Source organism: Macaca nemestrina, chromosome 20 (assembly GCF_043159975.1).
Source record: "Macaca nemestrina isolate mMacNem1 chromosome 20, mMacNem.hap1, whole genome shotgun sequence".
Taxonomy (NCBI): Eukaryota; Metazoa; Chordata; class Mammalia; order Primates; family Cercopithecidae; genus Macaca; species Macaca nemestrina.
This window is the reverse complement of record NC_092144.1, coordinates 54,757,788-54,809,297: the sequence shown is the minus strand read 5'-3', so window position 1 is coordinate 54,809,297 and position 51,510 is coordinate 54,757,788. Positions and strand designations below refer to the sequence as shown.

Below are 51,510 nucleotides of genomic sequence, written 5' to 3'. Positions count from 1 at the left end.
ATTAGCTGGTGTGGAGGCAGTATCTGCTCTACATAGGGTGTGAAAAGCTGGTTGAGACCAGGTATTCCATTTGCATAGGGTGTGAATTTCTGGCAGCCCCCACCCCAGTCTTTTATTATGCAGGTGGGTTTTCAGCCTGAGCTGCACCATGTTGTCCATTTCTTTCTTACTGTGTACTTGCTAACAAAAAAGGAAGATGGAGCTTCCATGGTGGACATGCCTGCCCCCAGGTAGCCCTTTTCTTTCTTTTAAATTTATTTTTATCTTACTTTAAGTTCTGGGATACATGTGCATGTCAGGTCTCTGAGCTCAGGCCCGCATGTATACATCCAGATGGTCTGAGGCAATTGTAGAACAACAAAAGAAGTGAAAATGGCCAGTTTGTGTCTTAACTGATGACATTATCTTGTGACATTCCTTCTCCTGGACAATAATTCTCTGGAGCTCCCCTCCAAGCACCTTGTGACCCCTGCCCCTTCCCGCAAGAGAATAATCCCCTTTAACTGTAATTTTCCACTACGTACCCAAATCCTATAAAACCCCTATCTCCCTTTGCTGACTCCTTTTTCAGACTCAGTCTGCCTGCACCCAGGTGATTAAAAAGCTTTATTGCTCACACAAAACCTGTTTGGTGGTCACTTCACATGGACGTGCATGACTGTGCAGAATATGCAGGTTTGTTACATAGGTATACATGTGCCATGGTGATTTGCTGTACCTATCAACCTGTCATCTAGGTTATAAGCCCCACATACATTAGGTATTTGTCCTAATGTTCTCCCCGTCTTCCCCCCACCTCCTGACAGGTCCCAGTGTGTGGGACCCCCTTTCAGGTAGCCCTTTTTCTATTGGTGCAGCTGCTGGCACTCCCCCATGCAAGCTTCTAGCTTCCTTATGTTTGCAGCCCAATTTTTCAGGCTGCTCTGTTAGGAAAAATGATTTCTTGGGCTCCATTTTGTTAGAAGGGAAGTTCTGCTGAGAACTCTTTTGCCCTGACTATCTACCTAAATAATTTCTATCTCCTGTATTAGTTGCTCTGGTTCAAACACCTCTCGCAATTCTGTGACACAAAGTTGTAACTCTCATCTTTCCAGGAGACTCTCTCCCTTGCCGGCTTTGAGGAAACAAGTGGCCATGTTGGGAGGCTCATGTGCCAAGGGACTGAAGGCAGCCCCCAGGCAAAATCCAGCAAGAAATGGAGGTCCTCAGTCCTACAACAGTTGAATGTTGCCAGTGTAGCAGGACAAGCTGCAGACAAAATGCCTCAGACACCAAGTTAAAGAAGGAAGGCTTTATTCGGCCAGGAGCTTCTGCAAGACTCACATCTCCAAAAACCAAGCTCCCTGAGTGAGCAATTCCTGTCCCTTTTAAGGGCTTACAACTCTAAGAGGGTCTGCATGAGAGGGTCGTGATTGATTAAGCAGTGGGTACATGACTGGGGGCTGCACATACTGGTAATCAGAATGGCACAGATCAGGACAGGGATTTTCACAGTGCTTTTCCATACAATGTCTGGAATCTATGGATAACATAACCAGTTAGGTCAGGGATCGATCTTTAACTACCAGGCCCAAGGTGTGGCACTGGGCTGTCTGCCTGTGGATTTCATTTCTGCCTTTTAGTTTTTACTTCTTCTTTCTTTGGAGGCAGAAATTGGGCATAAGACAATATGAGGGGTGGTCTCCTTACTTACCAACACCTGGGTTTCCAAGTAGATTCTTCTCCAGTTGAGCCTCAAATGAGACAGCAACTCTGGTAGACATTTGGCTGCAGCTGCAAACCAAGAAATAGCTAAGACAGGTCTCAATCAATTTAGAATTTTATTTTGCCACAGTTGAGGATTGTGATCCATGACACAGCCTCAGGAAGTCCTGAGAACATGTGTCCAAGCAGTTGGGTCACCACTTAGTTTTATACATGTTAGGGAGACAGAAATTATAGGCAAAGACATAAATTGATACATGTAAGGTATACATTGGTTTAGCTCAGAAAGGCAGGACATCTTGAAGCTGCAGAGTGGGCTGCCAGGTCATAGGTGGATTTAAAGATTTTCTAATTGGCAATTGGTTGAAAGAGTTAAGTTCTGCCTGGAGAGTTGAAATCAGCTTGAGTTAAGGTAAATGGGGGGCTGGGTTGTAAAGGTCAAGGCTCTTGTCACATAGATGAATCTTCCAGGTAGCAGGCTTCAGAGAGAATAGATGTGAATGTCTCTTATCAAAGGTGTTAAACTCTGGAGGGACCTATTAAAAGATTCTCAGCTGGGTGTGGTGGCTCACGCCTGTAATCCCAGCTCTTTGGGAGGCTGAGGCATGTGGATCATGAGGTCAGGAGATTGAGACCATCCTGGCTAACACGATGAAACCCCGTCTCTACTAAAAATACAAAAAATTAGCTGGGCGTGGCAGCATGCGCCTATAGTCCCAGCTACTACGGAGGCTGAGGCAGGAGAATGGCTTGAACCTGGGAGGCGGAGGTTGCAGTGAGCCTAGATTGTGCCACTACACTCCAGCCTAAAAAGAAGATTCTCTATAGAATGCGAATTTTCCCTAGAAGAGACAGCTTTGCAGGGCCATTTTAAAATATATCAAATAAATATATTTTGGGGTAGAATACTTTGATTTCCTTTTAGGGCCTGTTACCTGTCGTGTGATGCTATACTAGAGTCAGGTTGGAGGTGGTATCTTATTGGTATCAAGGGTCTGTTCTGTCAGTCTCCGGATCTCTATCTTCATGTTAATGCTGGTCACTTGTGCGTGGATTCCAAAGGGAAGAGAGTATAATGGGGCATGCCTAACATCTCCCCGTTCCTGTCACAGTCTGACTAGTTTTTCAGGTTCCAACAGGCTCTTTTGGCTGAGAAGAGAATCTATTCAGTCAGATGGGGAGGTGGCAGGTGGGCTGGGGTGAGGGCGCTGAGTAGTTTATTTTTGGTTTGCACAACCTGGGGAGACCCTGGAACAGAGGCCCCAGTTAAGCCATGCCTCGTCTCCTGATCTATAGAAACTTTGAGATGATATGTCTGTTGTTTTAAGCAGTCAAATTTGTGGTAATACTGTTATGTAGCAATAGACTGTTCCATTTTGTCTTCTGAATATCGATATGAGGTAGGTGTGGTTGTGTCCATTTTACTGATGGGGAAACTGATGCTCAGAGATGTGAGGGGCTTGCTTGAAATGGGCAACTCCCAGATCCCACGCTGGCTGTCTCAGTGGCAGATGGGGACTGTCAGGCCTCTGAGCCCAAGCTAAGCCATCGCATCCCCTGTGACCTGCACGTATCCAGATGGCCTGAAGTAACTGAAGAATCACAAAAGAAGTGAAAATGGCTTGTTCCTGTCTTAACTGATGACATTCCACCACAAAAGAAGTGAAAATGGCCAGTCCTTGCCTTAACTGATGACATTACCTTGTGAAATTCCTTCTCCTGGCTCATCCTGTCTCAAAAAACTCCCCCACTGAGCACCTTGTGACCCCCTCTCCTGCCCGCCAGAGAACAACCCCCCTTTGACTGTAATTTTCCTTTACCTACCCAAATCTTATAAAACGGCCCCACCCCTATCTCCCTTCACTGACTCTCTTTTCGTACTCAGTCTGCCTGCATCCAGGTGAAATAAACAACCTTGTTGCTCACACAAAGCCTGTTTGGTGGTCTCTTCACATGGACGCGAGTGAAATTTTGGTGCCATGACTCGGATCAGGGGACCTCCCCTGGGAGATCAATCTCCTGTCCTCCTGTTCCTTGCTCTGTGAGAAAGATCCACCTATGGCCTCAGGTCCTCAGACCAACCAGCCCAAGGAACATCACATCAATTTTAAATCAGGTAAGTGGCCTCTTTTTACTCTGTTCTCCAACCTCTCTCACTATCCCTTAACCTCTTTCTCCTTTCTATCTTTGTGCCACACTTCAATCTCTCCCTTCTCTTAATTTCAGTTCCTTTCCTTTTCTCGTAGAGACAGGAGACACGTTTTATCCATGGACCCAAAACTCTGGCGCCAGTCACGGACTTGGGAAGACAGTCTTCCCTTGGTGTTTAATCACGCGGGGATGCCTGCATGATTATTCACCCACATTTCAGAGGTGTCTGACTACTCAGGGATGCCTGCCTTGGTCCTTCATCCTTAGCGGCAAGTACCACTGTTCTAGGGGCCAAGAATCCTCCCGACCCCTTCTCTCAGTGTCTCTACTCCTTCTCTGCTTTTCTGGGAAGCAAGAACCCCCCAACCCCTTCTCTCCATGTCTCTACCCCTTCTTCACTTTCCTAGGAGGCATGAACCCCCCCGACCCCTACTTTCCGTGCCTCTACCCCTTCTCCACTTTCCTGGGGGGCAAGAACCCCCTGACCCTTTCTCTCCATGGCTCTACTCTCTCTTTTCTCTGGGCTTGCCTCCTTCACTATGGGCAAGCTTCCTCCCTCCCTTACCCCTTCTTCTCCCTTAGCCTGTGTTCTTAAAAACCTAAAACCTCTTCAACTCACACCTGACCTAAAACCTAAATGCCTTATTTTCTTCTGCAATGCTGCTTGACCCCAATACAAATTTGACAGTGGTTCCAAATAGCCAGAAAATGGCACTTTCAATTTTTCCATCCTACAAGATCTAAATAATGCTTGTCATAAAATGGGCAAACGGTCTGAGATGCCTGATATCCAGGCATTCTTTTACACATCAGTCCCTCCTTAGTCTCCGTTCCCAATGCAACTTGTCCCAAATCCTACTTCTTTCCCTCCCACCTGTCCTCTCAGTCCCAACCCCAAGCGTCACTGAGTCTTTCTAATCTTCCTTTTCTACAGACCCATCTGACCTCTCCCCTCCTAGCCAGGCTGAGCTAGTTCCCAATTCTTCCTCAGCCTCTGCTCCTCCACCCTATAATCCTTTTATCACCTCCCCTCCTCACACCCAGTCTGGCTTATAATTTCGTTTCGCCACCTGCCCAGCAATTTCCTCTTAAAAAGGTGGCTGGAGCTAAAGGCAGAGTCAAGGTTAATGCTCCTTTTTCTTTATCCGACCTCTCCCAAATCAGTTAGTGTCTAGGTTCTTTTTCATCAAATATGGAAAAGCCAGCCCAGTTCATGGCCTGTTTAGCAGGAACCCTGAGACACTTTACAGCCCTAGACCCTGAAAGGTCAAAAGGCTGTCTTATTCTCAATATACATTTCATTTTATTACCTAGACTGCTCCCAACATTAAATAAAGCTCCAAAAATTAAATTCCGGCCCTCAAACCCCACAACAGGACTTAATTAACTTCCCTTTCAAGGTGTACAATAATAGAGTAGAGGCAGCCAAGTAGCAACATCTTTCTTTTTTTTTTTTTTTTTGTTTTTTTTGTTTTTTTTTTTGAGACGGAGTCTCACGCTGTTGCCCAGGCTGGAGTGCAGTGGCGCGATCTCGGCTCACTGCAAGCTCCGCCTCCTGGGTTCACGCCATTCTCCTGCCTCAGCCTCCTGAGTAGCTAGGACTACAGGTGCCCGCCACCGCGCCCGGCTAATTTTTTGTATTTTTAGTAGAGACGGGGTTTCACTGTGGTCTCGATCTCCTGACCTTGTGATCCGCCCGCCTCGGCCTCCCAAAGTGCAGGGATTACAGGCTTGAGCCACCGCGCCCGGCCGTAGCAACATATTTCTGAGTTGCAAATCCTTGCCTCCACTGTGAGAGAAACCCCAGCTGCATCTCCAGCACACAAGAACTTCCAAACACCGAAATCGCAGTGGCCAGGTGTTCCTCCAGGCCCACCTCCCCCAGGAACTTGCTACAGCCCAACTTGAACTGCACCCCAAAAACTTGGATAGAGTCTGAAAACTCACCAACCAAACAAGTAATTATGCTGAACCGCCTTGGGCACTCTCTAATTGGATGTCCTGGGTCCTCCCAATTCTTAGTCCTTTAATACCTGTTTTTCTCCTTCTCTTATTCCGTTTAGTTTTTCAGTTCATACAAAACCGTATCCAGGCCATCACCATAATTCTATATGACAAATGTTTCTTCTAACAACCCCACAATGTCACCCCTAACTACAAAATCTTCCTTCAACTTCGTACAAAACCATATCCAGGCCATCACCAATAATTCTATATGACAAATGTTTCTTCTAACAACCCCACAATATCACCCCTTACCACAAAATCTTCCTTCAACTTAATCTCTCCCACTCTAGGTTCCCACGCTGCCCCAATCCCGCTCAAAGCAGCTCTGAGAAACATCGCCTATTATCTTTCCATGCCACCCCCCAAAAAAATTTTTTTGCTGCCCCAACACTTCAATACTGTTTTATGTTAGGGACACTCAGAGCAGTCTCAACTCCAAAGAAGAGTTGGACGGTTCCTGTCCTCCTGCAGTGTAACTGCATTCCTTCTTGTTCCAGGAGGTGGCGACTTTTCCTATCTTGGGAACTGAAACTGCCTTTGCAAAAGATATATCAGTGAGAAAATTATAACACTAATCCAACCCCCATCTTGCCCTTCCCTTAATTATTCCTGGGCTATTGGGCCAAGTTAGCTTTGGAAGACATTTAGGCTACAGTTTAAATAGTAGGTCTTGCCCAAAAGCTAATAGGAGTGTCAGAGGTGTCTGAACCACAGCGACTCCATTTTGAATAAGGGCTAGGAAAATGAGGCTGGGACTTGCTGGGGTTCATTCTCAGAAAGTGAGGCATTCCTAGCCTCTAGATGTTTATGGTTAAGGGAATAAAACAGACCTAGACTTGAGAGTGTCCCGATATGTCAATATCTGGAGAACAAAGGCATCCCTAATTTAATTTTACTTTAAAGATAATAGTATCTTGCAAAATACAGTAATTAAGAAAATTAATCCTTTATCACAAACCCTTGTAGCAGAGCACATCTCCCTGTTTCTAGAGTACAAGCTATATCTTTGCTTGATAGCAGCATCATACCTAGGGTAGATGCATTCCTCCTCTTACTTTCAGGAACGCCCTACTCTTGCCTATGCAGTAACTGTCCTTTCACCATTGTACTTCCTTAATAAACTCGCTTTTGCTTTGCACCACGGACTTGCCCTGAATTCCTTCTTGTGTGAGATCCAAGAACCCTCTCTTGGGGTCTTGCTGGATGGGGACTCTTTTCCTGTAACAGGAGGCCATCCAGCTGAGGGGGAGAGAAGGCTGAGTCCTGTTAAGGTGCAGACATTATTTCAGAGGCTATAAGATATGCAACTTCCCCAGTTACTCCTGAAAACAACAACACTACTGATGACTGGCCTTTTGAGATATCTTTCTAGGAGATGATTTGAGTTCAAACTCCACCTCCCATGTGGTGTGGCCAGCCTCATGTCTACTAAACTGTTTCTTTACTACCATGGTCTTTCTTCATACAGTGGGCAGGAAGAACCCCTCAAGTAGTTACGGAACTGGGAAGCCTGATGCCTAATGAGGATGAGAATTAAGACTAATGAACAATAATGATGATAATGAAGACAATACTTCTAATTTATATAGAAAGTTCTCACACCTGCAGAGGGCATGGATGCTCAATGGAGTAGACTGCACAGTCCATTGGCCTCTTTGCTTCTCATTCAGCCTCTGTTTCACGCCACCCACAACTCCCATTGATCCACTGCCTCCGAGTAAGTTGTACTGTGCTTTTGCCTCGGCTAACAGCAGATTGGCCATTGCATTTATCATTCAGATCTCCAAGAGCCCACCTACCCCAGATACCCACTGGCTAGTCCTGACCACTCCAAGTCAGGTTGAACCCCCATCTCACCAGGAATCCGTGCAGCCTGTAGTTCCAGCCTGAAGAGTTTGAGTCACTGTCCTGGGTAGTGGGGCAGAATCTGGACACCTCATCCTGCTGCTGTTTCCCCACTCTGATCCCCACCTGGTCCTAGCTACCTCCCCGGGAGCTTGACCCTGGAGGAGACAGTGCTTTTGGTATGGACTGGAGGAGACACTGGGCAGACAAAGGCGCACTGTCTGCCGAGCCACTGCAGCAGAGGCAGCCCTGCACACTACCTGGCCGTGCACACTACCTGGCGACCGCGATAGTGTACCTGTGCCTGGAGCTGCAGTGAGTGGTATGGCCGCCAGGTGGCGTTGCTGCCAAAAAGCAAAGCCACGAATTACCTGGTCAGGTGGGCAGTCGGGCAGGGCCTGTGGGTTCTGAAATGGAGGCTTCTTCCTCATTGCATTTTGTTCTCTCCACTATTTGGGTTTAGAAAACAAATCCTCCTGTACCATTATCATTTTGTAAACTGCACATACTCCATTATACAGATCCTGTGTGTGTACCAAATCTTTCATAACAAGACAGGGGAAAATGAAGCCGGTGACATTGGCTGAGTGTCTAGGGAAAGTTCTTCATCCTCGAGTTTTCTCCTCTCTGAATTTTAACTTCTTTTAACCTCTTCTGAGGTTTAAAGAAAATGCTCAGTGTTGTATTCAAGTCAAGTATAGATTAAAGGGCTAGAACTGAAAAAAAGAAAAAAATTCCAAATTCTGGTTACTATTGTGGACTAGCTAATTACCCCCATATTTAACAACATCCCTTCTAGTTCACTCACATTTTGTGGGTGGGGGATTTGGGAAGTGGTCTGCTGGACAGGACTTGCTTGGGGTGTCTATGTAGCTGCGGTCAGATGGTGGCCAGGGCTATACTAGTCACCTGAAGCCTTGGCTGGGATGATGTCCGAAATGGCTCACTCTGTGACTTGCTTCTGATGTTGGTTGCTGCCTGGGAGCTCAGTGGGGGCGTGAGGTGCCTCCATGTGGCCTCTCCAGCATAGCTGTCCCAGGATGAATGCACTTCTTACTTGGCAGCTAAATGAAGTTTAAGTGTGGTAGGCAGAATAATATGCCTTCTCCTCCTGCTCCAAAGACGGTCCTCTCAGAATCCATTGAATCTGAGACTATATTACATTGCATGGCAAAAGGGACTTTACATATGTAGTTAGTTAAGAATCTTGAGATGAGGAGACCATCCTGGATTATCCAGGTTAGACCCAATGTAATCACACGGGTTCTTATAAGCGAGAAGCAGAAGGATCAGAGTCAGAGAAGGTGATGTAGTGAGGGAAGCAGAAGTCGGAGTGATGTGAGGAAGGATCTATGAGCTGAGGGACGCAGGTGGCCTCTAAAAGCTGGAAAAGGCAAAGACATAGATTGTACTCTAGAAACTGCAGAAAAGGCCTGGCACCGCCTGCCATTTTAGCTATTTTTGAGTGTATGATTCAGTGGCATTCATTACATTCATAGTGTTGTGTAAAACTGGATATCCACGTGCAAAAGAATGGAGCTGGACCATTACACTCTAAACACAAATTAGAACGGATCCCTCATGTCTTTTTATAACTTCCAGTTTTGGGAAGTTTCTGTACTATCTAATTTTAAAAAATTAGCTTGGCATGGTGAGGGGCACCTGTGGTCCCAGCTACTTGGGAGGCTGAGGTGGGAGAATTGCTTGATCCTCGGAGTTAAGAGGCTACAATGAGCTATGATCATGCCACTGCACTCCAGCCTGGGTGACAGTAGACACTGTCTCTTAAAAAATTTTTTTGGAGAGAGAAAAAAAAAAAGACAGGCTGTTCCTAAGGTGCCTGAGAACCCCAGCCCTCACAGCCTTCTTCATTTAGCATCTTGCTGCCATGTCTCTGGTTCCATCCCATGTGGTGATGCTACACACGAAACCCATCTCCTCCTTCCTTTCCACAAGAGACCCCATTGCACACAGCCACTGGAGGTAAATAAATAAGCTTTAATGAGATTTTGGGCGCTGGAGAAAGACAAGGAGCTTATGTGCCACCAAAGCAACCAATGTTCCTTTGTCTCCCCAACTCTGTGGGGTCCCACTGGCCTCATCACCCCTTGAACCCTTTGCCCCTGCCATCCTGCTGGTTCGTATCTCTTCCCCACACTTCTCTGTTCCCCTCTCTTCCATCTCTGTCCACAGCAAATCCTCCGTCCCGCTTATTTTCTCTTGCAGAGCAGCTCAGGCTTTGCATTCTCATTCAGCATCTTGGCCCAAGATCTTTTCTCCCTCGAGGTATTTTCCCAAACAGTTTTCTTTATAAGAATAATTCTGGTGTCTGCCCTCAAGATCATAGACCTTTTTAAAGTAAACTTGTCAGTTGCATCTGAGCAGCTCGGCCTCCTGGGTCTTGGGTCGCATCCATCTTGGTCCTACAGGAGCGTGTCCTGAGCAACTGCAGTGCCGCCTCCCCCTGCATCCCCTCCCCCTGGAGCTGGAAATAGCATTTGCTTCTTTTGTGGGTTATTTCCTGCCAGTCCCAGCTTGCTGGCTGCAGATGCTGGCCGAAAGTGGCTGCAGCTGACTACCTTCTTCGAGTTCACGTCCAGTAGTTGTCTCTGCTCCTTGGACATGCCCCAGGCAGCTGCTTGCGGCCTGAGTTGCAGCCTCTGGTGACCAGGGTCAGTGGCTGTTTCTTGTAACCACAGAGATCTGACGGATACAGAGAATTGGAAGGTCAAGGCCAGAGGCCAAATTTTTACCAAAATTGTCTAGTGGTCCACACCCTTCTGTGTGGTCTGCTATGCAGTAGAGGCTTAACCTTGCCCAAACAAAGATGAGGCCCTTTATCCTCAGCTCCTGGGCATTCATCTCCAAGCCCTTGGAATATCCTGCTGGTAGCTGATCTGAGAGTCTTGGGCCACTCTGGGCCACATCATAAATGATGTGATTTATGGTGGGGGTCTTGGGCCACACGATATTGGCTTGATGTATGAGGTTAGTCATGTGGGTGGTGAGCTGCTTAATTCAGCACTTTGGGAGGCCAAGGCAGAAGTATCACTTGAAGCCAAGAGTTCAAGACCAGCCTGGGCAACACAGGGAGACCTCATCTCTACAAAAAATAAAAAGATTAGCCAGACATGGTGGCACATACCTGTAGTCGTAGCTACTCAGGAGGCTGAGGTGGGAGGATGACTTGGAGTTGAGAAGTCAAGGCTGCAATGAGCTGTGATTTCACCAATGCACTCCAGTGGGCCAACAGAGCCAGACCCTGTCTCAAGACAAACAAAAAACTCTGGACATGAAGATCTCGAGTGAGCTGCTCTGGTTGGCAGTACTTGCACGTCATCACGTGTGTTGCTGTGAGAATCAGGTGCTGCCTCTATGGCTCCACTGGGAGAGGGCAGCTGGAAGCCGGCGCCTCATCTCTCCTGGAGTGTGGGCTGTGCACCTCCTCCCTGTGCTGATCTTAATCCCTATCTTTTTACTGTAACAAGCTGTAACTGTGAGCCTAACAGCTTTCCTGAGTCTAGTGAGTCCTTCTAGCAAATGAACGGAGGGTGGTCTTGGAGACCTCTGAACTTGCACCTGCCCCCCTCGTTTTGAGGTCTGGCACAGGGAGGGAGGCTGGTCTCTTTGGAGGGGGTCTTCATCCATTGGGGCGGGGTCCAACTCCGGAGGCCCATGTCCTTGCCAGCTCCAGTCTCTCTCCCTGCTCAGTCCCGACGGTGTCACCTTGCGCCCTCTGTCTGTGGATCCTGGCAAAAGCTGGCCTCTCTGCTCACATCTGAATAGGAGATATACTAGAAGAGGGTTTTCACACTTTAGCCTCAGGGCTCTTTTGAACAAAATCAAATATCTTTCCACGGAAGCCCAATGTGCAAAGAACGGCAGGCCCATCCCCTCCCCTCTCCCTGGAAGCCAGGGCGGTGCTTCTCAAGGTGTGGCCACGGGTGGAATTGAGGCGGGGTCGGGGGACGGTGGATATTAAAATGCAGATTCCCTGGCCCTATCACAGACCAGACTGTCTGGGGCTGCGTCTTAGCAAACTCTACAGCGGATTCTGCTCAGCAGGAAGGGTTGGGAAATGCTGCTTGGGGCACCAGGAGAAAAGACCCAGGCTCTTGCGGGCATCTGGAGACGTCTGGTCTGTAGTTCGTGCAGACCCCACACCCTCCTTAGCTCCAGCACTGCACTTACCCCATTAGCCGAGGCGCTGGCATGCTCCTTACCTGGGGAAATAGGAGGGGAAGTCGTCAGGAAGGCATAATGCTGGGAAGCATGGGAAGAAGACATGCCTGGGTGTCAGGGCCCTGAAAATGTCAAGTTCTGCCTCTGCTATTACATGCGGGCGCCATTTCCCTTAATGGTATACACGTGTGTGAGACAGGGATGGCGGGGGTGCTCTGTAAGGATCTGGTCATCCAGTTATTCACTTGGTTATTAAATATCCATAAATATCGAGCCTGGCTCTAGAACCAGATGGATGGGTTCAAATTCCATTTCTTAGGAGCTGTGTGAACTTGGACAAGTGACTTAACCTCTCTGTGTTTCAGTTTCCTGGACTATTCAACAGGGGTGTATTTAGCAAATAGTAGTTATTATTCAGCAAATGGTAAATGTCTATTTTGTGCCAGGTACAGTTTAGGTGCTGGGGACACAGCTGTGAACAAAAGAGATAAAAATGCCTGTTCTTGGCCAGGCGTGGTGGCTCACGCCTGTAATTCCAGCACTCTGGGAGGCTGAGGTGGGCAGATTGCTGGAGTCTAGGAGTTTGAGACCAGCTTGGGCAACACAGCGAAACTCCATCTCTACTAAAAAAATTTAAAAATTAGCCAGGCGTGGGAGCGCATGCCTATAATCCCAGCTACTCGAGAGGCTGAGGTGGGAGAATCACCTGAGCCTGGGAGGTTGAGGCTGCAGTAAGCCAAGATCACACAACTGCACTACTCCAGTCCGGGCAACAGAGTGAGATCTTGTCTCAGAAAAAAAAAAAAAAAAAAAGCCTGCTCTTGTGCAGTTTATGTTAATAATAACTATAATAGTAATAATAGCAATAACAATCATAGTGAATACATACCCAGCATGTGGCTTACAATGTGGCACCTGCTGTGTTAAGTGTTTTACTGTATTATTAGGTACCATCACCCGATTTTACAGATGAGGAAACTGAGTCATACAGATTAAGCTATTTGCCTGTGGTGACATCACTAATCAAACAGTAGCTCGAGGGACCACAGGCAGTCTGGCTCTGGAGTTGACACATTGAATCACGCAGCAAACACTTCCTCGAGTGCCTCTTTTATGCCCAGCCCAGTGGTAGGTGGTCCTGGGGACATAGTCATGACAGTGACAGCCTCAGGTCTGCTCTCTTGGGGCTCACAGTCCACTGGGGAAGACAAACAAGTCCCCCACAGTGATGACCCAGAATGGGCAAGGCTGGGGTGGGAGAGCCTAGTGGATGCTTGGCCCACGCTTGGGGGTCAGGGAGGGCTTCCTGGAACAGGCAGCATCTGTCCGGGATGTGAGGCAGCAGCTTTGTTTAGTGGTTGAGGGAAAAGCTTGGTAGTCAAAGATCTGGCTTCTTCTCTCCATCAACCACTTTCCAGCTATTTGACCATTAGCAGGTAACTCCATCTGTCAAGCAAATATTTCTTCCTCTGTAAAACGGGGCTCATGGGAGAACCACTTTGCTGGGTGCTTGTGAGCATTCAAGGAGATTGTATAGGCCAGGTGTGGTGGCTCACGCCTGTAATCCCAGCTCTTTGAGAGGCTGAGGCAGGTAGATCACATGAGGCCAGGAGGTCGAGACCAGCCTGGCCAACATGGCAAAACCCCGTCTCTCCTAAAAATACAAAAATTAGCTCTGCACAGTGGTGCAGGCCTGTAATCCCAGCTACTCGGGAGGCTGAGGCACAAGAATCGCTTGCACCTGGGAGGTGGAGGCTTTAGCGAGCCGAGATCGCACCACTGCACTCCAGCCTGGGCGACAGAGTGAGAGCCTGTCTCAAAAATAAAATAAATAATAAAAAAATAAAAAAAGTAGAAATTGAAATCGAGGGGGTTACACACACAAAGTGGCACGTAGACGGTGCTCAGCAAAGTATCGTTCCTTTGATTACAGAATTAGCTGGCGCACTTCTCCAGAAGGAGCCATGGGAGGGTGCTCCAGGCAGGGGAACGGCCTGTGCAAATCTCTTGAGGTGTGACAGCATCAGACCCTTTTAGAGCTGAGGATCAGAGGTGCCAGTTCCTGCCAACTTCTCCTAGGAGTCACTCCTGAACAAGGCAGATGGAGTAAGGCTGAGGGGTTAGGCATTATTTCACCCTCTATCCATCTGGCAGGGACTCCCACATCACCTGAATTAAATTTCAAAGTCCCTACAATGGCCTTAAGGCCCTATATGCTCTTCTCCCACTCTGTAAATAAGATTTGTAAATGTAATCAACGAACCACTGAATGGCTCTGCACCCTCATCGGTCAAATGGGGGAAACCTCATGGCAGTGGGGTGATGATTCAGTGAGAAGCACATGGGAAGGACTCAGCACAGAGCCCAGCACATAGTAGGTGCTCAATTATGGCAGCTCTGGTGATGATCACTCGAGGGAGACAGATGATGATGCCAAAGGAACTCACAGGAATATCTGGACCAATAGAAATAAAGCCCGATGCCCATGAGGGTCAGAAGAATCACGATTCCCAGAATCAGGAAGATGATGATGTTACTGGACATGCCTGAGTGCTCACTGGGAGGTCGCTCTGAAAGAGAAGGAAACAGGCATTTAGGTAAGAAAACTCTTGGGGTTTATCCCTCATTCTTTTTTTTTTTTTTTTTTTTTTTTTTGAGACGGAGTCTGGCTCTGTCCCCCAGGCTGGAGTGCAGTGGCCGGATCTCAGCTCACTGCAAGCCCCGCCTCCCGGGTTCACGCCATTCTCCTGCCTCAGCCTCCCGAGTAGCTGGGACTACAGGCGCCCGCCACCTCGCCCGGCTAATTTTTTTTGTATTTTAGTAGAGACAGGGTTTCACTGTGTTAGCCAGGATGGTCTCGATCTCCTGAACTCGTGATCCGCCCGCCTCGGCCTCCCAAAGTGCTGGGATTACAGGCTTGAGCCACCGCGCCCGGCCTATCCCTCATTCTTGAAATGGCATCTCAAATTTCCTTGGAGAGCCGCCACTCCACCTGCCTCAGTCTATTTAATTCAGGTGGACTGGATCCCAACCTCTGGTTCCTAGAATGGGACTTTGACACAGGCCTGGCCAATCAGAACATTCTATTCTCCCTGGCTGCTATGATTGGTTCATAGGTGGGCTGTGGCCTAAGCTGAGCTAATGAGAGCCAGCCCTGGGACTTTGGCTACAGTTATTGAAAGTGGTGTGTTTTTTCCTCCTGCTGTTGCTATTCTGGTAGGATGTGAGCCTGTTGCTGCTGAGGGCCATCTTGCTTCAAAGGCTGCCTGGGAATAAAGCCAGTATAACAAAAAGCAGAGACAAGGGATGTATAAAATAAAAGTTCCTAGGTTACATGGTTGGAGCCCCTGGGTCTAACCATAAACTGAAGGTGAATTTTCAATAAAGTCCTGTGTTGTTTTTTTGTTTAGACTACTTTGTGTTTCTGTCAATTGCAATTGATAGAGGTCTGCCTAATACATTTGGAAAGGCCTGAGTCCCTGAGAGAGAGGAATTCCACATCTATCCCAACCTGTGTGTGTGGAGGGAGTGTATTCAGGCAGCTGAACAACGGCACCAGTGGTATAGGTATGGAGTTAACAGGGGAGTACAACTGGCCCCACTGGTCCTTTTGTGAGAAGGCTTAGGAGAACGATGGGAGCCAGAGAGCACTGGAGAGGGAACCCTGCCTCGACCTCTTCCTTTGGTCCCTGTTCTCCCGACTCAGGGAGTTCCTCACCTTTGACCTGGACGGTCAGTTCTGCCTGGCGAGCTCCTAGGGCATTGGTGACGTTGCAGATGAAAGTTGTGTTGATTGGTTTGTCCACAGGACGGATCAGGAGCTGGGCGCCCTGGGCCACAGCGAAGGGTGGCAGGGGACCCATGGTCCTGGGAGTGACAGAAAGGTGAGGAGGTGGCCTCTGCTGCAGGTCCGGAGTGACAGTGATTGAGCACTCACTGCGTGCCAGGAACCCTCACACCCTCTATGGCATAAGCGGAGAGCAACTCTGGAGGCCCCCCAACTCTTCCCTTCCTCTCACGCCCACACCCAACCCATTAGCCAATCCTGTTGGCCCCGCCTTAAGATCTACCCAGAATCCCACCGCTCCTCAGGGCTTCCAGGGCCACCTCCCTGCTCTGGCGCGGTGCATCCGGGCCCCCAGCAGCCGCCTCCACACTGGGCTCTGTTTCTGCCCTGGCCCCCTCATCTTTTCCCCACATGGCCACCAGAGGTCGCCTGTGAACCCTAAGTCAGTTCCCATCCCTCAGCTCAGTACCCTCTGGCGGCTTAGCCTGGCTCAGAGTTAAACCGAAGTCTTCTCCTGTCACAGGCCCCACATGATCTGGTCCCTGCTACCTCTGCCCATGTTTTCCATTACTTTCCGCTTTGCTCCCGCCTCTGCATCCACAGTGGCCTCCTTGTTGGTCCTCAAACTCTCCAGTTAGGTGTCCAGTGTGTTTGCTTATGCAGGATGGATAGAAACGGGTTTGCCCATGCCGTTCCCTCTGCCCGAATGCTTTCCCCCCAGGTACCCGCAGAGCTCACCCTCATCTCCTTCAGGCCTCTGCTGGGATGTCACCTTAGTAACACCTCACTTGGCCACCCTATTTCAACTGCGATGATCACCCTTCCCATCCCCTTCTCTCTTTTCTTATTTTCTTTTTTTTTTGAGACAGGGTCTCACTCTGTCACCCAGGTTGGAGTGCAGTGGCGCCATCTTGGCTCACTGCAACCTCCATCTTCTGGGTGCACAGAATCTCCCCACCTCAGCCTCCTGAGTAGCTGGGACTACAGGTGCGTGCCACCACACCCGGCCAATTTTTGTATGTTTTTTGGTAGAGACAGGGTTTTGCCATGTTGGCCAGGCTGGTCTCAAACTCCTAGACTCGAACTCCTAGCCTCAAGTGATCCTCCCATCTCTGCCTCCCAAACTGCTGGGATTACAGGCATGAGCCATGGCACCCAGTCCCATTCCCTTCTCTGCTTTATCTTTTCCACGGTATTTATCACCATTGCATACACACTACACACCTCATGACTTTATCTTGCTTCTTGTTTCTTTCACCATTAGAATGGAAGCTCCATATGGGGAAGAAATTTGGTCTGTTTTATTGACCCGCGTACGTCGGTTAGTTGCACCTGGCTTACTTACTACAGTAAGTAGTCAAGGAACACTGGTTTAATGAACAGAGGTGGAGGAGATGGAAGCATCGGGCTTTGGGCACTCTGCAGAGCTGGGATGCAAACGCAGCCATCCGGCTCAAGAGCCTGAATTGTGGCACTCTGAGGCAGGACAGTAAAGGCACCATCACACCAATCGAAACCTTTGACCAGCAATTCCTTCCACTGACAACTGCTGACAAGTGACCACTGGGGATGGTTACCACCATGGCGTTTGCAGAGTAGAAAATGGAAAATGGGCCGGGCGCGGTGGCTCAAGCCTGTAATCCCAGCACTTTGGGAGGCCGAGACGGGTGGATCACAAGGTCAGGAGATCGAGACCATCCTGGCGAACACGGTGAAACCCCGTCTCTACTAAGAAATACAAAAAAATAGCCGGGCGAGGTGGCGGGCGCCTGTAGTCCCAGCTACTTGGGAGGCTGAGGCCGGAGAATGGCGTGAACCCGGGAGGCGGAGCTTGCAGTGAGCTGAGATCCGGCCACTGCACTCCAGCCTGGGCTACAGTGAGACTCCATCTCAAAAAAAAAAAAAAAAAAAAAAAAAGAAAATGGAAAATGACATCTGTGTCCTCTACTGGGGACTGGTTAAATAACTGATGTCATCCACATATGTTGGAATCCCTTCCCTGCCCTTTGGGAGGCCCAGGCGAGAGGACTGCTTGAGTACAGGAGTTCAAGACCAGCCTGGGCAACATAGTGAGATCCTGTCTCTATTCTTAAAATTGTGTTTTTGTTTTTTTTTTAAAAAAGTGATGGAATCCCAGCAACATTGAAAAAGGGGCCAGGTTAGCCAGGCGTGGTGGTGTGTGCCTGTAGTCCCAGCTATCTGGGAGGCTGAAGCTAGAGGATCACTTGAGCCCAGGAGTTCAAGGCTGCACTGAGCTGTGATTGTGCCACTGCATTCCAGCCTGAGCAACAGAGTGAGGCCCTGTGTCAAAAAAAAAAAAAAAAAAAAAAGCAGGGGAGCTGGGGGTGCTCTGAAGTGCATAATATGATTGATGGATGAATAGAGGGACTGAAGGAATCACAGAAACATGATAAAGCAAGCACAGTAAAATGTTAGTGGGGGAATCCACGTGGTGGAATCTTAGGTGCTCACTGGAAAATTCCTGACTTTTCGGTATGTTTGACAGTCTTCCTAATACAACGCAGGGGAAAATGGAGTGTGGATCTCTGTGCTTTGACATGGAAAGGTATTCACAAGATACAGGAAAAGTTTCAAAATTATATGTATAGCATAATTCCAGTCTTTGTTTAGAAACAGAGAGAAAGAAGACAGAAGGATGTATAATAAGGGGTCACTGGTTATTTCTGGAGGTGGCTGGGTACACTTGACTATAGGTACTTCTTTCTTCTTTTTGCTCATAACTAAATTGTTTGATATTTCTACAGTGGATACAAGTTAGTTTTGTAATAAGGAAAAAGATGTAAGGCTGGGCGAGGTGGCTCACACCTGCAATCCCAGCACTTTGGGAGGCTGAGGTAGGTTGATTGCTTGAGGCCAGGAGTTGGAGACCAGCCTGGGCAATGTGGCGAAACCCTGTCTCTGCAAAAAAATACAACAAAATTAGCTGAGTGTGGTAGTGTGTGCCTGTAGTCCCAGCTACTCAGGAGGCTGAGGCAGGAGGATCATCTGAGCCCAGGGAGGTCCAGGCTGCAGTGAGCTATGATCACACCGCTGCACTCCAGCCTCGGCGACAGAGTCCCTTCTTAAAAAAACAAAAGGTGGTTCAGTAAAATTATGTAAATTATGTAAAATTATGCATTATAAAATTTTGTATTATCCCTTTGCCTTTCTCTTACCCTGCTCTTGACCCCAGCTTCAGTATGAATCTGGGGAAATCTTATTGCTATGAGCCTCAACTTTCTCATCTAGACAATGGGGATAGTACTTGCTCCATCCAGAGATAACCAAGTAGGTTACACAAGGTGACGGTGAGGTGGTTACAGTCTAGCGTGGGGGTGTCCAATCTTTTGGCTTCCCTGGGCCACACTGGAAGAAGAAGAACTCTCTTGGGCCATACATAAAATACACTAACACTAATGATAGCTGATGAGCTAAAAAAAAATTGCAAAAAAAAAATCTCATAATGATTTAAGAAAGTTTACAAATTATGCGGCCTGCAGGTTAGACAAGCTTGGCCAAGAGGCGGAGGACCAGCTTTGGAGCCAGGGCTGATTCAAGGGCCGCTTCTGCCCTCTCGTGGCTGGTCTTTAACCTGGGCATGACAACAGCTGCTGACTCTGCACAGCATGGGGTCACGTGGGATTCGGGGGAAGTACCGGGCACAGAGCAGGCACACCCCAAGAGCAGGTGCATCCACCAGCCAGGATTAAACCACCTGCTAAACGCCTCAACTGCAAAACAGAGATGCCCCCCACTGGGCATCTCTTCCCTCCTCTTTTTTTCTTTTCTGAATCCCCCTGCTCTCTTAGACCAGGATTCCAGGCCCCTAGCCTCTCCTCCCTCAGACCCAGGGGTCCAGGTCCAGCCCCTCCTCCCTCAGTCCCGAGTCCAGGCCCCCAGCGTCTCCTCCCTCAGACCCACAAATCCACACCCCCAGGCCCTCCTCCCTGAGACCCAGGACTCACGTGCTCCAGTTGTAGCCTGTGGGCTCTGGGTTGCTGCGAGCGTCGCAGGTCAGGGTGGCCTCATTCTGGCTGAGGTACCAGTTGTTATCATAGCCAGAGATGGATACCTCTGGGGGGTCTGCAGGAAATGGACACAGAGGTTCAGAGACAGGGAGACTTTGGGGAGCCGAGGGCTACGTGGGATTCACATCACTGCAGGAAAAGGCCTGGGGATATTTGGAAAACAGCGGGAGCTGCAGAGGCCTAGGAGTCGTCTAGGGAGATGGGGTGCCGCAGAGAGCAGAAGCCTGGGAGTCTGTGGTCAGTGGGCACATGGAGAGGGCTTCTGAGGACCTGCTTTTCTCCACTAGCTTTCCTGGGTGGCCCGGACCAGGCATGTCTTGGGTGTCCTGCGGGAAAAGGCCTCCTCCTTTTCTCACTCATAGGCAATGACCACTCATAACACATGGCAGTGTATTCAAGGCTCCGACAAGTCCTGCGGGAAAGAGTCCTGGATAACCCTGCTCTAGGCTGCTGCTCAGCCATCCCCGATGTGATTGACAGTGAGGGCCTTTTGATGTCCTCAGGGGACAGGCCCCAATGGGACAGGGTTTTTTGGGGGGTGAGGGGTAGGAGTCAGTGTAGATCTCCTCCTCGCTCAGACCCAGTGACAGTGTTGAGGGACTCCAGGATAGACAGTACCTGAGGGAATCTGTGTACCACTTGCCTGGCGGGGGAGTAGGCAGTATAGACAATGATGGGAGGAACAGTATGAATGATGCCTAGAAGAGCTTGTGTAGATATTACTGATGGGCTCAGTGTAGACAGGGTGTTGGAATATTACAGTAGATGCTATATTGTCAGGCCAGTGTTGAAATGTTGTGGTGGGGGTGAGATCACCCCCACATATAGAGTGTGCCCCCGGGAGCTGGTGAAATTAAGACAGGCCCTGTGTGTGTGTGTGTAGACAGTATTTGGATGAGCCAGTGTAGACGATGTGGGACCTTAGTCTAGCTGTCCAATGTGGCACTTACTGGCCACATGTGACTACTGAGCACCCGAAATATAGCCAGGCCAAAATACACACCAAATTTCAAAGGCTTTAGTAGGGCAAAACAAATGGGAAAGATCTCAAGAATAATTTAAAAAAATTACAAGTTGAAATAATATTTTGGGTATATTGGGGTACGTAAAGGCAATTATGAAAATTAACTTTGGCCAGGCACAGTGGCTCATGCCTGTAATTCCAGTACCTTGGAGGGTTGAAGCAGGAGGATCACTTGAGCCCAGGAGTTCGAGACCAGCCTGGGCAACATAGGGATATCCTGTCCCTACAAAAAAATTTAAAAAGGCCAGGTGTGGTGGCTCACATCTGTAATCCCAGCACTTTGGGAGGCCAAGGTATGGGGATCATGAGGTCAGGAGTTTGAGACCAGCCTGGCCAACATGGTGAAACCCCGTCTCTACTACAAATACAAAAATTAGCCAGGCACTGTAGCCAGGGCCTGTAATCCCAGGTACTCGGGAGGCTGAGGCAGGAGAATCACTTGAATCTGAGAGGCGGAGGCTGCAGTGAGCTGATATCGCGCCACTGCACTCTAGCCTGGGTGACAGAGCAAGACTCCATCAAACACACACACACACAAAATTAGCTGGGCATGGTGTCACACGCCTGTAGTCCCAGCTACTCAGGAGACTGAGGCTGAAGTGGGAGGATCACTTAAGCCCAGGAGGTTGAGGCTGCAGTGAGCTGTGCCACCGCACTCCAGTCTGGGTGACACAGTAAGACCCCGCCTCAAATAAATAAATAGATAAATAAAGAAACAAATAAATTTCATCTCTTTTTTTTTCTTTGTTTTTGAGATGGAGTCTTGCTCTGTTGCCCAGGCTGGAGTGCAATGGCACGATCTCGCTCACTGCAACCTCTGCCTCCCAGGTTCAAGTGATTCTCCTGCCTCAGCCTGGCCAGTAGCTGGGATCACAGACACCTGTCACCATGCCTGGCTAATTTCTGCATTTTTTAGTAAAGACGGAGTTTTACCACATTGGTCAGGCTGGTCTTGAATGCCTGACCTCAGGTGAGCCACCTGCCTCAGCCTCCCAAAGTGCTGGCGTGAGCCACCGTGCCTGGCCTCTTTCTTTTAATTTTTTTAATGGGGTGGCTGCTGGAGAATTTAAAATCCTATATGCAGCTTGCGTGCTATTTCTGTTAGACAGCACTGGTTAGAGAGTCCCTGGGGCTGTCGGTGGAGATAAATGTGTGGGTGTCAATGTCGATGACGCCGTGAGGGAGCTGCTGGAGGTAACGCTGTGCAGGAGAACCAGGACAGATGCTGTCAGGGGCCGTGCAGACAGAACACAAGGAGGCCAGTGTGGTGATGTGGGGTGAGACTCCATAGCCTGTAAGTGAGCCAGTGTAGACAACACTGGGCAGAGGAGCATGGAGACTACACTGGGGGACTCTGCAGACACTGCTGAGGGGAGCCAGCACAAACAACGTGGGAAGATCAATGCAGCCAGCACCCGGCAGAGATGGTCGATCATGGCTCAGGGGAACTGGTCGATACAATGTGGGAGGTGAATGCAGACAGTTCTCCAGGGAGTCAGTGTAGACAGTGTCGAGGGGCACTTTAGAGAGTGCCTAGGAGAACCAGTGTAGAAAAAGTGGGGTGTTTATATAGACAGTGGTCATAGGAGCCAGTGTAGACACCATGTGAGACAGTGAAAACACCCCACAGCTGATGGCCGAAATAGCTGGTGTAGACAATGGGGATAGTGCTGTCTGCGGCCCAGAAGAGCCAATGTAGACAATGGTAAGGCAGTGTAGAAAATGGACAAGAGGCTAGATGCAGTGGCTCACGCCTGTAATCTCAGCACTTCGGGAGACTGGGGTGGGAGGATCACTTGAGCCTAGGAGTTTGACACCAGCCTGGGCAACATAGCAAAACTCTCTCTACAAAAAATTGTAAAATTAGCTGGGCATGGTGGCTGTACCTGTAGTCCCAGTTACTTGGGAGGCTGAGGGAGGAGGATCGCTTGAGCCTGGAAGGTTGAGGCTATAGGAGCCATGATCATGCCCCTACACTCCAGCCTGGTTGACAGAGCGAGAACCTGTCCAAAGGGAAAAAAAAAAAAAAAAGGCCACGCACGATGGCTCATGCCTATAATTCCAGCACACTTTGGGAGGCCGAGGCAGGCAGATCACCTGAGGTCAGGAGTTTGAGAACAGCCTGGCCAACATGGTGAAACCCTGTCTACTAAAAATACAAAAATTAGCCAGGTGTGGTGGCATGTACCTGTAATCCCAGCTATTTGGGAGGCTGAGGTAGGAGAACCACCTGAACTTGGGAGGCAGAGGTTACAGTGATCCGAGACTGTGCCACTGTACTTCAGCCTGGGTGACAGAGTGAGAACTTATTTCAAAAAAAAAAAAAGAAAGAAAAAAAGAAAGAAATGGACAAGGGAGTGGGTGTAGACAAGAAGGGCGGCAGTGCTGATTGTGGCCAGGAGAACCAGTGTAGCAATGTGGGGAAGGTCATTGTGGATAGTTGCCTGGGGAAGCAGGTGTAGGCAGTTTGGGGGCAGTGTAGACTGTGCTCAAGGGAGTCAACAGAGTGTGGGGTATCCGTGCAGACAGTGGCTAGAGGAGCCAGGGCAGACAATCTGGGTACCAGCATTGACTATGGCCCGAGTAAATTGGTGTAGGCAATAGGGACAGTGTTGTTTACGGCCCAGGGGAGCTGGTGCAGACAATGGGGGTGGGTCGTGTAGACAAGAGTCAGGGGAGCCAGTGCAGATGAAGGAAGCAATGCCTACAGTGCCTTGGGGAGTCAGTGTAGACAGTGGTGGGGGCAGCCTGGCAGTGGATCTTGCCGTCACTGACTCGGGCACACTCACAGTAGACGGTGAGGTTCACAGTTAGCAGCTGAGGCTTCTCAAAGCCCTCGTGCTCCACCTTGCAGGTCACACTCTTGCCGTCCACCTGGCTTGAGGGCACCAAAATCCAGAGGCTGGTGACAGTGACTGTGCCAGACAGGAACCCTGGCGCCTGGCTGGTATTGGGCATCCCGCCCAGGTCTGAGTGCCAGGTGATATGGGCCGGCGGGCGACCCCCTGTGGAGACGCAGCGGGCCACGGGCACTGGCTTTCCAGTGAGCTGGACCTTCTGAACCTCAGCTGTGTTCTGTGGCTTGGCTGGGAAGAGGAACAAAAGCAACAGGTCATTCAATGAACCCCTCTGTGGTAGAAGGAGGCATTCATTAAGGGTACAGGATGGCATGGTGGCTGGGCGGGGTGGCTCATGCCTATAATCCCAGAACTTTGGGAGGCTGAGGTTGGTGGATCACTTGAGGTCAGGAGTTCGAGACCAGCCTGGCCAACACGGGGAAACTGTCTCTACTAAAAATGAGCCAAGGTGTGGTGGCACACACCAGTAATCCCAGTTACTTGGGAGGCTGAGGCCGGAGAATTGCTTGAACTTGAGAGGTGGAGGTTGCAGTGAGCCGAGATTGTGTCACTGCTCTCCAGCCTGGGCAACAGAGTGAGATTCTGTCTCAAAAAAAGAAAAAGAAAAAAAAAAAAGGATGGCATGGTTTAAACCCCTGCTGTGTCCCTGAGCAGCTGGGTGGTCTTGGGCAAGTCTGTGCCTCAGTTTCCTTGTCTGTCGACAGGGGTAATGATGGCACCATAGGCAATAAGAATATGCAGGTGAAGCTGTCAGAATGGCACATAATAAGTGCTCCATAAATACTGTTTGCTGGAAAGTGCTGGGGCCCAGCAGTGACCAAAATAGCCCTGGTTCTGCCCTCATGGGTACAGTCCAAGGGGGCAGACAGACTCTTTCCTAGGCAGTGATGACTCGGAGAGGGCAGGGCTGGGAAGGGGAAACCCAAAGGGGATTATGCTAGTCTGGGGCTCAGTGGAGGAGAGGAAGCCTGAGCCCTGAAGTTGAGAAGGGAAGTGACTTGCCCATGGTGACACAGCTGTAAGCAGCAGAGCTAGGCTTTCACATAAGGTCTGTCTGACTCCAAAACCACCTTGACCATCTCTTAATCATCATCCTGGTGATTCCCAAACCTGGAACTTGCTTCCCCATCATTACCTGTATTATTTACCGAAGATTTCTCCTTAACTTGACTCGCTGTTTCTGTTTTACCCTCATCCTAAACCATGATACCTGGAATCCCAGGCTTGCTGGAGTGACAACAGCTGCCTGTGGTCGGGTGTTGTGTGCCAGGCACAGTTCCAAGCCCTTGACATTTCATGAGTTTCTCATGCACAGGCCTGGAATAGTTCTTGGCACATAAGCTTAAACAAAACAAAACAAAACAAAATAAAACAAAACAAAAACAAGTTGGGCGTGGTGGCACATTCCTGTAATTCCAGCTACAGGAGGGTAGGAACATCCCTTGCGCGCAGGAGTTCCAGGCTGCAGTGAGGACCTGCTGTGACCACACCACTGCACTCCAGCCTGGGCGACAGAGCTAAACTCTGGCTCAAAAAAAAACAGGGTCAGTTTTCTTGAATCCTCATGGTGATCCCCATCCCACAGATGAGGAAACTGAGGCACAGAGATTTCTTGCTCAAGTTCCAAGAGGAGGGCCTCATAGAGCTCATGAAAATGAAAGCAGATCCCCTCCTCTTTTGGATATCAGGATCCTTGCTTTCCTGTCTGTCTGTTTCAACTTTCTCCTTTTTCACCAAATAAAGTAACAGTAACTGACAGCTCTAAGGGGCTCACATGGGCCAGCGGTGAAGCTCTAAGGCTGCACCGGGACACTGAGGACAGCTTTCCAAGGGTGATACTATTGTCACCAACCCTTTTACAGATGAGGAAAGGAGGGGCCAGGAAGAGGCCACCCAGGCCTCCTCCCTTCCGGGTTCCCTCCAAACTCCTTTTCCAATATACCCCTCCCTCTGCCTCAGGGTGTTCTGACCCCAAGATTGGGGGTCCTTACGCCAGGAGATCTCTGCTGGCCTGCCCTGCAGCCCCTCCCCCCATGCGCTCCCCTGACCCCAACCCCATCTCCTTTTGTCCCCAGGGAATCTGCTGTGGAGGGAATCTCCCTCCCTCCCTGGCCTCCCCGGCCTCCCCACTCTGCCGACTTCCCTGACCCTCCCACCAAGTCTCCGCCTTTCATTCAGCCTCCCCAAAACCCCTGCTCACCAAGCACTCGGAGCCAGATATCCACGCTCCTTTTGCCCTGCGGGAAGATGAAGAACACACAGGTGTAGCTGCCTTCATCCTCGACGCGCAACCCGAACATCCTCAGCGAGGCATCCCGAAGCTCTGTGCCCAGTCTGACGGCCACGAATTCCAGCCGTTTGGGCTCCGAATACTTGGGGCCCTGCGTTGGGTGGAAGATGGCCATGCTGCCGGATTCACCATGCCGCGACCAAGTCAGCTGTGACACGTGAGTCTCCTCCATGCCGGGCACCTGTAGGTAGCAGGGCAGCGTCACGGAGTCGCCCAAAAAGCCGGGCACCTGGGTGGGCGCCTGCACGACGATGTCCCCTGCGGAGAACCGAAGAGAAGGTGTCAGACCCGGGGCATTCCTGGGCTAGATAGGGAGGGGCTCCGGGAGCCCGGGCACCTGGGCGTGCAATTGCACGCTGGGGCCCTGGAGCCCTGGTGGACGGTGGGGTGTAGGGGGAGGGGGGACTGGGGCACTAGTTGGGGTCATGGCAGGCGAGGAGGGTAAGGGCATCTGGGATGGTCTGCAACTTGGCCGTGTTCCTTCACTTTGGCTATTTATTACCATATTTCTTCTGTTATTACCGTATTTCCCTCAATCTCAACATCATTGATTTTAAAAATTATGGTAAATATGTGGTTAAAAACTAAATTTACCATTTAAGCCATTTAAAGCATACAGTTCAGTGGCACTACACACATTTCACAATGTTGTGCAACTGTCACCACTATATAGCTCCAGACTTTTTCTTTTCTTTTTTTTGAGATAGAGTCTCGCTGTGTCGCCTAGGTGGAGTGCAGTGGCACGATCTCTGCTCATTGCAAGCTCTGCCTCCGGAGTTCAAGCAGTTCTCCCGCCTCAGCTTTCCGTGTAGCTGGGATGACAGGCTCCCACCACCACACCCGGCTAATTTTTTATATATTTTTAGCAGAGATGAGGTTTCACCATGTTGGCCAGGCTGGTCTTGAACTCCTGACCTCAAGTGTTCCTCCTGCTTCGGCCTCCCAAAGTGCTGGGATTACAGGTGTGAGCCACCGCACCTGGCCCTGAACTTTTTCATCACACCGGTGTCGTAGCTTTCACATACCATGACTGTCGTTATTTACAGCACAATTGCCATTAGGGGTTAGAATACCCTCAATGTAGAAAATAGGGAGAAATCCTCGATGTTCAAATCCATGAAAAGCTGTATTATTACTCCGGGTAGGTCCTGGCTGGAAGAATGTGGGGGATCGTGGCACAAGAGGAAGGCAATTATAGTGAGGCTTCAGGCCGGTTACTTAACCTGTCTGATTCTTTTTCCTAGTTTGTACAATGAGACTTAGAACAGTGCACACTCACAGGGCGCTGACACAGATCAGGGGCTATTCTGGGTGCTTCACATATATCTTGGCATTTAATCCTCAAATAGCCCCCTGAGGCCAGCACTACTGTTAACATCATTTTACAGACAGGGAAACCGACACAGAGTATAGCATCCTCCAAGTCATACAGAGGTTTAGTGGCAGAGGTGGGATTTGAACTTGGGTGGTCAGAGACTGACCTCTAAACCCCCAGGTCCTATATAAAAATCTTTCTGCTAAGGGCCCTAGCACATAGTAGGTCCTCCACATGTGTCAGCGCTTATTGACACTAATAAACATAGTCCTATGTATTCTTTTCTATTTTCAAATTTTTATTTAGTTAATTATTTTTATAGAGATGGGGTCTTGCCATGTTGCCCAGGCTGGTTTTGAATTCCTAAGCTCAAGTGATCCTCCCACGTCAGCCTCCCAAAGTGTTGGGATTACAGGCATGAACCACTGTGTTTGGCTGCAATCAGCCTGGGCAGCATAGCGAACCCTATCTCTACCAAAAATACAAAAAAATTAGCCAGGTGTGGTGGTGAGCACCTATAATCCCAGCTACTCCAGAAGCCACAGTGAGGATAGCTTGAGCCTGGGAAGTCCAGGTTGCAGTGAGCCCGGATTGTGCCACTGCACTCCAGCCTGGGCAACAGAGCAAGACCTTGTCTCTCTCTCTCATACACACAGATACACACACACACACTATATATACACGTATATTTACACACACATATACATACACACAAAATATATAAATAAATAATAAAATAAATATTTATTTCCTCATTAAATGTATAACAAAATATATATTTTTTATTATATAAATGTTATAAATATATAATATATTTAATATATATTTAAGAAATATATTGTATATTATAATATGTTATTGTTACATAATACATAATATATAATATATATTATTATAATATATAACAATAATATATAATATATATATTCATCAGGAGTTTGAGACCAGCCTGGCCAACATGGTGAAATCCTGTCTGCTAAAAATACAAAAATATTAGCCAGGCATGGTGGCACATGTCTGTAATCCAAGTTACTCGGGAGACTGAAGCAGGAGAATCGCTTGAACCCGGGAGGAGGAGGCTGCAGTGAGCCAAGATCAGGACACTGCACTGCAGCCTGGATGATGGAGTGAGACTGTCTCAAAAAAAAAGAATGAAAGAATGAATGAATGGCCAGTCCCCTGGAGTCAGACATTGGGGGTCAGAGGGGTAATGGTGTCAAGTGTCACCCACTGTCCGCCTCCCCAACTTCAACCATCCTCTCTGTCCAGACCCAGCCCGCCAGCAGGCTGCTGGGTTATGGCCTGGGTGTGCTGAGCAGGAACCTGGGTAAGGTAATCCCGCATGAGTCACCATCTGCTGATTTTCCGAGATTCTCTTGCCTTTTGGGGAAATGTCCGCACTCAACTCCATCCCCTTTCCGAGGGGCCCAGAGGAGGGTCTTGTGCCCACCCTGTGTTGCTGCCAATTTCGAGGAAGTTCTAAACCCAACTCCGACCGCTCTCCGGATGGCTACGAGGAGGGTCCTGCCCTCGCCCCGTGTTCCTTCAAACCCCGGGGCAGAGATGGGGGGTGGGTGGCGCCGTCATCTTCGGGGACCCAGGGGCCGAGTACCCGGCCTGGATGCGGAGCTGGGAGCGAGAGAGGGGCCGCCGGACTGCGCGGGGGTCACTCACCGGTTCCTGGGGGTGGCCAGGACAGCACCAGTAGCGCCAGCAGCAGCGGCGGCCATGCGGCGGCCATATGAGTTGCCCCGGGCAGCTGGGCCTCCGGCGGGCGTCTCCTTCTCGCTTCCCGGCGCCGCTCGCTCTGCCGCGGCCGCTGCGAGTCCAGCTCCCGGAGCTCAGGTCCTGGAATCCCCGGGGGGCCGCTCCGTCAGTGCCTGGGGTGGGAAGAAGAATACCCACTTCTTCAAGTTCCAGACAAGTGACGGGAGGGGAGGGGAGTTGACGGCGAGTCCCCTCAGGCGCGGGGGCGTCACCCAGGCTGCGCCCTCACTACGCCCCGGCGCGCGTGCGCCTGCGCAGGTCTCCCCGGGCGCTCAGTCCCGCTACAGACGCGCGCTCGCTCCCTCAGCGCGCTCTAGAAGAGGCGACTTCCCGTGTGAGGACGCCCACATCCCAGGTGAGGAAACGGAGGCACGCGGAGAGATTCAGCAGCTTACTAACGACTCGCGGTTGCCAAGTGGCAGAGCTGAGGTTTCAACTTGTGATGCGACAGATCCTGAGCCCGCCAGGCTGTCCTTCCACCCAGCCTAAACCCATGGGCTTTGGGGTCAGACAAGACCTGGGCTCATGTTGAGCAAGTGGTTTCTCCTCGAGAGCCCTCAGATTCTTTATCTGGAAAATGGGCATAGTAGGGCGCGGTGGCTCAGGCCTGAAATTCTAGCACTTTGGGAGGTTGAGGCGGAAGGACTGTGTGAGCCCAGGAGTTAGAGGCTGCGGTGAGCCACCTTCGCGCCACCGCACTACAGCTTGGGTGACAGAGCCAGACCTGTCTCAAAAACAAACAAACAAAACAAAACAAAACAAAAAGGTTGGGGGCTGGGGCGCAGGCGCAGTGGCTGATCCCTGTAATCCCAGCACTTTGGGAGGCCGAGGCAGGAGGATCAGCTGAGGTCAGGAGTTCAAGGCCAGCCTGGCCAACATGACACAAACCCATCTTTACTAAAAATACAAAAATTAGCTGGCATGGTGGCACATGCCTATAATTCCAGCTACTAGGGAGTCTGAGACAGGAAAATCACTTGAACCTGGGAGGTGGAGGTTGCAGTGAGCCAAGATCAGGCCTCTGCACTCCAGCCTGGGTGACAGAGCGAGACTCTGTCAAAAAAAAAAAGAAAGAAAGCAAAAAGGGCATACAGCGTGGTCTGTAAAGCTTAAACAAGGAACTGCTTAGCTCAATTTCGGGAACATAGTGTGTAATAAATAAAAAGCAGATATACCAACAATAGCAGCAGTGGCAGTGACAATTATTGTTATTGTTGCTTTACAGTTGCCATCAAATAATAATGTTCATGAGAATGGTCATTCATTCATTCTTCACTCAACGTATATTTATTGAGCCAGTCAGTATCCCAGGCGCTGGGGATACAGCAGAAAATAAGACACAAAAATCTCTGCCTTTAATGAAGACCGTGTTCTAGTGGAGGGAAACAGACCATAAACAGATTAATACCAGAACTCCAGCAGGTCTGGGGGAGATAAGGGTTATAGACCAACCTGCAGTAGGGAGAGGAGAGGAGGGAGGGAAGGAGAGGGAGAGAGAGAGAGGAAGGGAAGGAGGGAGAGAGAGAGAGAGGGAGGGAGGGAAAGAGGGAGAGAGAGGGAGGGAGGAAGAAGGGAGAGAGCGAGAGGGAGGGAGAAAGAGAGAGAGAAACAGAGAGACACACTCAGAGATAAGGGCTGGGAGACAGAAAGATTGAAAGAGATAGAGACACAGCATAGACAGCGAGATGAGAGAGAAATGAGAGGTGAGAGATTCAGAGAGCCAAATCCTAAGAGATAGAACCTGAGAGACTTCCTGGTCCCCAGAGGTGTCTGTCCTGGCCAGGGTCTCCATGAGGCCGACTAACAGCTCTGGTCCCTGTTCTCTGACATCCTTATATCCTTTTTATTTTTATTTTTTTTTAGACAGGGTCTCACTATTTCACTGAGGCTGGAGTGCAGTGGTGCCATCATGGCTCATTGCAGCCTCCACCTCCTGGGCTCAACTCCACCTCAGCCTCCTGGGTAGTTGGGACCATGGGCATATGCGAACACGCCCAGCTAGTTTTTAAATTTATTGTAAAGACAGGGTCTCGCTATGTTACTCAGGCTCATCTTGAATTCCTAGCCTAGAGCAATCCTCCCACCTTAGCCTCCCAAAGTGCTGGGGTTGCAGGCATGAGCCACTGTGCCCAGCCCCACATTATTATATCTTTCTGTAAAATCCCTCTTACGGCTTTTGGCTGGCTTGAAGCTTTCTGTCCCCGGGTGCCCTCTCTAACTTAGATCTGATGCTTGTGTATGACATATCTGATGCTTGGGGTCTCTCACCCTGGATGTATGTAGGTGAATTTCTATGGAAACGTGGAGGCTGGTCTCTTGGAAATCTCTGAATTTTCTGTCACTCTTGTTCTGCTGAGTTATTTCCAAATTGGGAATCTGTGGCCATTGTTATGTTCCTTCTCTGGATGATGCCATCACCATCTGGGTTTCCCTCACCTCTCTGGACTCCCCAGCTCCTGTCTCCAGGGCCTCCTCTCAGGGACCTGGAGGGTCAGAGGCTGCTCTGAAGAAGCAGGCTTTGAAGAAAAAGCAAGTTTGGTTCGGGGCATATCTGCTTGCTTCTGTGTGTTTCTCTGTCAAGAGTCTAAATTCCTTGAGTGTTTGGACCAGACATTTTCTTCACTCAAGTGCTGAAATATCATCTGAAAAAATAGTGAATGGAGATCTCCAATGGGCATCCTATTTTTTTGTGTGTTTGTTAGTTTGTTTGTTTTGAGACAGACTCTCGCTCTGTCTCCCAGGCTGGAGTGCAATGGCGTGATCTCGGTTCACAGCAGCCTCCGCCTCCCAGGCTCAAGTGATTCTTGCGCCTCAGCCTCCCAAGTAGCTGGGATTACAGTCCTGCACCACCATAGCCAGCTAATTTTTTTGTGTTTTTAGTAGAGATGGGGTTTCACCATGTTGGCCAGACTGAGCTTAGGTGATCCACCTTCCTCAGCCTCCCAAAGTGCTGGGATTATAGGTGTGAGCCACCATGCCCAATGGACATCCTCTTGATGCTGTGGTTTTCAAACTTCTGGATCCAAAAGGATCATCAAGAAGCTTGTATAATTAAACAAATATGAATCCATTTCCTTATTCTTCCGTCTCCCAATAAAAAATAAAATGGTGGCATTGTTCTCTTTCTGTTTTTCACTTAGCAACATATCTTGGTGATTTTCCCATAGGCAGATATATTGAGCTACCTCATTCATTCATTTGTTCATTCATTCATTCACAAATGTGTAGTATTCCATTACATGAATGCACCATCATTTTTGAAACTGTCTTCCAGGGATGGCCTCTTTTGGGTATTTCCGCCCTTTTGTACTTGCAAACTGTGCTTCCCTGGGTCATCATGTCCATGGCATTTCCCATGTATGTGACAGTGTCTGTCATATTTATTCCCAGAAGCTGATTTCCTGGGCCAAAGGGCATGCACATTTGTGGTCTAGAGGATATTGCCAAATTGCTGTCCTGCAACCATGCCAGCAAAGTAAGGGCGTGGAGTGGCTTCTACCCAGGAATGCTCACGGCAGTCAGGGAAGGTTTAAAAATTTCAGATATGCCCCCACCCCCTGCATCTCTACAAAAATTAAAAGAAAATTAGCCAGGCGTGGTGGCACATACCTGTAGTCCCAGCTACTTGGGAGGCTGAGGCTGGAGGATCGCTCAAGCCCTGGAGTTTGAAGCTGCAGTGAGCCATGATTGCGCCACTGTACTCCAGCCTGGGTGACAGAGTGAGACTCTGTCCACCCCAAAAAAGAAAATGTCAGATGTGAAGCTTTGTCCAGAAGGGTGTGATGTAGGAGGACTTGGAGCAGGGGGAGAAAGAGAGAAAGACATTGAGAGCAAGAAGAGGAGATGGGGAACGAGGGCTCCAGAGACTCCCTTGGTTCAAATTCTGCTTCCACCAATTGGTAGCTGGGAATCCTAAGTAACTGGTATCGCTTCTCTTGCCTCTTTTTTCTCATCCACAAAATACGGGCTCGTGAAAACATGTGGTGTTAGTTAAATAAGTTATTTAGAAACAAGTTATATGTGGCTGGGCGTGGTGGCTCATGCCTGTAATCCCAGCACTTTGGGAGGCTGAGGTGGGTGGATCATTTTGAAGGGGGCCTGCCCCTCCACCCCGTGGGTGTTTCTCCCAAGGTGGAGATGAGAGACTGAGAAAAGAAATAAGGCACAGAGACAAAGTATAGAGGAAGAAAAGTGGGCCCAGGGGACCGGCGCTCAGCAAGTGAGGACCTGCACCGGCACTGGTCTCTGAGTTCCCTCAGTATTTATTGATCACTATCCCTACTATCTTGGTGAGGGGCGTGTGGCAGGACTATAGGGTAATGGTGGGGAGGGGGTCAGCATGAAAGCATATGAGAAAGGACTCTGTGTCATAAATAAGTTTAAGAAAAGGTGCTCTTTGGGAGGCCGAGGCGGGCGGATCACGAGGTCAGGAGATCGAGACCATCCTGGCTAAACACGGTGAAACCCCGTCTCTACTAAAAATGCAAAAAAAATTAGCCGGGCGAGGCGGCGGGCGCCTGTAGTCCCAGCTACTCGGGAGGCTGAGGCAGGAGAATGGCATGAACCCGGGAGGCGGAGCTTGCAGTGAGCCGAGATCGCGCCATTGCACTCCAGCCTGGGCGACTAAGCGAGACTCTGTCTCAAAAAAAAAAAAAAAAAAGAAAGAGAAAAGGTGCTGTGCCTAGATGTGCACGTAGGCCACATTTATGTGTGACTTTACATAAACATCTCAGTGCAGTAAAGAGCAGTATTGCTGCCAGCATGTCTCACCTCCAGTCGTAAGATGGTTTTCTCCTATCTCAGTAAACAGAATGTGTGATCAGGTTTTATACCAAGATCTTCCATTCCCAGGGATGAGCAGGAGACAGATGCCTTCCTCTTACCTCAACTGAAAAGAGGCCTTCCTCTTTCACTAATCCTCCTCAGCACAGACCCATTACGGGTGTCAGGCTGGGGGACGGTCAGGTCTTTCCCTTCCCACGAGGCCATATCTCAGGCTGTCTCAGTGTGGGGAAACCTTGGACAATACCCAGGCTTTCTTGGGCAGAGGTCCCTGCAGCCTTCCACAATGCATTGTGTCCCTGAGTACTCGAGACTGGAGAATGGTGGCGACTTTTACCAAGTATACTCCCCGCAAACACATTTTTACAAAGCACATCCTGCACAGCACTAAATCCATTAAACTTGAATCAATACAGAACATGTTTCTGCGAGCACAGGGTTGGGGCTAGGGTTACAGATTAACAGCATCTCAAGGCGGAAGAATATTTCTTCATACAGATCAAAATGGAGTTTCTTATGTCTTCCTTTTTCTACATAGACACAGTAACAGTCTGATCTCTTTCTTTCCCCCACACATTTGAGGTCAGAAGTTCAAGACCAGCCTGGCCAACATGGTGAAACCCCGTCTGTACTAAAAACACAAAAATTAGCTGGATGGTAGTGGTGCGCACCTGGAATCCCAGCTACTTGGGAGGCCGAATCACTTGAGGTGGAGGTTGCGGTGAGCCAAGGTTGTGCCACTGCACTCCAGTCTGGGCGAGAGAGTGAGACCCTGTTTCAGGAAAAAAAAAAAAAAGAAAAGAAAAAGAAAAGAAATAAATTAAATGGTTTAAAAAGTTATTTATTTAGCTGGTCAATAAATGGCAGCAATTATTATTGATATCTCCTGGGGTTTATGATTCTTCATCTGAAAAATGGGCATAGCATGGCACAGTGGCTCAGACCTGAAATCTCAGCACTTCGGCAGGCTGAGGTGGGAAGACTGAAAACAATGCATTAAAGTTCTTTGGTGCAATGCCTGACAAATATCACTATGGACACCTGGCTGCTGTTTAAACAATTAAAAAAATTTTTTTATTTGTGGCCAAGTCTCGCTCTGTTGCCCAGGCTGAAGTGCAGTGGCGCAATCTTGGTTCACTGCAACCTCTTCCTCCTGGGTTCAAGAGATTCTCATGCCTCAGTCTCCCAAGTAGCTGGGATTATAGGCACGCACCACCACGTCTGGCTAATTTTTTTGTATTTTTAGCAGACAAGGCTTCACCATGTTGGCCAGGCTGGTCTTGAACTCCTGAGCTCAGTCAATCCACCTGCCTCGGCCTCCCAAAGTGCTAGAATTACAGGTGTGAGCCACTGCGCCCGGCCAAAAAAAATTTTAATTTTAAAATTTTATTTTTCCTAAGCACCAACTCCAACCAGAGAGACCTGGCTGCTCTTTCCTTCTTTCCTTCTTTCCTGCTTTCCTGCTTTCCTGCTTGCTTTCTTGCTTGCTTTCTTGCTTTCTTCCTTGCTTGCTTTCTTCCTTGCTTGCTTTCTTGCTTGCTTGCTTTCTTGCTTGCTTTTCTTTTCTTTTCTTTCCTTTCCTTTCCTTTCCTCTTTTCTTTTCTTTTCTTTTCTTTTCTTTTCTTTTCTTTTCTTTTCTTTTCTTTTCTTTCGTCTTGCTCTGACACCCAGGCTGCAGTGCTGTGGCATGATCTTGGCTCACTGCAAGCTCTGCCTCCCGGGTTCATGCCATTCTCCTGCCTCAGCCTCCTGAGTAGCTGGGATTACAGGTGCCCGCCACCATGCCCGGCTAATTTTTTTTTCGTATTTTTAGTAGCGACAGGGTTTCACTGTGTTAGCCAGGATGGTCTCGATCTCCTGACCTTGTGATCTGCCCGCCTCGGCCTCCCAAAGTGCTGGGATTACAGGCGTGACGCACCATGCCTGGCCATCTGGCTGCTCTTATTATTAATGATCTTAATGTGTTCTCTAGTACAGCTGACCCCTCCCCTGCCAGGAAGCCCTCCTGGATCCTCCAGTCTCGATTAAGACTCCCCTGCTGGCCTCCCAGAGGGGAGTGATGACTCTGGGTCATCACTGGGAACAGGTCTGTCTCCCTCACTTTACTATAAGCCCTAGGAGGGCAGGTCCAGGGCTGCTGTGGCCACCTCTTGAGGCAGGAGAATAGGGAATTAGGGTAACCAAAGGTTAAGCCAGAAGCAAAAGAACAGCAGGTATACTTAGTTCTAGGCAAGATTAGGCAGCACGCAAGCCACATCCCCACTCCTGTGATAACAAGGGGCAGGGTTTCATCATGTTGTCATGCTGGTCTTGAATTCCTGACCTCAGGTGATCTGCCTGCCTTGGCCTCCCAAAATGCTGGGATTATAGGCGTGAATCACTGTGCCTGGCTAACATCTCTTACTTATTTTATTTTATTTTTTTGAGATAGTGTCACTCCCTCACCCAGGCTGGAGCGCAGTGGCCATGATCTCGGCTCACTGAAACTTCTGCCTCCTGGGTTCAAGTTATTCTCCTGCCTCAGCCTCCTGGGTAGCTGGGATTATAGGCACGTGCCCCCATGCCCGGCTGATTTTTGTATTTTAAGTAGACGGGGTTTCACTATGTTGGCCAGGCTGGTCTGAACTCCTGACCTCAGGTGATCCACCTGCCTCGGCCTCCCAAAGTAGTGGGATTACAGGTGTGAGCCACTGTGCCTGGCCTAGCATGACATATTAATCATGTAAGGTGAATAGTCAGTGGCTGGCACATGGAGAACCCTCAACAGACAAGACTTGGACTCAGTTCTGCTACTATTATTGCTAAGCAGATGCCATGTTAGGTGGTTCTGCGTTGGTCACAGAAGTACCGAATGTTCCTCAAATGTGAGATATATCCCCCAGAGGAGTTTCAGCCATATTTGTGTGCCCTGTGCCTGCCATCCTCATATGGAGAGGTATTAAACTCGAACAGCGCAAAGCTCAAAGGTTGAGGCAAACATGCCTCTCCCACTCTCAGGAAGAGAGGCTTCATGAGAAACCACTCAGAAGTGGTGGTGTTTTTATTTAGTTTTTGGTTCTTTTTGAAAAAGAGAAAAAAAAGAGCAGTATGTGTAAAAGACATATTTTGGGGTCTGGCCAATTTCCAAGGTAAAACCTCCCCCCTGTTTGCTGAGCACTGAGCTCCCACAGACAGGGATGAGCCTCTGATGCTTTGCTTGCACAACGTGTCACAGTGATGGGACCAAGGATGGCACCGAGTCAACCCATCACATGCTTTCTTGAAGTGTTTCAGAAACAGGGCAAAGGGAGTCTGGTTAAGTTGGGTTGTTCCCTTGAACAGGGATGTTGGATGTTGTAGACTTGGAAGCTGTGGGATGGGGTCTTTTCCCACGTGGATAGAGAAGTACAAAGTGCCCATCTGCAGAGAGAGACAGAGAACTGTGAATTCCACATGCAGGAGGAAAGGAATTGTAAGGGCTTGGGGTGGGGGTGAAGTGTGTGGGTCAGGGAGGCTGGCAGAGAGAGCTGTGTGTACTTCCACATTTCTTGGTAGATTGCAAAAATGGCCACAGATTTTTCCCTTCCTAGTAAGAGGTGGAGTCAACTTCCCCATCCCTTGAATTTGGCCAGTCATGTGACTTTGGCCAATGAAGTCCTTTCTGTGGCAGAAGTGATGGCATGTCCCTTTTGAGCTTGAGACTTAAGGGGCCTTGCAGTTTCTGCTCTTACTCTTAGAATCCTTTCTCTGCCATGTGAACAAGCTTGGGTCACCCTGCTACAGGATGAGAGACAACATGAAGGAGAGGCCAGTTGTCCCAGCTATGAGGCTATCCTAGTCCAGACAGACCCGGGGCAATCTGCCAGCTGACCCCAGATGCAGGAGTGAGCCCTACAGAGACCAGAACTATCCAGCTGAGCCCAGCCCAAATGGATAACTCATGAAATTCCAAGCTAAATAAATGGCTGTTGTTTCAGGCCACTGAGTTTTAGGGAGGTAGTTTGTTACAAAGCAAATGCTGACTGTCACACCTATGGATTGCTGAAAAATTTCATAGGTCCTTAGATGAAACTGTTCATTTTAGTTTTTCCTGAGCTACTTCAGTGAGTTTCTTTTGCATGGATCCCAAGAGGTTTATGAAATATAGGCTGCTTGTTTAGGCAGCTTCTAGGAATTAGATGAGCTGGGCAGATGGGGTGCTGGCAGTCGGCAAATGGAGAGAAAAGCAGCTCCTGGAGCTCTCCACAGGAGTGGAACATCTCACAGGCAAATGAACAGGGAACCAGGAGGGAGGAAGTCACATATGGAGTATCTGCCTGGGAACCTCATTCTGTTCCCAAACCTAGGATTTCCTTCACACCCTTCCTGGTATTACCTCTTCAGTTGACAGGAGAGTTGCCCACATTTCAGCTGCATATTCCTATTCTCTGCCTGTCAGTCCTGCAGTGGAGAGAGAGCGAGAGAGATGAAGAGAGAGAGAATGAGAATCATCGTCTGAATTATTATCTGCTCCCCAAATTAATATGTACTCCTAGCCCTCCAATGTGACTATATTTGGAGATAGATTCTTCAGACACAATAAAGTTAAATGAGATCATGAGAGTGGGGTCCTGATCCAATAAGACTGGTGTCTTTATAAGAAGAGAGACATCAGGGATGAACATAGACAAAAGGTCACGTGATGACACAGCAAGAAGGTGGCCTTCTGCAAGCCATGGAGAGGGGCACTATGGGACATCAAACTGGCTGCCACCTTGATCTTGGACTTCCAGCCTCCAGAACTGTGAGAAAATAAATTTTTGTTGTTTAAGCCCCCCAGTCTGTGGCATTTTGTTACAGTAGCTGGAGCAAACTAATACAATCATCATCATCACATGGCTGAGGTTTATTGAAGGCTCATCATATTCCAGGCACTGTTAATAGCTTATAACTCTCACCATTTTACTTAATCCTCACTCCTGTCTTTGGAGGGAAGTATAATCATATCCCTGGTTTTCTTTTTTTTTTTTTTTCTTTTTTATGGAGACAGTCTGACTCTGTTGCCCAGGCTAGAGTGTAGTGGCACTATTTTGGCTCACTGCAACCTCCACCTCCCAGGTTCAAGTGATTCTGTTGGTACCAGGCCCCCAAAAATCTGGCCATAAACCGACCCCAAAACTGGCCATAAACAGTGGCCTGACCCTCCAGATCTTTCTATTCTGGAGGACACTGGGCGAAAAGTAGTCGCCCCAGTGACTGTTTGAGCAGTGCCTTGAGCAACCACTATCAGTTCTATTTAGGCAGGAATCCAGCAAGCTAGAAGAGAAGGTGATTTAGAGGCTTGGCAGTTCCCTGTTAGAATACACCCCACAGATCAACAGGGAAATATAGCTACATTTGAGCCTTTTCCTTTTAAATTGCTCAAAGAATTTAAATAAGCTATTCATACTGAAAAAGAATGTAGAAATAATCAGCGAGTCAGGCTGCCAGATAGGGGAAAAAAGAAAACTGGTGAGTCTGAAATATGTCCAAAAGGTAAAAAAGAAAAGCATTGGGCTAATCAGTGTCACTCTAAGTTTGATAAAGATGGGAACCGGATTCTGGGAGACGCCATGAGGGGCCCGTCATGGACAGGGATTTTAACAATGCTTTTCCATACAATGTCTGCAATCTATAGGTAACATAACCAGTTAGGTCAGGGGTCGATCTTTAACTACCAGGCCCAGTGTGTGGTGCTGGGCTGTCTGCCTGTGGATTTCCTTTCTGCCTTTTAGTTTTTACTTCTTCTTTCTTTAGAGGCCGAAATTGGGCATAAGACAATATGAGGGGTGGTCTCCTCACTTACCAACACCCTGGTTTCCAAGCAGATCCTTCCCCAGTTGAGCCTCAGATGAGACAGCAACTCTGGCTGACATTTGGTTGCAGCTGCAAACCAAAAAGTATCTAAGACAGGTCTCAGTCAATTTAGCATTTTATTTTGCCATGGTTAAGGATCATGATCCATGACACAGCCTCAGGAATTCCTGAGAACATGTGCCTAAGCGGTTGGGTTATTGTCTGAAGGGGGCCAGCGCCCCCCCACCTGTGGGTATTTCTCGTCAGGTGGGACGAGAGACTGAGAAAAAAAATAAGGCACAGAGACAAAGTATAGAGAAAGAACAGTGGGCCCGGGGCACCAGCACTCAGGATTACAGAGGACCCGCACCAGCCCTGGTCTCTGAGTTCCCTCAGTATTTATTGATTACTATTTTCACTATCTTGGCAAGAGGAATGCTGCAGGAGGACAGGGTGATAGTGGGGAGAAGGTCAGTAGGAAAACATGTGAGCAAAAGAATCTGTATCACAAATAAGTTCATGGGAAGGTACTGTGCCTGGATGTGCATGTGGGCCAGATTTATGCTACTGTCCACCCAAACATCTCAGTGTAGTAAGGAGTAGCATAGCAGCATTGCTACCACCATATCTCGCCTCCAGCCACAGGGCAGTTTTCTCCTATCTCAGAATAGAACGAATGTACAATGGGGTTTTACCCTGAGACGTTCTGTTCCCAGGGGCATGCAGGAGATGGAGGCCTTCCTCTTACCTCAACCACAAGAGGCCTTCCTCTTTTACTAATCCTCCTCAGCGTAGACCCTGTATGGGTGTCGGACTGGGGGACGGTCAGTTCTTTCCCTTCCCACGAGGCCATATCTCAGGCTGTCTCAGTGGGGAGAAACCTTGGACAATACCCAGGCTTTCTTGGGCAGAGGTCCCTGCGGCTTTCTGCAGTGCATTGTGCCCTGGTTAATCGAGAAAGGAGAATGGCGATGACTTTTACCAAGCATACTGCCTGCAAACATATTGTTAACAAGGCACATCCTGCACAGTCCTAGATCCCTTAAACCCTGATTCCATACAGCACATGTTTCTGTGAGCACAGGGTTGGAGTTAAAGTTACAGATTAACAGTATCTCAAGGCAAAACAATTTTCTTAGTACAGATCAAAATGGAATTTCTTATATCTTCCTTTTCTACATAGACACAGTAATAGTCTGATCTCTCTTTCTTTTCTTTACAGAGGAGTGGTCTCCTCCCTTACCAACACCCTGGTTTCCAGGCAGATACTTCCCCAGTTGAGCCTCAGATGAGAGGCAACTCTGACTGACATTTGGTTGCAGCTGCAAACCAAGAAGTATCTAAGACAGGTCTCAATCAATTTAGAATTTCATTTTGCCACAGTTAAGGATCATGATCCATGACACAGCTTCAAGAAATCCTGAGAACATGTGCCCAAGCAGTTGGGTTATAACTTAGTTTTATACGTTTTAGGGAGACAGAAATTATAGGCAAAGACATAAATTGGTACATGTAAGGTATACACTGGTTTAGCTCAGAAAGGCGGGACATTTTGAAGCCACAGAGTGGGCTGCCAGGTCCTAGGTGGATGTAAAGATTTTCTAATTGTTGCTTATAACATAATATCTGAAAAGAAACTTATTTCTTACAGTCATAGAGGCTGAGAAATCCAAGGTTAAGGGGCCACATCTCGTGGGAGCCTTCTTGCTGGTGTGGACTCCCTGCAGTCTTTAGAGCACAGGGCATCACATGACAAGGGGCCACGCTAGCTCAGATCTCTCTTCCTCTTCTTTTAAGCTACTAATGCCACTCTCATAATAACCTATTAATATATTAACCCATTAATCCATAAATGGATTAATCCATTCATCAGAGCAGAACCCACATGACCCAATCGCCCCTGAAGGTTTCACCTTTCTATACTGCCACATTGCCTATTATGTTTCAACATGAATTTTGAAGGAGACAAGCATTTAAACCGTAATGATGTGGTTTCTCTATTTGATATGAGAATGATTATTAAAGTTCAGCTCCTCTACCCTGTTCTCTGTGTCCTCATCTAAAATTTGACACATCGGCCAGGCGTGATGGCTCACGCCTGTAATCCCAGCACTTTGGGAGGCTGAGGCGGGTGGATCATTTGAGGTCAGGAGTTCGAGACCAGCCTGGCCAACATGGTAAAACCCTATCTCTACTAAAAATACAAAAAAATGACCCGGGCATGGTGGCTTGTGCCTATAATCCTAGCTACTCAGGAGGGTGAGGCATGAGAATTGCTTCAACCCAGGAGGTAGTAGTTGCAGTGAGCTGAGATTGTGCCACTGCACTCCAGCCTGGGTGACAGAGTGAAACCCTGCTCCAAAAAATAAATAAAATAAAATAAAATAAAATAAAATAAAATTGGACACATCACATTAAGTTAATGACAGAGACAACTTTTCTTTTTCCTTTCCCACCAAAGGAGAGCCATATGGAGTCAATTTTAGAAAATGCAAGCTAATAGTCCTATTAGCTATTAGGACTTTTTTTGGTAAAAGTATTGGTGGTGTGTGGGAACGTATTATTGATGAGATGTTAGATGCTTGTGTTTCTGGGCTCGCATGATAACCTGTGATGGGGACTCTGTGCTTTTGTCCCTACGATATGCTCTCTGATATTCAACCTTCTCCATCCTCCTCTATGTCCCAGGAGGCCACCTGTTTTAGTTATTTATTGATGTATGACTAATTACTCCAAAATGTAGTGGCTTAAAACAATAAAATATTTGTTATTTTATAGTCTCTTTGAGTCAAGAATCTGGGCTCAGCTTAGCCATGTCTCTTCCCTCTGATGCAATCAAGCTACTGGACGGGGGCCGCAGTGTCATTCAAAAGCTCAACTTGAGATGAGGGTATGGGGTGATTGTTCTGCTCCCAAGCTCACTCAGATGGCATTGGCTACTGGCAGGTAGGTTTCCCCTCAGAAAGTGATTCAAGACAGAGTGAGGGAGAAGTTGAAAATAGAAGCAACAGCCATTTTGTGACCCGATCTGAGAAGTGACAGCCATCACTTTCTGCTGTACTTCATTCATTAGAAATGAGTCACTAGGTGCAGCCCACAACTCAGGGGGAAGGAATTAGATGAGGGCATGAGTATAAAGAGACAGGATCACTGGTTCTTGCAGCTTCTCTTTAGTAAAGGAAATGCAGTAGACTTGCATCATACACACATTTAATTCACGAAATTTTAACTATAGAAACAGGTGGAAAGAGAGCTCTAATTTGAGGCGGCAGCTCCATCTATGGCTCAGTGGTGAAGCTGTATTTTGCAGATTTGTCCTGTTGGGTACTGAGCATCTCTGTACACACTATATGCACACAGCTACTGCTGTACAACATTTTATATATAAAACCACATTCACTGCATGCATAGGGGATTTAAGCAATATTCAAGGTGAAATTGAGCTAACCACAATGTTCGCCTTCACTCCTAAACCCAAAGAATGCTTTCACTTGATTCAGAATTCTGGTTGACAGTTCTTTCCTTTCGGCACTTAAAAAATATGCCACCAAGATGCAGATCATAAAGACTTCGCTGATGATACAGGATGTGGTAAAGAAACCAGCCAAACCCCACCAAAACCAAGATGGTAACAAAAGTGACCTCTGGTCATGCTCATTGCTCATTATGTGCTAATTATAATACATTAGCGTGCAAAAAGATACGCCCACAAGCACCATGACAGTTTAGAAATGCCATGGCAACATCTAGCATTACCTCATATGGTCTAAAATGGGGAGGAACCCTCAGTTCCAGGAATTGCCCACCCCTTTCCAGGAAAACTCATGAATAATCCACCCTTTGTTTGGCATATAATCAAGAAGTAACTGTAAATATACTCAGTTGAGCAGCCCATGCCATTGCTCTGCCTATAGAGTAGCCATCCTTTTTTTTTTTTTTTTTTTTTTTTTGAGACGGAGTCTGGCTCTGTTGCCCAGGCTGGAGTGCAGTGGCCGGATCTCAGCTCACTGCAAGCCCCGCCCCGGGTTCACGCCATTCTCCTGCCTCAGCCTCCCAAGTAGCTGGGAGTACAGGCGCCCGCCACCTCGCCCGGCTAGTTTTTTTTTGTATTTTAGTAGAGGCGGGGTTTCACCGTGTTAGCCAGGATGGTCTCGATCTCCTGACCTCGTGATCCGCCCGTCTCGGCCTCCCAAAGTGCTCAGTTGAGCAGCCCATGCATTGCTCTGCCTATAGAGTAGCCATTCTTTTTTTAAATTTTTTAATTTTTTTGAGACGGAGTCTCACTCTGTCGCCCAGGCTGGAGTGCGGTGGCCAGATCTCGGCTCACTGCAAGCTCCGCCTCCTGGGTTTACGCCATTCTCCTGCCTCAGCCTCCTGAGTAGCTGGGACTACAGGCGCAGGCCACCTCGCCCGGCTAGTTTTTTGTATTTTTTAGTAGAGACGGGGTTTCACCGTGTTGACCAGGATGGTCTCGATCTCCTGACCTCGTGATCCGCCCGCCTCGGCCTCCCAAAGTGCTGGGATTACAGGCTTGAGCCACCGCGCCCGGCCTAGTAAGCCATTCTTTTCTTCCTTTTCTTCCTTTCCTTTCCTCTCCTCTCCTCTCCTCTCCTCTCCTCTCCCCTCCCTTCCCTTCTCTCTCTTTCTTTCCTTCTTTCTTTCTTTCTTTCTTTTCTTTCTTTCTTTCTTTCTTTCTTTCTTTCTTTCTTTTCTTTCTTTCTTTCTTTCTTTCTCTTTCTTTCTTTCTTTCTTTCTTTCTTTCTTTCTTTCTTTCTTTCTTTCTTTCTTTCTCTCTCTCTCTTTCTTTCTTTCCTTCCTTCATTCTTTCTTTTCTCCTTTCTTTCTTTCTTCTCTTTTTCTCTTTTTCTCTTTCTCCCTTTCTCTTTTCTTTTTTCTTTCTTTCTTTCTTTCTTTCTTTCTTTCTTTCTTTCTTTCTTTCTTTCTTTCTTTCTTCTCTCTCTCTTTTCTTTTCTTTTTTCCTTTCTTCCTCTCTTTCTTTCTTCTTTCTTTTTTGAGACAGAGTCTTACGCTGTGGCCCAGGCTGGATTACAGTGGAACAGTCTTGACTCACTGCAACTTCTGCCTCCTAATTCTCCTGCCTTAGCCTCCCAAGTGGCTGAGATTACAGGCATGCCCCACCATGCTCAGCTAATTTTTGTATTTTTTGTAGAGATGAGGTTTCTCCATGTTACCCAGGCTGCTCTCGAACTCCTGGCCTCAAGAGATCTGTCTGCCTTGGCCTCCCAAAGTGCTGGGATTACAGGCGTGAGCCACTGCACCTGGCCTATTCCTTTTCTTTCTTAATAAATTTACTTTCACTTAAAAAAAAAAGTGCCACTTTTTTTCTGGCCACTGTGGTTCCTGATGAGAAATCTGCCATCATCTGATTTATTGTTTTGGTATAAGTCATGTGTTTAGTTTTCTCTGGATGCTTTCAAGATTTTTCTTTGTGTTTGATTTTCCACAGTTGGATGATGATGTGTCTGGGTATAAATTTCCTTGGAAAGGATCCCTGACATTGGGTGAAGAGTTGTGCATGCATCTGCATATTCTGAGGAAGGGCCTGAAGCTTCAGTCCAGGATCACACAACTTTCACTGCATTTTCAAGGGAGTCCCGGACTCCGTGATCATTAGCAACCAATGGTTTCTATGAAGTTATTGGAGATGGCTGGAAGGCTTGGGCAGCTTGAGGATAACTGGCAATACATGATTAACTAGTGCATCTGAAAGGGGCTTAAACTTCCCTGAAGTCATTTGGCAACTCGTGTGGTTCAGTCCACTTGACTGGAATTTCCCTGGGTGAGGGGAGCTGAGGAGTTAAAGGTCATAGGGACTGTGGAGGACATTGGTGATTCAGGGAGGCTTTTAGGATGCTGATTCTCTTAATACTCTACTTCTGCCCTTCACTCATATAAACACCCATGGAAAGTGAAAACATGTACTGGCCATGCAGACACAGTTTCCGGAGAAGTCCAAGCTTCTCTTGCAGCCCTGTTGCTGCTCCAGAGATTCCGATGCCTCCACAGAGAGGGTCCAGGGAGGAGATTCTCCCCCATCATGGGAGAGGGGTGTGGGCATGTGGGATTCCCAGGAGCCCAACTTGAGTGCCAATACCCATCAAGAGGCTGGGCTCCATCATTCAAGAACTCTGTGGGTTGGAAGATAATGCTCAGACTTGATATAAGGAGCTACATATTATGGACCAGAGGCAGCCCAGCCAGGGGCTCCTTGGCTAGAGTGGAGTCGGTCTGGTCTCCCTTGCACATTGGGATTTTATGGCAAAAACACTGGGCATGTCCAACTGGCTTGTCTGCTTTAAAAATCCAGAATGAGATTACAGATTTTAATCAGAGCATGTTTTTCCAACCAGTCTGGTTCTAAGTCACCCACCATCCCTGACTGGGCTGAGGGAAAGATGAGGTAGGAGATAGCTTGGCAGGACTTATTTCTCAGTCCTGAAGGGTCAGAATGAAAAAACTGGCAGGAGCCAGCAGATGGCAACAAAAGCAATACTTAGCTGCCCTCATTGTGCATTAGCACAAGACATTCTCACCAGTGCCATGACAGTTTACAAATGTGTGGCAATCACCCAGAATTTACCACCGCTTTCCTAGAAAATTGTAAATGACCCATCTCTCAATTTGCATTGACCTACCCCTTAATTTGCATGTAATTGAAAGTGGGTATAAGTGGGTATAAATACAGTTGGCAACAGTCCCTACCTTGCCTGCTCTGAGCACATTACCTATGAGTTAGCCCTGCTCTGCAAGGAACAGTACTGTGCAATAAAAGATTGCTGTCTAACACCACCAGCTCACTCTTGAATTCTTCCCTGGGCAAAGGCAAGAACCCTCCTGGGCTAAGCCCCAGTTTTGAGACTTGCCTATTCTCCATCAGAGAGGGTGCCCCTCTAATGAGGATGCATGTGAGGCTTTGCTGAGTGGTAACTGCACTGCTCTCATCCTCAGGAGACCTGTTGAAGGTGGAGAAGCCCTTCTGTGTGACCCTCAGGGCTTCTCCCAGATGGACCATCCTGAAGTTTCCATGTGGACTTGAGGTCAGTCTATTCAAATTGATACCAGAATCATATTTGGTCTGCACTTGGCCAGACCTTTCTAGGTGGGAAAGAATATAAGAAGTGAAAGCTGTCAACAGCCTGGCTTCCAGAAATGAAAGCCTTCAAACTGGTTCAAAGAGAAAATTGGAAATGCTTCAAAGTACAAACTCTAGGTTTGAATTCTGGCTCAGCCATTTTCCAGCAGAGTGACATTTGGCAAATTATTGTACCTCTCTGAGCCTCTGTTTCTTCATTTGTAAAATGGAGATTATGATATAGGTTTTTCGTGGGTTGTGTTACTTTATTTTATTTTATTTTATTTTATTTTATTTTATTTTATTTGAGACAGAGTCTTTCTCTGTCGCCCAGTCTGGAGTGCACTGGTGCGATCTTGGCTCAGTGCAACCTCTGCCTCCTGGGTTCAAGCAATTCTCCTGCCTCAGCCTCCTGAGTAGCTGGGATTACAGGTGCCTGCCACCACACCTGGCTAATTTTTTGTATTTTTAGTAGAGACAGAGTTTCACTATGCTGGCCTGCCTGGTCTTGAACTCCCGACCTCGGGTGATCCACCTGCCTCGGCCTCCCAAAGTGCTAGGATTAAGGCCATGAGCCACTGCACCTGGCCTATCATGGGTTATGTTATTAAAGGAGATCATGTATGTGGCATGCCTAGCAAAGTACCTGGTACAGAGTAACCACTCACAGGTTAGCTGGTATTCTCGTTTATAATTGCTGGTCTTGCAGCTTTTCAGTCCACGTCTACAAACAAGGTAAAATGCACCATGGCAGTCCAGGCCTGTCTGCTGGCTCTTTCCCCTGCACTAACCCTGGAGATGCCTCAGAAGCTGGAAGAAGGACTAATGAGGCAACAGAAGGTGGTTGGGTTCTGGATGGGGCTGAAGTCATGGGTGAGAGCATTTCCATTGTAGAAAGACTGGTGCCATGGGTGGGGAGAGATTTGGGGTCTGCCCTTTTCTTCCATTAGCATTACCTGACCACTCCCTACCAACACAGGCTCCCCGCTACCACAGGGAGCCTAAAAAACAGCAGTCAGGCTGGGTGCAGTGGCTCACGCCTGTAATCCCAGCACTTTGGGAGGCCTAGGTGGGCAGATCATGAGATCAGGAGTTTGTGACCAACCTGGCCAGCATGGTGAAACCCTATCTCTACTAAAAGTACAAAAATTAGCCGGGCATGGTGGCGGGCGCCTGTAGTCCCAGCTACTTGGGGGGCTGAGGTAGGAGAATTTCTTGACCCCAGGAGGCAGAGGTTGCAGTGAGCCAAGATCGAGCCATTGCACTCCAGCCTGGGTGACAGAGCAAGACTCCGCCTCAAAAAAACAACAACAAAAACAAAACAAAACAAAACAAAACAAAAATAGCAGCCAAAGCCAGGAGAGGCAGTATAGCATTGAGAGTTTCTCCTGCCCTGTTGGAGGGCGAAGGGGTATGATTAACACAGGTGCAGGGTCTTGTCCTGTCCCTAACTTTGCCTCTTACACTCTTTCCTGTCACTTGCTGAGAGCTAGGGTGTTACAACAGAGGAACACACACACAGGAATAAAAGAGTGCAGAGGCAGAAGTGCAGACTGGGATACCCGAAGCTCTGCGCTGTGGCTCTTGTCCCCCCAAGTTCAGCAGGAGTACAAGCCAGTGCCAGTGAATGGCCACCAAATACTTGAACAGTGTTTACAACAGTTCTCTTTCCCACTGCTGGATATAATTAATATTCCACTTTTTTTTTTGGCCCCATCTACGTATTAACGTTCGTATCCCAAGGTGGTTTTAAAATACATTTCCATCACTAGTGAAGCTGCTATCTTTTCCTAAGTTTGATAGTCATTTGAGGATGATGTCCTCTGTCAGTTGCCTATTCATGTACTTTGCAAATTAAAAAAATGTGTTGAATTCCAGCACTTTGGGAGGCTGAGGCAAGAGAGTCGCTTGAGCCCAGGAATTTGAGACAAACCTGGGCAACATAGTAAGACCTCATTTCTACAAAAAGTTTTAAAAATTAGCCCAGCATGGTGGCACGTGCCTGAAGTCCCAGCTACTTGGGAGGCTGTAGCTGGAGGATCACTTGAGCCCAGGAGATCCAGGCTGTAGTGAGCCATGATCACACCACTGCACTCCAGCCTGGGTGACAAAGCAACACCCTGTATCTAAAAGAAAAAATGGGTTGTCTCTTTTTTTCCTGTTGCTTTTCAGGAGCTGTGTGTATATTAGGGATTTTGAGCACTTGCCAGTTGGGTTATCCTTGTCAACGCTGTTGTCCTGGGACACCAATGGGGCCATTGACATGACTGACCACCAAGGGACAGAGCTGCCCTTGGCCAAGCGTGGAGGACTTCTCAGCTCAGAGTTGGGAGGAATGTTCAAGGTATCTGCTTGTGCCTGGGCTTGCTCTGGGTCCTTATATCCTTCCTATATCATCATCATCTTCTTGTTCTTCTTCTTCCTTCTTCCTTCCTCCTCCTCCTCCTCCTCCTTCTCTTCTTCTTCCTCCTCCTCCTCCTCTTCCTCCTCCTTCTCCTCCTCCCCTTCCCCTTCTCCTTCTCCTTCTTCTTTGTGAGATGGAACTTTGCTTTTGTCACTCAGGCTGGAGTGCAGTGGCACGATCTTGGTTCACTGAAACCACTACTTCAAGCAATTCGCCTGCCGCAGCCTCCCAAGTAGCTGGGATTGCAGGCATGCCAGCTAATTTTCGTATTTTTAGTAGAGACAGGGTTTCACCATTTTGGCCAGGCTGGGTCTCAAACTCCTGACCTCAGGTGGTCCACCCACCTCGGTCTCCCTCGGACAAAGGCTGACCTCGGTCACCTACCTCTGGGATTACAGACATGAGCCACCCCGCCTGGCCCTTTGCTTCCTATCTCTGAGATTTCTTGGTTTACTAAGGGAGGGGCATCAGTGGGGATGGCTATTATCACTTTCTATGGGTCTCATCAGTAAAATCCCTAAATCCAGGAGCAGTGTAGTGCAGTGGTTAAGAATGCAGGCTTTGGCATTAGATGTGGGTCCAAATTCCAACTCCTCCCCTTATGGACTGTGTGGCTGGGAGGCTTTCTGAGCCTCTCTTGTTCTTGCCTGATGGCCATGGGGATGGAAACTTGCACTTAATTGGGATTAAACTGCTCAGTGCAGAGTCTCACACATTCATTCACAAAATGTTTATTGAACATCTACCATGTGCCAGGCACTGTGCTAGGCTTTGGGAATTTACAAGAGTGAACAAAACAGGCAGAGGGGCCAGGTACAGTCACTTACACCTGTAGAATCACCTACTTGGGAGGCTAAGGTGGGAGGATCGCTTGAGCCCAGAAGTTTAGGACCAGCCTGGGCAATATAGCAAGACCTCATCTCTAAAAAAAAAAACAAAAAAAAAACCAGGTAGAAATCCCCGCCTTCAAGGAGCTGATATTAAAAAGAGCAGACAATCAACAAACACAAATCAGTGGAGAGTGTCACATGGCGATGAGTGTGTTGGAAAGAAATAAACCAGACAGGTGGGACAGGAAGTGCTAGGCTGTGCACGGGACAGTCAGGGAAGGCCTCTCTGAAAAGGTGACATCTGAACGGGGTCCTGACTGTGGTGAAGGAGAAAGCCATGTGGCTATCTTGGGAAGAGTGTTTGGGGCAGAAAGTAAAGCAAGTGCAAAGGCCCCAGGGCAGGACTGTGCCTGAGTGTTGATGAACAGTGGAGAGACCAGTGTGGCTGGAGTGGGGGGAGTAGGGGGGAAGTGGGAGATAGGGGTGGGGCATGGATGGGGCCAGACCATGGACCTTGCAGGCCAGTGTTGGGACTTAGGCATTTTCCTGAGTGAGACAGAAGCCATAGGAAGCCTCTGAGCAGGCAAGGGACATGAGACAACTTAGGCATTAATAGGAGGGCAGGAGCAGGGAGCCCATTGCGGAGGATACTGCAATGGTCCAGGTGGGAGATGGTGCCGGTGCAGGTGGAGCTGGTGAGAAGTGGTTGGATTCTGGAGAACTTTGAAGGATTTGCTGTTGCATCAGCAAAGCTGGTTTCTTAGTAAATACAAATTTCCTTTTCTTTCCAGTGAGCCTCCCTGAGGCTCCTGAAGATTTTCATTTCCTGTCTCCCACCTGAGTCTTCAGACTGGGCCAGACATGCAGGATGAGACTTCTGGCTGAGGCTTGAGCCAAAGACTGGAATCCTGTCAGGGCCAGATTGCAGACTCCTTGTGTGGTCCTGGGGGGATCACTTGCTCTCCTGGGGCCTCTGTTTCCCCATTTATACAGCAGGAAGCCAGGAGGGGAACATGCAGTCCCCTGCCCTCCCACGTTTGCCTACCATGGGGATGATTGGGAGGATCAAAGGGCACGAGTTCTGGGCCAGGGACACGACCAAAGAGAAGTTAATGAGACATTGAACAGTTGTAAACCGAAGAGGACTGTGCCAGTCCCTCCCCGGCTGGCCACCAATGCCCCATGGGCATGGTCCTCATCATGGGGACAGAAGGCTGGGCCATCTCCTGTCTGGGCTGAGGTTCTGGGCAGGACACACAAATCGGCTCACTCTGGGGTTCTCACAGTCTGTTCTCTGCAAACCAATGTCCTTCTAGTAGGAAGCACTCCTAAAGGACCCTTGGCCTGGTTCCTGGTTGCTCCCCATGGCTGGGGTGAGCCCTGGATGGGAGCGTTGTTCATAGGTGAGGGTGTGGCTGAGAACTGGGGTTGGGGAGGGCATTTCTCAGAGGTTATATCAGAGATCAAGGCTTGGCTGGTCCCATTTCCAGCTTCCCAGAACCTGTGTCCTGACAAATGTTCATTGTCCCAGACCCACTCTATGAAACAATCATGTCTTAAAGGGGAAGTTGCAGGGCAGGGAAGCTTTGAGTAGGACCAGCCAAATTAGTTTATAGCTCCACCCCTGACATCTGTGTGACCTGAGGTAAG

At 48.5% G+C, this 51,510-nt stretch overlaps 1 protein-coding gene and 1 long non-coding RNA gene across 7 annotated transcripts; one reads left to right on the top strand and one right to left on the bottom strand.

Annotated features, from left to right (window-relative positions):
* Positions 1-1,276: 1,276 nt before the first annotated feature.
* On the bottom strand, positions 1,277-29,184 carry LOC105478512 (poliovirus receptor homolog). Of its 6 annotated transcripts, none has more exons than XR_011617634.1 (9): positions 28,866-29,178; positions 25,787-26,134; positions 23,518-23,814; positions 19,642-19,759; positions 15,608-15,756; positions 14,301-14,459; positions 11,899-11,930; positions 10,853-11,501; positions 1,277-10,410 (listed from the first exon to the last, which is right to left on the bottom strand). XR_011617634.1 is itself a non-coding variant. In XM_071087089.1 (8 exons), exons 1-8 carry the CDS (start codon positions 28,930-28,932, stop codon positions 11,430-11,432), a joined length of 1,242 nt encoding a protein of 413 aa, XP_070943190.1. In that variant the 5' UTR covers positions 28,933-29,178; the 3' UTR covers positions 1,277-11,429. The 6 variants fall into 6 exon arrangements, 4 of the variants coding, with proteins under 4 accessions (XP_070943190.1, XP_011734201.2, XP_070943191.1 ...); XR_011617635.1 differs by having other exon boundaries at positions 1,277-9,091; XM_071087089.1 differs by having other exon boundaries at positions 1,277-11,501.
* A 45-nt stretch (positions 29,185-29,229) lies between these two features.
* LOC139360337 (uncharacterized) lies at positions 29,230-49,077 on the top strand. The gene is made up of 3 exons (XR_011617658.1): positions 29,230-29,313; positions 46,503-46,591; positions 48,799-49,077. It is a non-coding gene; the product is annotated as an uncharacterized lncRNA (long non-coding RNA).
* The last annotated feature ends 2,433 nt before the right edge of the window (positions 49,078-51,510 follow it).

Coding starts and splice junctions, on each gene's coding strand:
- LOC105478512 (XM_071087089.1), bottom strand. CDS start 28,932: ATGGCCGCCGCATGGCCGCCGCTGCTGCTGGCGCTACTGGTGCTGTCC. Junction 23,815..25,786: donor TATCTGGCTCCGAGTGCTTG/GTGAGCAGGGGT, acceptor TCCTCTTCCCAG/CCAAGCCACAGAACACAGCT. Junction 11,502..11,898: donor CCAGCGCCTCGGCTAATGGG/GTAAGTGCAGTG, acceptor ACCCTCTTCTAG/TATATCTCCTATTCAGATGT.